The 72,089-nt window shown below is 44.2% G+C and overlaps 1 protein-coding gene across 1 annotated transcript; it reads left to right on the top strand.

Moving 5' to 3' along the window:
• Positions 1 to 11,896: 11,896 nt before the first annotated feature.
• On the top strand, positions 11,897 to 37,255 carry LOC139383312 (rab3 GTPase-activating protein non-catalytic subunit-like). Its single transcript, XM_071127793.1, has 34 exons — positions 11,897 to 12,295; positions 13,136 to 13,218; positions 17,041 to 17,161; positions 17,307 to 17,388; positions 17,600 to 17,647; positions 17,760 to 17,835; positions 17,927 to 18,028; positions 18,138 to 18,237; positions 19,564 to 19,662; positions 20,591 to 20,739; positions 20,909 to 20,988; positions 21,286 to 21,375; positions 21,569 to 21,708; positions 21,876 to 22,065; positions 22,147 to 22,290; positions 22,424 to 22,506; positions 22,610 to 22,674; positions 22,771 to 22,861; positions 22,954 to 23,081; positions 25,410 to 25,623; positions 25,965 to 26,062; positions 26,326 to 26,431; positions 26,742 to 26,902; positions 26,976 to 27,150; positions 30,997 to 31,164; positions 31,245 to 31,351; positions 31,584 to 31,650; positions 31,741 to 31,811; positions 32,160 to 32,195; positions 32,322 to 32,396; positions 33,483 to 33,698; positions 33,784 to 34,086; positions 34,227 to 34,391; positions 34,559 to 37,255. Exons 1-34 carry the CDS (start codon positions 12,187 to 12,189, stop codon positions 34,709 to 34,711), a joined length of 4,095 nt encoding a protein of 1,364 aa, XP_070983894.1. The 5' UTR covers positions 11,897 to 12,186; the 3' UTR covers positions 34,712 to 37,255.
• Positions 37,256 to 72,089: the final 34,834 nt, after the last annotated feature.

A 72,089-nucleotide genomic window follows, 5' to 3' on the forward strand; every position in this document is an offset into this window, starting at 1 on the left:
GATTTCTAATCCCTTGATATTAATAGCAAACATTTCGATGGCCTTAATAATAAATAGGTGTGCCGATAGTTGACAACCTTGTTTTACTCCTCTTGACAGTTTAATACTTTCTGAGAAGGAGACATAATTTAATATTTTACACCTAGGGTTACTATACATAACTTTAACCCATTGTATAAGAGATTCTCCAATACTGACATATTTCAGGCATTTACATTCCAGTCACACGTTATCAAAGTCAGCTTTGAATACCAGGCCTGGTTTCCCAGATTGGTCATAGTGTTCTATTGTTTCCAGTACTTGTCTTATATTATCTCCAATGTATCGTCCATGTAAAAAACCTGTCTGATTACAATTATAAATATCCAACAATACCTTTTTAATTCTATGCGCTATGCATTTTTCTTGAATTTTTTTGTCACAACACTGAAGTGCAAGGGACCTCCGTTTTTTTAAAAAAATGGACTGGATCTTTATATTTAGCACCTGGGTTTTGTTTCAGTAATAGTAAAATCAGACCTTCTTGCGTATCTGATAATCTACCATTTTTATAGGAGTGGTTAAAACATGCTACAGTAATAATGGTCCTCTGAGTACATCAAAAAAGGTTTGATATACCTCAACTGGTATGCCATCCAGCCCTGGAGTTTTCCTGGAAAATTCAGACCCCTTTACTTTTTTCACATTTTGCTACGTTACAGCTTTATTCAAAAATGTATTACAATGTTTTTTTCCTCATCAATCCACACACAATACCCTATAATGACAAAGCAAAAACAGGTTTTTAGAAATTTTTGCTTATTAAAAAACTTAAATATCACATTTACATAAGTATTCAGACCCTTTACTCAGTACTTTGTTGAAGTATCTTTGGCAGTGATTACAGAGTGGGGAGTTTCTCCCATTCTTCTCTGCAGATCCTTTCAAGCTCAGTCAGGGTGGATGGGGAGCATCGCCGCACAGCTATTTTCAGGTCTCTCCAGAGATGTTTGATGGGTTCAAGTTCGGGCTCTGGCTCGGCCACTCGAGGACATGAAGCCTGTCCCGAAGCCACTTATGCGTTGTCTTGGCTGTGTGCTTAGGGTTGTTGTCCTGTTGGAAGGTGAACCTTCGCCCTAGTCTGAGGTCCTGTGTGCTCTGGAGCAGGTTTTCATCAAGGATCTCTCTGTACTTTGCTTCGTTCATCTTTCCCTCAACCCTGACTAGTCTACCAGTCCCTGCCGCTGAAAAACATCCCCACAGCATGATGCTGCCAACACCATGCTTCACCTTAGGGATGGTGCCAGGTTTCCTCCAGACGTGAGTGACTCTTGGCATTCAGGCCAAAGAGTTCAAACTTGGTCTCATCAGATCAGAGGATCTTTTATCTCATGGTCTTTGAGTCGTTTAGGTGTCTTTTTTGCAAACTCCAAGCGGGCTGTCATGTGCCTTTTACTGAGGAGTGGCTTCCATCTGGTCACTCTACCATAAAGGCCTGATTGGTAGAGTGCTGCAAAGATGGTTGTCCTTCTGGAAGGTTCTCCACAGAGGATGTCTAGAGCTCTGTCATAGTGACCATCGGGTACTTGGTCATCTCCCTGACCAAGGCCCTTCTCTTCAATTGCTCTGTTTGGCCGGATGGCCAGCTGTAGGAAGAGTCTTGGTGGTTCCAAACTTATTCCATGTAAGAATGGAGGCCACTGCGTTCTTGGGGACCTTCAATGCTGCGTTAGTGTTTTGGTACCCTTCCCTAGATCTGTTTCTCGACACAATCCTATCTCGGAGCTCTACGGACAATTGCTTTGACCTCATCGCTTGGTATATAGATAGACCTTATATATACAGCCTTTCCAAATCATGTTCATTCAATATAATTTACCACAGGTGGACTCCAATCAATTTATAGAAACATCTCAAGGATGATCAATGGAAACAGGATGCACCTGAGCTCAATTTCAGCATCTCCAATCCACAATTAAATCTAGAATCAGTTTCCTATTTCCTGTTCCTGTTTCCTATGCTCTCGTTGGCTGGCCCTCACTACATATCCGTCGCCAAACCTACTGGCTCCAGGTAATCTATAAGTCTTTGCTAGGTAAAGCCCCGCCTTATATCAATGCATGTGTTCAGACACATGCATTGATCTGATTTTCTGTAATATACCATTGCAATGCTTAAAAGCCAGATCAATGCCAGTGGGCTGGACAGACCATAATATTGTGACCATAACCATGAACACCAAGGTTCCAAAGAAATCCCCCAGGATTGTGGTCAAAATACATTTTAAAACATTTAATCATGAGTTATTTCTAAATGATTTAGCTGCTGTACCCTGGGAGCTGATTTTTCTAGAGGATGATTTAAATCACGGTACAGAATGTTTTATTGATTTGCTCACTGAGGTAATGGACCATCATGCCCCTATAAGAAAGAGAACAGTTGGTGCCCGTCCATCTCCATGGATTGATGATGAACTGGGTGAGGCTTTTTCTCAAAGAAATATGGCAAAAGTCTTAGCAGCCAAGTCAAAATTAGAAATTGATGAACAGAATTATAGAACAGTAAGTAATTATGCAGTTAAATTGAATCGAAGGAAAAAAGTAATTTTACAACAATGCTTTTACTGATTGTAAAAATGATTCTAAAAAGGTATGGAACACAGTTAAGGGCTTACTTGGTACATCTATCTCCTCATGCCCATCTAGTGTGGAGGTTGATGGGAGAATAATAACAAAACCAGTTGATATTGCCAATCATTTTGCAGATTTTTTTACACAGAAAATGTAATTACTAAGCAACAATGTAGACATAAATTCTTCCAAACAAGCTATTGTCCAATGGATTGATGATCATATTATGAGCAATAAGATCTGTGTCACGTTCTGACCTTTATTTCCTTTGTTTTGTATTTATTTAGTATGGTCAGGGCGTGAGTTGGGTGGGCAGTCTATGTTTGTTTTTCTATGTTTTGGGGTATTTCTATGTTTCGGCCTAGTATGGTTCTCAATCAGAGGCAGGTGTCATTAGTTGTCTCTGATTGAGAATCATACTTAGGTAGCCTGGGTTTCACTGTGTTTTTGTGGGTGATTGTTCCTGTCTCTGTGTTTTGCACCAGTGAAGGACGTGTTTTGTTTCCAAGGCAACTCGTTGGGAGGTTAAAGTGGAGGATTCTTTTGTGGTAATGCAGGGGAGGGTTATAGGGGTGGATGTCACGATAAGGGATTGTAATTTTAGATTAGTGGTGGTGTATGGACCACAGGTGGTGGCAGACAGGAGGGAGATGGTGGACTGTCTGACGCCCCTGTGTGTCACAAATAGGAAATTAGTGATAGGGGGGGATTTTAATACAGATTTAGGAAGAGGGGGGGATAGCAGTGCAGGCGCCATTGCCAGGCTAATGGCTTGCCATGGTCTGGTAGATGGTGGTCTGCACACTACTCCGAAAATGGACGGTCCTACATGGCGCAACTCCAGGGGGGTTGAGCGGAGGCTCGACTATATTTTTGTACCCAGGTCTTTGGGTAAGTTGTCTGGGCGGCTGTTGCCTGTTTCCTTTTCGGATCACGACGGGGTGCTCCTGCAGGTGGGGTCGCCAGTCTGCCTCTTTGGTAGGGGGTACTGGAAGCTAGATCGGGATGTGCTGGAGGAGCAGGCTTTTGTTGACAGGTTTTATGGTTTCTTTTGGAGGCTTGAGGGTCTCCGGTCCATGTGCGAGGGGGTGTTAGAGTGGTGGGAATTAGTTAAGGTGAGGATTAGGGCTTTTATAATAGGGTATTGCAAGAGGAAAAAAAGGGAGGAGAGGAGGGAGGTGGATCGTATCCAAAGGTTAATTGAACTCGAGTACGAGGCAGGCAACCTCGGCGGGTCATTTGACTGGGAGAGATCCGCAACCCTAAAGGCGCAGCTCAGGGAGTTGCAGGAGCGGAAGGCTCGAGCTTTCCTGGAGCGTGCGCATAGTGGCTTTCTAGAACACAATGAGACTTGTTCTGCTATGTTCTTTAAGTCGGTTAGGGCCAGACAGAGTAGGAAGGTAATGCATGGCGTTAGGGAAGAAAATGGTAGTATAGTTAGAGAACCAGAGGATATGGTCAGGGTGACAACTGATCATTTCCAAGGTTTATTTAAGGAAAGGGAAATAGATGTAGAGCAGGGAAATGTGTTTTTAGAACACTTGTCCAGGCGGTTGCCGGAGGACATTAGAGAAGTGATGGAGGCCCAGATCTCACTAGAAGAGGTTGAGAGCGCTCTTAGGAGGATGGGAAAAGGGAAGGTGCCTGGGATAGATGGGCTGCCGGCTGAGTTTTATCTCAAGTTTTGGGGTATACTTGGACCAGTGGTCCTCGAAGTCTTGAAGGCCATCCTTGAGACGGGGGTCCCGGGGGGATCAATGGCTGTTGGTGTGCTGTCACTTTTATATAAGAAGGGGGAAGTAACAGACCTTGGCAACTGGCGGCCGTTGACCATGCTGTGTGTAGATTACAAGCTACTTGCAAAGGTTTTAGCAGACCGGTTGCGCACAGCCCTTCCCTACGTCGTCCATGAGGATCAGACGTGCGGGGTAGAGGGCCGCTCTATTAGATGGAACCTACAGTTAATCAGGGACTCCATCGCTTGGGTTGAAGATAGAGGACTGCCTTTAATGGTAGCAGCGCTAGATCAGGCGAAAGCCTTTGATCGCGTGAATAGATCATTTTTATTCAGAGTGTTAGGTCGATTAGGATTTGGGGAGAAGTTCATAGGATGGATTCGTACATTATATGTCGGAGCGGGGTGCCGAGTTAGTGTAAATAGTCACTTGGGTGACGTTTTTGACCTCTCGTCTGGGGTCAGGCAGGGGTGCCCACTCTCGGCTCTCCTCTTCGTTCTGTACATGGAGCCTCTGGGGGCTGCCATTAGGGCAGACACAGGGGTGGAAGGCTTGTTGATCCCTGGAAGTGGTGGGCTGCGTGTTAAGATGACGCAGTACGCCGACGACACTTCCTTGCTGCTGTGCAAGGACTCGTGCCTGACAAGGTCCCTTGCCATCTTTGGGGATTTCACCCGAGCGTCGGGAGCAGTTCTGAACCATGCAAAGTCTTCCGTCAAGTTTTTCGGAAGATGGCGCGGTAGAACGGATGTGCCCGGGGGGTTATCTCTCTGTGAGGGGGCCCTGAGGATTCTCGGGGTCCATTTTGAGATCTCCGGCTCAGCGGCGCTAAACTGGAACATGCGTATCGCAGTGGTACAGAGGAAGCTAGCAATGTGGAAGGCTAGGTATTTGTCTTTTATGGGCAAAGTCCTGGTTCTAAAGGTGGATGTGTTGCCGTCTCTTTTGTATTTGGCGTACATCTACCCATTGCCGGCTAGTCTGAGGAGGCCTCTAGTGAGGCTTGTGTTTCAGTTCATGTGGAGTGGCAGGTGCGAGTGGGTCGCCAGGGCACGCATGCTTTGTCCCATCGGGGAGGGAGGTAGGGGGGTACCACATTTCCCCCTCAAGCTGGACGCAATTTTTGTTTCTTTCTTGTTAACGGAGCTTGCTCATCCAGTGATACACCCGTCCGGTTACCTCCTGCGGGTGTTCTTCTCGTATCAGGCGAGAAGCGTAATGGTGTGGTCTAACACGGGTCCTCGGGCGGAACAGCTGCCGTGGCACTTTGGTCATGCGGCCAAGTGGCTGCGTGAGCACCCTGAGGTTGAAGTTGCCCGAGTAGGTTTAGATCACAGGCACCTGTACGAGGAGGTCAGAAAGGCAGGGAGTCCGGCGCCTGTAGTGGGCATCTCGGAAGTGGTCTGGGAGGGAGTGCAGGCGCGGGGTCTGGACAACAGGCTCAAGGACCTGAATTGGTTGAGCCTCCATAAGTGCTTGCCGGTACGTTCCATCATGTACCGGTATAGTTTGGTGCAATCCCCCACCTGTCCAAGATCTTCTTGTGGCAGGGAGGAGACTGTGCGCCATGTCTTTTGGGACTGTGCCTTTGCCGGAGTAGTATGGGCTAGGGCACGGGTGTTGTTAGGTTTGGTAAGGGGGGATTTTGTATTGACGTGGGCCAGGTTAGAGAGAGGTGTAGGGAGAGTGAGAGGGACGGATAGGGACAGGTTTCTGCTCTGGCTTCTCATGAGTCTCTTTAAACGGGGGCTGTGGGAAGCCAGGCAGAACATGGTGAAGACAGGGAGAGATTGGGGGGTGGAAGGGATCGTGAGGAGGGTGGAAGGAGATTTGAGGGGGTGGATGAAGAGGGAGGAGAGGAAGTGGGGGCAGCATGCTGCCCGGGAGAGGTGGAAGGGGGGTTTAGGGCTGGGTGTCATTTAGATTTGTAAGGGGATAGATTAGGGACGGGGAGATAGGGAAAGGTAGTTTGTAGGATGACGGGGAGGGAAGATGCTCCCCTGAGGTTTTGTTTGGGGTTTTTGTTTTGTTTAAATTAAAATACCACTATTTGAGTTTGTATGGAAATTATGAGTTGTACAGAATGAATGGTATTGATGATAATAAATTATTTTTATAAAAAAAAAAAAAAATAGGGCTGTTTTTGGTTTTCCACGTTTATTGTTTTGTAGTGGTCGTGTTTATCTTTCTTTATTAAACATGAATCAATATAACCACGCTGCGTTTTGGTCCGCCTCTCCTTCACCACAGGAAAACCCTTACAATCTGCTCTTTTAGTCTACAAACGGTGTCAGTGGAGGAGGTGTTAAACCTATTGAAGTCATTACCTGATGGTAAATCTACAGGTTATGGTCTTATGGACAATTTTTTGCTTCGCTGTGCTGCTCCCCAGAATGCAGTTCCACTGAGATACATATTTAATTGGTCACTGGAAAAGGGGTTTGTTTGCAAATGTATGGAAGCATGCGAAACTGTGTCCTATTCCGAAAGACTGCAAAGAACCCATTACTCCTGCCAATAGTCGACCAATTAGTATACTCCCTACACTCAGTAAGATATTGGAGGGTATTGTGAGTAGACAAATGTGGAAGTATATGGAAAAGAATGATCTGATTACAGCCAATCAGCATGCTTATCGCAAAAACCATTCCACTACCACTGCATTGGTTGACATGACTGACCAGTGGCTCAATGCTATGGATAATGGCAGGTTTGTAGGTGTATTATTTTAGATTTCAGTGCAGCATTTGATTTAGTGGATCATGAAATAATTGACTAAATGAATGCATTATGGTTTTAAGGAGGTAGCATTGAATTGGGTACAGTCATATCTAACTGACAGGAAACAGTTCACCTATATCAATGGTTCATTTTCTTCCCCTATTGTGTTAAACTGTGGAATACTGCAGGGCAGCTGCCTTGGGCCACTTCTCTACTTAATATACACCAACGACCTTCCCTATGCCTTGGTTGAAACTCAAGCTACTATATTTGCAGATGATACTACAATTTATGCAGCTAGACAATCGGTTCAACAGGTACAGCAAGCTTTGCAAGGAGATTTGGAGATTATCAGGAAATGGGTTTGCCAAAACAAACTTACTTTAAACACCAAGAAAACCAAAGTTATGTTGGTCTGTTCAACTAGGAAAAGGCCAAAACAGCATGGGCTACAATTAAGTATGGGAGGAGTACAAATTGAAGAAGTGGCAGAAACCAAACTACTGGGAGTGCAGCTAGACAACTGCTTATCATGGTCGTCTCAAATAACTCATCTATGTAAATAATAATATTAAAACAGCATGCATAATCAGAAGGATAGCTAAATATTTACCAGGGGAAATCCTTCAGCAAATAACACAGGCATTGGTTGAGAGTCAAGTGAACTATTGTTCGATGGTCTGGGGAAATGCATCATCTAGTGAAGTTAGGAGGCTGCAGAATGCACAGAATAAAGCAGCAAGGATTGTTTTAAGGCGGAGATATGGTTCTTCTGTTGCAGTCATGCGCAGTGTTCTTGGTTGGTCATCAATCGACAAGATAATTGAAAAAACATGCTTATCTTATTCTATAATATACACCATTTAAAATGGCCAAGTTCTATTCACAATGGTATTCAGTTGGTAAGAGACAGACATTCTGTAAATACTAGGAACAGATTGTCCACCATCTATGCGTCATCCAGACAGAAAAAAGAACTGGGCAAAAGAACATTTAGATTTAGAGCAATAAAGAAATGGCATAAATTAACTGAGCAAACTAGAAACCTTTCAATATATAAATGTAAACATTATTTTAAAACAATTTAAATATAGTATATAGAAATGTTGTGGGACTATAGTAGATGAAGAATCAATATTTTTTTAGATTGAGTATTTATTGTGTCATTATGCTAGTGTATTATGTATGTTTGTAATAGTGTGTCATATGTGATAGTGTGTTTGTATTATAAATTGTATTTTAATGTTAAGGAGATTAGATTAGATTAGTCCAAATGGGGACTAAAATAGGTCCTAATAAAATAAAATCAAATCAAATCTCAGCTCACTGGTCACCATAGCAACACCCACCCATAGCACGAGCTCTAGCAGGTATATTTCACTGGTCATCCCCAAAGCCAAAACTTCCTTTGGCCGCCTTTCCTTCCAGTTTTCTGATGCCAATGACAGGAATGAATTGCAAAAATCTCTGAAGCTGGAGTCTTATGTCTCCCTCTCTAACTTTAAGCATCAGCTGTCAAAGCACCTTACTGATCGCTGTACCTGTACACAGCCAATCTGTAAATTGCACACCCAACTACCTCATCCCCATATTATTACTTACACTCTTGCTCTTTTGCACCCCAGTATCTCTACTTGCACATCATCATCTGCACATCTATCACTCCAGTGTTAATGCTAAATTGTAATTATTTTTGTCTCTATGGCCTATTTCTTGCCTACCTCCCTACTCTTCTACATTTGCACACACTGTACATAGATTTTTCTATTTTTCTTTTATATTGTGTTATTGGCATTACGTTTGTTTATGTGTAACTGTGTTGTTGTTTTTGTTACACTGCTTCGCTTTATCTTGGCCAGGTCACAGTTGTAAATGAGAACTTGTTCTCAACTGGCCTACCTGGATAAATAAAGGTAAAATAAAAAAATTGAGTCTCATAGCAAAGAGTCTGAGTACTTATTTCTGTTTTATATTTTGAAATAAATTTGCAAACATTTCTAAAAAGCGGTTTTCGCTTTGTCGTTATATGGTATTGTCTGTAGATGGCTGAGGATTTATTTTTAAAATCCATTTTAGAATAAGGCTGTAACATAACAAAATGTGGAAAAAGTCAAGGGGTCTGAATACATCTGAAGGCACTAGCAATAGGATATAATACAGAGACCTACATACAGTGCCTTGCGAAAGTATTCGGCCCCCTTGAACTTTGAGACCTTTTGCCACATTTCAGGCTTCAAACATAAAGATATAAAACTGTATTTTTTTGTGAAGAATCAACAACAAGTGGGACACAATCATGAAGTGGAACGACATTTATTGGATATTTCAAACGTTTTTAACAAATCAAAAACTGAAAAATTGGGCGTGCAAAATTATTCAGCCCCCTTAAGTTAATACTTTGTAGCGCCACCTTTTGCTGCGATTACAGCTGTAAGTCGCTTGGGGTATGTCTCTATCAGTTTTGCACATCGAGAGACTGACATTTTTTCCCATTCCTCCTTGCAAAACAGCTCGAGCTCAGTGAGGTTGGATGGAGAGCATTTGTGAACAGCAGTTTTCAGTTCTTTCCACAGATTCTCGATTGGATTCAGGTCTGGACTTTGACTTGGCCATTCTAACACCTGGATATGTTTATTTTTGAACCATTCCATTGTAGATTTTGCTTTATGTTTTGGATCATTGTCTTGTTGGAAGACAAATCTTCGTCCCAGTCTCAGGTCTTTTGCAGACTCCATCAGGTTTTCTTCCAGAATGGTCCTGTATTTGGCTCCATCCATCTTCCCATCAATTTTAACCATCTTCCCTGTCCCTGCTGAAGAAAAGCAGGCCCAAACCATGATGCTGCCACCACCATATTTGACAGTGGGGTTGTTGTGTTCAGGGTGATGAGCTGTGTTGCTTTTACGCCAAACATAACGTTTTGCATTGTTGCCAAAAAGTTCCATTTTGGTTTCATCTTTTGTCATGTTTGGTGTGTCTCCCAGGTGGCTTGTGGCAAACTTTAAACAACACTTTTTATGGATATCTTTAAGAAATGGCTTTCTTCTTGCCACTCTTCCATAAAGGCCAGATTTGTGCAATATACGACTGATTGTTGTCCTATGGACAGAGTCTCCCACCTCAGCTGTAGATCTCTGCAGTTCATCCAGAGTGATCATGGGCCTCTTGGCTGCATCTCTGATCAGTCTTCTCCTTGTATGAGCTGAAAGTTTAGAGGGACGGCCAGGTCTTGGTAGATTTGCAGTGTTCTGATACTCCTTCCATTTCAATATTATCGCTTGCACAGTGCTCCTTGGGATGTTTAAAGCTTGGGAAATCTTTTTGTATCCAAATCCGGCTTTAAACTTCTTCACAACAGTATCTCGGACCTGCCTGGTGTGTTCCTTGTTCTTCATGATGCTCTCTGCGCTTTTAACGGACCTCTGAGACTATCACAGTGCAGGTGCATTTATATGGAGACTTGATTACACACAGGTGGATTGTATTTATCATCATTAGTCATTTAGGTCAACATTGGATCATTCAGAGATCCTCACTAAACTTCTGGAGAGAGTTTGCTGCACTGAAAGTAAAGGGGCTGAATAATTTTGCACGCACAATTTTTCAGTTTTTGATTTGTTAAAAAAGTTTGAAATATCCAATAAATGTCGTTCCACTTCATGATTGTGTCCCACTTGTTGTTGATTCTTCACAAAAAAATACAGTTTTATATCTTTATGTTTGAAGCCTGAAATGTGGCAAAAGGTCGCAAAGTTCAAGGGGGCCGAATACTTTCGCAAGGCACTGTACCTTCCCAGCCATTGCAGGTATCTAACTGTATGTTACAACACAATACAATGCAACAAACCATATGTCCAGAGTTAAATATGCAAAATGTACTGCATTTCAACTGATTTGCTACTCTTTAATGGCCACAAAATGATCAGTGTTAAGTGAATTGTTGTGCTTAACGTTTGCTTAACGTTTTGAAAAAATGAGCCATTTTAATGATCTGTTTAGGTTTCTGTGCTTAGACTTGTGAAAATGTACCACATACTTGAGGAAATTGCTCTAACTTCATAAAACAAAACGGTAATACGTTTATCTTTTAATCATGTTTATTTCCTTCCTTATTTCCTTTCCTTCCTATCTTATGAAAACTGCACTTCAATTGAAAAGTTCTCCATTGTGGAACATGTATGTTTAAATATAACCTATCGGTCTCATATGAAAAAAAACTATTCTGATTGGGTTCCTGAGTAGAGTGGATCACCCTTTTTAATTTAACACAATGTACAGGAAATTGTTTACGGTGCCAAAGGCCTATGTATATCCAATATGAAAAACATACTGCATTAAAGCTGATCCCCCACAAAAAAAATTGCAGTTAGAGTGCTGTTTAACTGCAGTATGCTGCAAATACTGCATCCAAAATAACACAGTTTTTTTACTACAGTAATTTTGCAGTGTAACTGCAGTTATTCTGCAATTACTGCATCCAAAATACCACAGTTGACTGCAGTTACTACACTTTTACTGCAGTTTCAAAACTTCAATGTTTTTTGTAAAATAATAAATTATAGGAGTAGACCTACACACACAACAAAACATTATTGACCATTTAGGCTTGAAAAGAAGAAGAAAAATCACAAAATATCTTATAGAAATACTTTACATTATTGTTTGTATGATAACGTGTACAAAATGTATCATGATAATTGTGCACATTTTCCATCATTTTTTTAAACCTAATTATCAATTTACAAAGCATACAGGACGGGACTCTTATTCTGAAGTAGCCTATTCCAAAAATCCGTGACCCGAAAGTGTTAAGTTATTCTTGCCTGTTTCACAACCGTATGTGTCGTCACCAAAACACTTAAAGTAAAGAGTGGAAACGGTGCAAATAGTAACGAAAACCACTGACAGCAACAGCCTGTACACTTCATTTTCTACCGAGATTCCTGGGAACGTTACAGATATCAACACAACGTATCGCCGAGGACTCTAGTCTTGTTTATTGTATAGATTAGCGAAAACTTAATCGTACTGCAACGTTGTTTACCCCCTGTTGGACTGTAGCTGCTAGCTAGCCTAGCTGGCTAATTCCCTGTATCCGTTCTGGTCGGGGCTGCATCGAAATGTCCTGCTGCCTGTTCGAGTACTGTCGGGTCCAAGAACTCAAAGCAGTCCGGGAGTTCTTGTTCCAGAGCCAGCAAAACAACAATTCATCGGCGGACAAGAAAGGAGGTAGCTAACGCTCAGCTCTGGGAGAGAGAAGTTGCTGTTTATGACCAACTTGTGTGCTTGCTTTTCAAAAAGAGACTGCAAACGTTAATGTTTTAGCTATGGGCGAAGTCACCTATCGTCTCGTGTCTGCAGAATTTGCCAGCTCTCGAAGTCGCACTTTTTGTTCGTGTTCTAGATGTTCGAAATGCCAGGGGCACGGAATGTAAACAATGCATCTCTTTAATTCCTTGGCCTGTCACATAATGAATAATATAATTAGAGATTATAGCAGTTAATATGCGCAAGGTGTAGTGATGGTGAGCCGGAGAGTTGCTTCGCTCCGCAGTGACAGCGGGATGCAGACAGGGATGGAAAGAAAGAGGGGGGAGGAGGGGAGTTTTGCCCTTTGTCGTATGCAATGAGTCATCCTACAGGAGGGCATCTGAACAGATTACTGCATGATACTGGACAAAAGAAGACACGCACACAAACCACATGCATGCTCTTAACCCTGAGCCTGTGTGCATGCATGTTTCAGTAAGACCATAGCAACTTGGCTGTCAATAGGAGTTCTGTCAATAGCTCTCCTCCCACTCATTGATATTTATAGCATCTCTAACTTCATCCATTTTCTCTCTTGGGTCAAGGGAATTCTCTTGTCCTTCATGCTCTTCTCTCTCTCTCCGCTTTCTCTGTTAGTGTGACCCCACCAGTTTGAAATATGTTGTACAAGTGTGTGTGTGTGTATCATCACCTGGTCTGAATAAATGTTCAACTTTATAGCCTTTATAGCTTTTAAAACTGACAATTGATTCTAGATTGCACCTTCAAATAATCTGTGATTTCCTTTCTCACCCTCAGAGAATGAGCTGGCCTGGGACGACTCCAACTGGGGGTCATGGGATAACCCTGAGGCCAAAGAAGTTGTAAGTGGGGAAACCACGGTCAGTTTGTCTGTCTCTTACACTCTTGTTCTCTGTAGTGGCGATTCCCTATGAGAAGCCACTGGCACAGGAGAGCGCTATCCATAACATGTCCTCAAATCAGGTTTCCAAACATTAATCTTTTTGGCTGAAGTTCCAATTTATTGCGCATATATAAATAGCTTAAACACATTCCTATACTAAAGGTGCAGAGATGCATTCTATAAGCTGTATCTGTGATACGGTAAGAACTGTACGTGCTCTCCTCTCACCTGCGCTAACCCTTCCCGGTCACCTGCGCTATCCCTTCCCGGTCACCTGCGCTAACCCTTCCAGGCCACCTGCGCTAACCCTTCCAGGCCACCTGCGCTAACCCTTCCAGGCCACCTGCGCTAACCCTTCCAGGCCACCTGCGCTAACCCTTCCAGGCCAACTGCGCTAACCCTTCCAGGCCACCTGCGCTAACCCTTCCAGGCCACCTGCGCTAACCCTTCCAGGCCACCTGCGCTAACCCTTCCAGGCCACCTGCGCTAACCCTTCCAGGCCACCTGCGCTAACCCTTCCAGGCCACCTGCGCTAACCCTTCCAGGCCACCTGCGCTAACCCTTCCAGGCCACCTGCGCTAACCCTTCCAGGCCACCTGCGCTAACCCTTCCAGGCCACCTGCGCTAACCCTTCCAGGCCACCTGCGCTAACCCTTCCAGGCCACCTGCGCTAACCCTTCCAGGCCACCTGCGCTAACCCTTCCAGGCCACCTGCGCTAACCCTTCCAGGCCACCTGCGCTAACCCTTCCAGGCCACCTGCGCTAACCCTTCCAGGCCACCTGCGCTAACCCTTCCAGGTCACCTGCGCTAACCCTTCCAGGTCACCTGCGCTAACCCTTCCAGGTCACCTGCGCTAACCCTTCCAGGTCACCTGCGCTAACCCTTCCAGGTCACCTGCGCTAACCCAGCTCAGGTTTCCAAACGTTAATCTTTTTGGCTGAAGTTCCAATTTATTGCGCATATATAAATAGCTTAAACACATTCCTATACTAAAGGTGCAGAGATGCATTCTATAAGCTGTATCTGTGATACGGTAAGAACTGTACGTGCTCTCCTCTCACCTGCGCTAACCCTTCCCGGTCACCTGCGCTAACCCTTCCAGGTCACCTGCGCTTACCCTTCCAGGTCACCTGCGCTTTCCAAACGCCTGAAAGTACCACGTTCATCTGTACAAAGAATAGTACGCAAGTATTAACACCATGGGACCACGCAGCCGTCATACCGCTCAGGAAGGAGGCACATTCTGTCTCCTAGAGATGAATGTACTTTGGTGCGAAAGTGCAAATCAATCCCAGAACAATAGCAAAGGCCCTTGTGAAGATGCTGGAGGAAACAGGTACAAAAGTATCTATATCCACAGTAAACGAGTCCTATATCGACATAACCTGAAAGGCTGCTCAGCAAGGAAGAAGCCACTGCTCCAAAACCGCCATAAAAAAGCCAGACTATGGTTTGCAACTGCACATGGAGAAAAGTCCTCTAGTCAGATGAAACAAAAATGGAACTGTTTGGCCATAATGACCATCATTATGTCTGGAGGAAAAAGAGGGAGGCTTGCAAGCAGAAGAACACCATCCCAACCGTGAAGCTCAGGGTTGGCAGCATCATGTTGTGGGGGTGCTTTGCTGCAGAAGGGACTGGTGCACTTCACAAAATAGATGGCATCATGAGGTAGGAAAATTCTGTGGATATATTGAAGCAACATCTCAAGACCTCAGTCAGGAAGTTAAAGCTTGGTCGCAAATGGGTCTTCCAAATGGACAATGACTCCAAGCATACTTCCAAAGTTGTTGCAAAATGGCTTAACAACAACAAAGTCAAGGTATTGGAGTGGCCATCACCAGGCTCTGACCTCAATCCTATAGAAAATTTGTGGGCAGAACTGAAAAAGTGTGTGCGAGCAAGGAGGCCTACAAACCTGACTCAGTTACACCAGCTCTGTCAGGAGGAATGGGCCAAAATCCACCCAACTTATTGTGGGAAGCTTGTGGAAGGCTTCCCAAAACGTTTGACCCAAGTTAAACAATTTAAAGGCAATGCTACCAAATACTAATTGAGTGTATGTAAACTTCTGACCCACTGGGAATGTGATGAAAGAAATAAAAGCTGAAATAAATAATTCTCTCTACTATTATTCTGACATTTCACATTCTTAAAATAAAGTGGTGATCCTAACTGACCTTGGACAGGGAATTTTTATTAGGATTAAATGTCAGGAATTGTGATTATTGTGAATTTAAATGTATTTTGCTAAGGTGTATGTAAACTTCCGACTTCAACTGTATACGCAACACATAAACAGGCCAAAACGTCTCCAACACTCTCCTTCTGTCCAGCTCTCTCCCAGTAGTCTTTCTTATAAAATAACATCAGGGTTGTTCTGGATCAAAAAGGGCAATGGCCTTGGTCTGCCAGGCGGCGCAGCTAAATTGTAGGGAAGATTTTAGAAGCCCCCATCTTGGCGGTGTAGAGACAGTTAGCAGTTTTAAAGCAAATTTCCTGCAATTCTACACACTTTGCCATGGAACTGAGAGAAAATGTTGCAGTTTTAAAGCTAATTTCCTGCAATTCTATGCATTTTGTAACAGAAGGCTGTGTTCATTTACTCAAACATAATAACAAAAGCAATACTACTAAATGTATTGTTTTGGGCATTTTCACTGCCTGTGTAGATTTTATTTTGGTGATTGTTAGTTCTCGAAGATTATATTATTTTAAATAATACACTCCCTTAAGCGGTTTATTAGGTACACCACCCTGTTCACGAAAACGTTTCACTCCTACAGACAGTGAGTCACGTGGCTGTGGCTTGCTATATAAAGCAGGCAGACAGGCATTCAGTTACTTTTTGATTGACATTAGAATGGGCAAAACAAGTCACCTAAGCGACTGAGTGTGGTATGATCGTCTGTGCAAGGCAGCACCGATATCTCAGAAACGTCTGGCCTCCCGGGCTTGTCACGCACGACAGTTGTCTAGGGTTTACCGAGAATGGTGCTTGAAACAAAAAACATCCAGCCCACGGCAGTCTTGTGGGGGCGAAAACGGCTTGTTGATGAAAGGTCAAAGGAGAATGGCAAGAATTGTGCAAGCTAACAGGCGGGCCACAAACAGGCAAATAACGGTGCGGAACAACAGTGGTGTGCAGAACAGCATCTCGGAACTCGTCAGTCCTTGTCACAGATGGGCAAACGACTACACTGGGTTCCACTTCTATCAGCTAAAAACAAGAACTGGCTTCAGTGGGCACCCGATCACCAAGATTGGACAATTTAGGAGTGAAAAAACATTGCCTGGTCTGGCAAATCCTATTTCCTGTTGCGTTATGCTGATGGCAGAGTCAGGATTTGAAGTAAGCATCATGAGTCCATGGACCCATCCTGTCTGGTGTCAATGGTACTCGGGGGTGTAATGATGTGGGGAATGTTTTCCTGGCACACGTTAGGCCCCTTGATACCAATTGAGCAATGTTTCCAAGCTCCAAATAATTAATTATGTTCTGGCTGCAAAAGGGTGGTCTGACCCAGTACTAGATGGGTATACATAGTTTATATCTGGTTTTAGTTGTTTAAGTTTACACTGAAAGCGTTTTTCCATCCCAAATGTTTATTATTTCACTGTTTAGACAAAAAACAAACAAAAAAAACGCTTAGACGACCCGCCCAACGATTACAATGGCAGAAAAATCCCTAAACATCCTTCATTATGCCTTTTGTCCTGTGCACAAAAATCAGATAACACTCTTCCATAGCCATCTGTGATCTCTGAGGATTGGTCCTGTTGTGGTGTGTTCCTCAGGGGGTGGAGGAGGACACTGCAGCAGTCAGCGCCCCCTGGCTGCAGGACTGTGTGGTGTCTCTGTCTCCCTGCTCAGACCTGATGGTCGTCGCCAAAGGCAGCAAGGCTGTGTTTCTCTCAGGTATGTCTCCCAAAACACAGACGCTCACATTTAATGTACACACACACACGCGCACATGCACATGCACATGCACAGACATGACACAGACACACTGCTGTTGATTGTGTGGGGGGGGTGTGTTGCCTTTTTCTCTCGTCTCCGACAGCAAGGTGGCAAACAGATGACGGAGGCAGAGAGGGGATGACGCTGGCTGTGTCCTGGAGTGGAATTCTCAGCATCAACGAGGGGTGAGAGAACAGTGCGAGGAGGGGTGGTAGAACCCGGGGGACGAGAGGGAGGAGGGGAAGAAACATGGGGGTGGATGGATGAGACAGGGGGAGAGAACAGGGGGATGAGGGAGTTGGGGAAGAAACACTGGTGGATGAAAGAGGAATGTGAGGAGAGGAAAGGACACAGAAAGAAGACATGATTCCAAATTCACTGTGCGTCTCTCTACAGGGAGAGTGTGAGCAACGTCATCTGTATACCTTTGGCCAGCCAGAAGAGGTAAGCCACCTAATGTGTCCATCCCATGTGTGTTCACTTCTGTGCACATATCAGTGTGTATCTTAAGTTTGTTCTATTGATGAGTATTAACCTTCTCTCCGTCTGCGTTCAGGAGTTCCACGGGTCGACCAGACTGGACATGTATTGTCGTGGGCTTCTCATCTGGCTATGTACGCTTCTACACCGAGGTATAGCAGCACTTACTTCTGTGACCCGGAAGGCAGAATATCATCAGGAGTCTGGCTGGTGTTAATCTAACGGTGGTGTGTGTTTTGTCAGAGTGGGGTCCTACTCCTAGCCCAGCTGTTGAATGAGGACCCTGTCCTGAGGCTCAAGTGTCGCACTTATGAGATCCCCCGCCACCCCGGTGTCACCGAGCAGGTACGACTATGGCACACGTCAAAACACTGACTGCTGTCTGGGCCTGGAGACCAAGATTCTCTTGGTGACACTTTGTATTTGTGAGTCTCTCTCTTTGTCTCTGTGTCAGCATGAGGAGCTGAGTATCCTTTACCCAGCAGCCCTGGTCACCATCGACGGCTTCAGTCTCTTCCAGTCTCTACGGGCCTGCAGAAACCAGGTGGCACGAGGTACTGCTGCATGTGTGTGTGTTTTTGTGTCTGTTTGTTAAAGTACTATAGTAGCAGGACAGGTATGGTAGTAGTAGTTGTAAAACTAGTTTTAGTAATGCATTAATGGTGCTATGGATAAGCTCGTCTGTTAAATGACTCAAATGTGAAATGTAATTTTTTAAACAATTTTTGCATTGTCATTTCAGAAAATATTAATAATATATCTGTCGCTAGTAGTGTAATGATAGTGTTTCACATTATTACCCAGTGTTGTGATTGGCTGTGGTATTCGCCTATTGATTTCTGCCGCCGGAGAGGCATCTGTTGTCAAATTGGGAAAGCTGTTCTGACTTTGAGACTGTGTTATCTAGTGGAAATTGCTAAGTAATTTCCTGGTTGCAAAAATTCTACACTGTTCGCTCAATTTCAGTTTATCATTGTGCCATGTAAATCTCTGTGAAATATATTTTCAATTAAAAATATATATAATTTTTACAGCTTTTTAAAGCTCATGTGAAGTTACTTTCGGTTTTGGTCCAATAGCTTCAAACAGCTGTACAGAGGGTAGTGCGTACAGCCCAGTACATCACTGGGGCCAAGCTTCCTGCCATCCAGGACCTCTATACCAGGCGGTGTCAGAGGAAGGCCCTAAAAATTGCCAAAAGCTCCAGCCTCCCTAGTCATAGACTGTTCTCTCTGCTACCACACGGCAAGCGGTACTGAAATGCCAAATCTAGGTCCAAAAGGCTTCTTAACAGCTTCTACCCCCAAGCCATAACTAATCAAATGGCTACCCAGACTATTTGCATTGACCCACCCCACCCCCATTTTTATATTGCTGCTACTCTGTGTTTATTATCTATGCATAGTCACGTTACCTCTTCCTACATTTACATATTACCTCAATTACCTCAACTAACCTGTGCCTCTGGTACCCCTTGTATATAGCCTCGTTACTGTTATTTTATTATTGCTCTTTAATTATTTGTTATTTTGATATTTTTATTTTTATTCTGAAATTTCAATGCAAAAATTCAAAGAAGTCCAATGTTTTAATAGAACCATCTTCTCTATTTGCTGGCTGGTTTCGCCAGAAAGGATGCAGGTACTGACACGCGCACACAAGCTAGTCTTTGACACTTAGCATAGTACCTGTAGTGTGTTTTGTATATTTCGTGTATGGTAGCTTGAGGTGATATACAGTATACTGGAATTCCATACCATTTACTCAACTCTTTTCCTCATCTCCTCTTTCTCTCTGTCTACCCTCTCTTCCTCCAAAACCCTTTCCTTTGTCATTATTCTTAACTTTGTATGTGCATGTCTTCTTTCTCCCCTCCCCAGCGGCAGCAGCAGGCAGTGAGGTGGTCCAGCCTCCTCCCCTGGCCTATAAGAAGTGGGGTCTACAGGACATGGATGCTATCGTAGACCACAGCAGCGTGGGTGAGAGACAGGAGGGAGGGTTGGATGGATGGATGGCTACAGGGAGTGGGAGGGGGGATGGCTACAGGGAGTGGGGGGGGGGACGGACAGGGAGTGGGAGGGCTGGAGGGGGAAGGAGGACAGGGGGACGGACGGAGTGGGAGGGCTGGAGGGGGACGGAGGACAGGGGGAGGGACAGGGAGTGGGAGGGCTGGAGGGGGAAGGAGGACAGGGGGACGGACAGGGAGTGGGAGGGCTGGAGGGGGACGGAGGGACAGGGACGGGAGGGCTGGAGGGGGAAGGAGGACAGGGGGACGGACAGGGGGAAGGGGGACAGGGGGACGGACAGGGAGGGGGAAGGGGACAGGGACGGACAGGGAGGACTGGAGGGGGAAGGAGGACAGGGGGACGGACAGGGGGGGGGGGACAGGGAGGGGGAAGGAGGACAGGGGGACGGACAGGGAGGGGGAAGGAGGACAGGGGGACGGACAGGGAGTGGGGGGGGCTGGAGGGGGAAGGAGGACAGGGGGACGGACAGGGAGTGGAGGGGGAAGGAGGACAGGGGGACGGACAGGGAGTGGGGGGGAGGAGGACGGGGACGGACAGGGAGTGGGGGGGGCTGGAGGGGGAAGGAGGACAGGGAGTGGGAGGGGCTGGAGGGGGAAGGAGGACAGGGAGTGGGAGGGGCTGGAGGGGAAGGAGGGCAGGAAGTGGGGGGGCTGGAGAGGGAAGGAGGACTGGGACGGAGGGGGAAGGAGGACAGGGAGTGGGGGGGCTGGAGGGGGAAGGAGGACAGGGAGTGGGGGGGCTGGAGGGGGAAGGAGGACAGGAAATGGAGAAGAAAGGGGGAGAAGATCATGAATAATCAATTGGATGGATACTGGTTGAGTGAAAGTGTAGCTATGTTCTCCAGTCTAACTGTGCTCTCTTTCTGTACCTCACTACACAGGTATAATGACCCTGTGTGTGTTTGACCAGATGAGGAATGCGTCTATCCTGGGGGGTTTCCATGCCTCTGTGAAGGGCAGCCTCCCCGCCATGAGTCAGTACATAACTGTGGGGGGAGGACCCTACACAGGCTTTTACTATGCCATAGAGGTGTGTGTTTGTGTCTGGCTGCTGTCCATCATTTTCTCACCTCACACATTCACACACTCTATTTATCTCTGAGAGAAAGTCGTAGTTATTATTGGCTAAGAAAACAGTCAGCATTTGTTCAGACCAGTAGCAGGGATTCCTGACTCCTATTCTCTCTCCCTCCCTCTAGGGCAGCTCTCAGCCTCTCCTCTCCCACGTTGCTCTGGCTGTGGCCAGCAAACTCACATCGGCCTTATTCACCGCCGCCAGGTGTGTATTTCTCAGTGAATGTTAGGCTCGGCGGTATACCATGTATACCGGGGTATTTTGAAATACCCACGGTATGATTGTCAATACCCTCACGGGGGGTGGGTGCTATGATTCTGCTTATAACCATGAGTTTAAATATCTACGATTTCCTCCAGCTCAGGGCTCCGTCTATGCATTTGGTTTGCCGTGTATTTTTCCTCTCCTTTCCCTTCCGTCTCTTCTCACTCTTTCTTCTGCATTGCCTCTGTACCCTTTCTCTTCCATCTAATTTTCTCTCTCTCTCTCGCTGTCTCTCAGTGGGTGGCTGGGGTGGAAGAAACAGAATGAGGAGGAGCCAACTCAGAAACAGAAGCCCAAGGTGGAACCGGCCACGCCCCTGGCAGTCAGGTGACAACACGTCCCTCTTATTAGAAGAACTAGGAAATTGTTTCTTCTGCACATTTACTCTGACACAGTCAACTTGCCTAGTTACCTTACCACTTTCACTTACAAATGAATCAATCGCCTTGTTTTCTATTTCTAAGTGAACTGATTACCTAGCCCATCCTCACCCTGTCCTTCCTCTCTGTCCCGTCCCCAGGTTTGGTCTCCCAGACTCACGGCGTCATGGGGAGTCCATCTGTCTGTCCCCCTGTAACACTCTGGCTGGGGTCACGGACGACTTTGGCAGGGTCATGCTGCTCGACGTGGGGAGAGGCATCGCCATCCGCATGTGGAAGGGTGAGAGGGAGAGAAATAGTTTCCCTTTGACACTCAACAGTAACAAGAGTTTTTTGGTTTATTATAAAGACAGCAGACATTGTGCAGGGTTTAGTTTTTGTTGAATTGGAGAAAGGCCCTGGTTATACATCTAGTTCTAATCTAATTCTGATTGTCTCCTGCCCCAGGCTACCGAGACGCCCAGCTGGGTTGGGTACAGGTGTCTGAGGGGAGGGGCGAGTCCTCCCCGTCCGCGCCCATCCCACGGCGCCATGCTCAGTTCCTGGTCATCTACGCCCCCAGGAGAGGCATCCTGGAGGTGTGGGGCACACAGCAGGGCCCCCGAGTAGGAGCCTTCACTGTCGGGAAACACTGCAGGTACACACACACACAAACACACAGTTCTGATTTAAAGCAGTTGTAACCAGTAACCATTCCCTTCTCTTGTGTGTGTGTCAGGTTGCTGTATGCAGGCTACCGGCTGATGGGGGTGAACAGTGTGACCAGTCAAGGCTGGCAGCTCCACACACAGCAGGTGTGTCTGTTCGACCCTGCTACTGGAGCACTACGCACTGTCACTGTCCCCTTCCATCTGGCCCTCAGGTGAGTACATACACACACTTTGTATCAGGGGTACAATTATTTGAACGTGAAAAGCTATTTCGAACACTGTGGTCTCTCGATTGTCATACATGGCAAAGATACACACGCAAAACAGCGTTGACTCCTGTTTCAGTGATAAGAAGAGTGAGAGAGCAAAGGATCTGCACCTGCTGAAGAGACTGACCACACTACTGAAGAGCAGAGAGTTGGAACCAGGTGAGATGGAGGGGGAACATGAAGCGGTTGAAGGAAGCCCTTTACAGAAATATTTTGACAGGGCAAACGATGAGCTCCTTCTTACCTTTGACCTTCTCCTCAGATTACCTGGAGAGCGAGGCCCAGCGTGTACTGCTGGACATCAAACACCCTGCCATTAAGAAACAGGTCAACGAGCACACACACACCCAGACAGAGGGGGGTGTCAGCACACCCAGGGAATGTCGTTTCTTATTACTTGCTGCTCTCTGTCCTGCCCTTTAGGCCCTGGAGTCTCTGCTAGCCAATAAAAATGCTCCAGTCTCCTGTCTGACCAACATCACCCGACTCTTACTGGCCAGTCTCAAGGGGAAAGGTACTGTGCGTTTCTGGACATTCATTGAGAATTAATATCAAAACCATGTTTTTGTACAAGTGTGTGTGTGTGTGTGTGTGTTGTCCCTGCAGACCCTGAGGCGGTAGATGAAGCATTGCTCCAGTTGTGTTCCTCCCAGCTGAAACTGCTCCAGCTCTACACCGACATCCAACAGCTGCACTCTACTGTGGAGGCTAGCACAGATGCACACACTCAACCTGTGAGGGCAGAACCACTACGCATTCACACGCATTTTGTTCTTCTATCCTCGTTGGGATCTAAAATTCATTTCCATTCAAAATCAAATTTACCCTTCCCATAACCCTAACCCGGCAGGTAGCCTATTGGTTAGAGCGTTGGGCTAGTAACAGAAATGCTGGATCGAATCCCCGAGCTGACAAGGTAAAAATCTGTCGTTCTGCCCCTGAACAAGGCAGTTAACCCACTGTTCCCCGGTAGGCCTTCATTGTAAATAAGAATTTGTTCTTAAATGACTTGCCAAGTTAAACAAAGGTTAAAGAATCTAAATCGAATCAAGAACCCCATAGCCTTAACTTAATTCTAAACTTGACCCTAACCCCTAAGTTTAAAATAGCCTTGTCCTCGTGGGGATGTGGAAAATGTCCCCATGAGGGAGAATTTTCCTTGTTTTACTATCCTTGTGGGGACTTTTGGGGATTTTGTATTTATTATGGATCCCCATAAAGGCAGCAGCTCCTCTTTCTGGGGTCTGGCAAAATTTGGCAGTTATACCATTTTAAAAACATTACAATGCATTCATAACAGATTTCACAACACGCTGTGTGCCCTCTGGCACTTACTCCACTACAATATATCTACAACACAAAATCCATGTGTACGTGGGTGTATAGTGCCTATGTTATCGTGTGTGTGCATATGTTTGTGTTGCTTCACAGTCCCCGCTGTTCCATAAGGTGTATTTTTTTAATCTGTTTTTTAAATCTGATTCTACTGCTGGCGTGAGTTACCTGATGTGGAATAGTGTTCCATGTAGTCGTGGCTCTGTGTAGTACTGTGCTCCTCCCGTAGTTTGTTCTGGACTTGGGAACTGTGAAGAGACCTCTGGTGGCATGTCTTGTGGGGGTATGCATGGGTGTCTGAGCTTTGTGCTAGTCATTTAAACAGACGGCTCAGTGCTTTCAACATGTCAATCAATACCTCTCACAAATACAAGAAGTGATGAAGTCAATCTCTACTCCACTTTGAGCCAGGAGAGATTGACATGCATATTATTAATGTTTCCTCTCTGTGTACATCCAAGGGCCAGCCGTTGACAGTCCCTCTTTGTGGCACCTGTCTACACGAATGAACAGTAGTCCTGGTGCGACAAAACTAGAGCCTGTAGGACCCTGCCTTGTTGATAGTGTTGTAAAGAAGATAGAGCAGAGCTTTATTATGGACAGACTTCTCCCCATCTTAGCTACTGTTGTATCTATGTTTTTACCATCACAGTTTACAATCCAGGGTTACTCTGAGCAGTTTAGTCACCTTGCTCAATTTCCACTTTATTTATTACAATATTTAGTTTAGGTTTAGGGTTGAGTGATTGATTTGTCCCAAATAAAATGCTTTGAGTTTTAGAAATATTTAGGATTCACTTATTCCTTGCCACCCAGTCGGACACTAACTGCAGCTCTTTAAGTGTTTCAGTCACTGTAGTAGCTGATGTGTATAGTGTTGAGTCATCCACATACATAGACACACTGGCTTTACTCAAAGCCAGAGGTATGTTGCTAGTAAAGATTTGAAAAAAGTAATGGGCCTAGACAGCAGCCTTGGGGAATTCCTGATTTCTACCTGGATTATGTTGGAGAGGCTTACATTAAAGAACACCCTCTGTTCTGTTAGACAGGTAACTCTTTATTCACAATATAGCAGCCATAACACATACCTTTTTCCAGCAGCAGACTATGATCGATAATGTCAAAACCCGCACTGAAGTCTAACTAAACAGTCCCCCAAATCTTTTTATTATAAATTTCTCTCAGCCAATCATCAGTGCTGCATGCTGAAAGTCTGTTGTTAATTTGTTTACTGTAAAATAGCTTTGTATCTGGTCAAACAATAATTTTTTTTGAGGCAGTAAAGGGGGCTTTACTATTCTTAGGTAGCGGAATTACTTTTGCTTCCCTCCAGGCCTGAGGGCACACACTTTCCTGTAGGCTTAAATGGAAGATGTGGCAATATCGTCTGCTATTATCCTCAGTAATTTTCCATCCAAGTTGTCTGACCCCGGTGGCTTGTCTTGTCAATCATTTTTTTCACCTCTTCCACACTCACTTTACGAAATTAAAAATTACAATTCTTGTCTTTCATAATTTGGTCAGATATACTAGGATGTGTAGTGTCAGCATTTGTTGCTGGCATGTCATGCCTACAATATGTTTGCTAATCTTGTCAATTAAAACAATGTGGGTCCCCACAAGGATAGAAGAACCAACCCATACACACACACACACCCTAAACCTGTGAGTACAGCATTCTGAACTACTCTTCTTTTCTCTCTTTTCTTCCTCTTCCTATCCAGACGGAGGTTGCTGGAGTAGAGGAGGAGCTAGCTCGTGTCTCCCTCATCCTGCAGCGCTACACAGAGCTCACCTCTGGCTCACGCCCCTCCGTCTCATTTGCCCAGGACTCCCCTGACGCATCACTTCCTGTACGCGGCTTCCTGTCCCAGATGGAGTGTGAAGGAGAGGAGATCAGGGTGGTCCCAGGGCCTGATGCAGACTGGACACAACTGGGTAGGATGAACGCACGCACACACAGTCACATTACCCCTATACAAATCTACCTCTATCACTCCAGTATCTCTTGCACACTAAATATGATATTGGAACTGACTGACCCTATAAAAAGTATTCTTGCTTTCTCGTGTTTTATATCTTGTGTGTTTTTGTTATACCTTATTATTTGTAGTATGACATTGTTATTGATTACTGCATTGTTGGGGTTAGAGCTTGCAAGAAAGGCATTTCACTGTACTTGTGCACGTGACATTGAAAATGTGTAATTGTGCCCGCGACATTAAAACTTGAAACCTATGAGTATAAAGGGTAAGACTGTGTTGTTGTTTACTCTGTAGGGAGCTTTCTGTTCTGGGGCTGTCTGATAGGAGAGAGCCCTCTACAGAAAGTCTGTGTCACACTACAGGAGACCGGCATCAGCCCACAGCATTTACTGGTGAGGAGAGGAAGGAGGGTGGTACGGCAAAAGGATGGGAGTGTGACGTGCACTAATATCCATTCTGTATGCAGCACATGCTTTTTACCTGTGCTTCAGCGCAGGGACATTTCTTCATCTGCCCAACTGTATGTATTCATCCATCTGTTTTGATCCGTACCTCCGATTCAAGGAAGGGGAGATTTGGGTATGGGAGGAAGAATAGACTCAAATAGACAACATGGATGAGTTACATTTCCTTATGTGTGTGTTCTTTCCCTCAGTCTCTGCTGCTGAGTGTATGGCTGCACAGAGAGAAGGAAGTATTGAAGAAACCAAAGGCCGTCAGACACCTACACACACTCCTCACTGCCCTCAGCTCCATGAAAGGTGTGCGATCACATCGTATTTTGTAAGGTGGTCTGTGCTGTGATACAATTGAGTTAGTATTTGGGTTGTGGTTAGATAATAGGTAGTGGAGTCCACATGAGGCTAGTGGCACCTTCTTTGGGGCAGACAGGTTTGTGGTAATGGCTGGAGCAGAATTGTGGAATGGTATCACACGTATGGTTTCGAAGTGTTTGATGCCATTCCATTTGTTCTGTTCCGGTCATTATTATGAGCCATCCTCCCCTCAGCAGCCTCCTGTGGTGGACTTCCATTGACTTTCAGAGACGTCTGTGTTTCCTCCTCTCCTTAGGTGCGGTGGAGTCGTCGTGGGACATGCAGTGTGTCTCCCCCTGGTGGCAGCAGGTGCGGTCTGCGTGTGTCCAGTCACACAGTGCTGCTGCTGCCCTGCTTGCTGCAATAGTGGCTCACCGCGCTGCCAAGGATAACATCACCAGCCTGGCCGAGACTAAGGTAACACACACACACACACACTGATGTGTGTGTGCTTCATCACTGACTCTGTGTGTGTGTGTGTGTGTGTCAGTTTCAGTCAGAGTGGGAGGCGGTGTCGTTGGAGCTGGAGCAGTGGGCGGTGTGTGTGAGACAGCTGGAGGACGTGCTGGCCCTGCAGACGCTGCTGTGTGTGGCGCCTCTTAAAGGAACACCAGGGGGCGCCACACCACACTGCTCAGTCAAAGCCCTGCTGGAGGGGGGCCGAGGTACTGAACGAATACTTAATCTCTCTGGGATATTCGGGACGGTAGCGTCCCACCCCGTCAACAGCCAGTGAAAGTGCAGGGCGCCAAATTCAAAACAACAAAAATCTCATAATCTATAAGTATTTTACACAATTTTAAAGATATAATTCTCGTTAATCCAGCCACAGTGTCTGATTACAGCGAAAGCACCACAAACGATTGTTAAGTCACCACCAAGTCACAGAAAAACAGCAATTTTTCCAGCCAAAGAGGAGTCACAAAAAGCAGAAATATAGATAAAATTGATCACTAACCTTTGATGATCTTAATCAGATGACACTCATAGGACTTCATGTTACACAATACATGTATGTTTTGTTCGATAAAGTGCATATTTATATCCAAAAATCACAGTTTACATTGGCGTGTTATGTTCAGTAGTATCCAAAAAATGTGGTGATTTTGCAGAAAGCCACATCAATTTACAGAAATACTCATAATTAACATTTGATAAAACATACAACTATTATACATGGAACTTTAGATAAACTTCTCCTTAACTTGTTATGGCTGCAACAACCGCTGAATAGCATAGCGCTACATTCAATAAATAGTACTACAAATATTTATATTAATGAAATCACAAGTGCAATATAGGAAAACACAGTTTAGCCTTTCGTTAATCCACCTGTCGTGTCAGATTTTGAAATTATGCTTTACAGCGAAAGCAATCCAAGCGTTTGTAAGTTTATCGATCGTACGATAAAACATTAAGTACACTTAGCATCAGGAAGCTTGGTCACAAAAATCAGAAATGCAATCAAATGAATCGTTTACCTTTGATGATCTTCGGATGTTTTTACTCACGAGACTCCCAGTTACACAACAAATGTTCCTTTTGTTCCATAAAGATTATTTTTATATCCAAAATACCTCAGTTTGTCGCGTTATGTTCAGAAATCCAGAGGAAAGAGCGGTCACGACAACTCAGACGAAAATTCCAAATAGTGTCCACAGAAACATGTCAAACGTTTTTTATAATCAATCCTCAGGTTGTTTTAAATATATATAATCGATAATATATCAACTGCAAATGTCTTTCACAGTAGGAGAGGGAAAAGCAATACCTATCCAAACTCTGTTGCGTGAGCAAAACTCATGTGACCACTTGACGCGATGTTATGGTTCTGGCTAATTTTTCAAAATAAAAGCCTGAAACTATGTCTGAAGACTGTTGACACCTTGAGGAAGCGATAGAAAAAGGAATTTGGTTCATATCCCTTTAAATCCAGCAAAGGAAGGCTATGGAACATGGAGTTTTCAAAATAGAAGCCACTTCCTGTTTTGATTTTCCTCAGGGTTTCGCCTGCAATATTAGTTCTGTTATACTCACAGGCAATATTTTGACAGTTTTGGAAACTTCAGTGTTTTCTATCCAATACTAATACTAATATGCATATATTAGCAACTGAGACTGAGGAGCTGGCCGTTTACAATGGGCACCTTTTCATCCAAGCTACTCAATACTGCCCCTGCAGCCATAAAAAGTTAATGCAACCGCTGTGTCAGATTTTAAAAAACTTTGCGGAAAAAGCATACCATGCAATAATCTGAGTACGGCGCTCAGAGACCAAAACAGCCAAAGAGATATCCGCCATGTTGTGGAGTTAACATTAGTCAGAAATAGCATTATAAATATTCACTTACCTTTGATGATCATCAGAATGCACTCCCAGGAATCCCAGTTCCACAATAAATGTTTGATTTGTTCGATAAAGTTCATAATTTATGTACAAATACCTCCTTTTGTTAGGGCGTTTGGTAAACAAATCCAAACGCGCGTGCAAGTCCAGCCGAAAGGTCTGACGAAAAGTCAAAAAAGTTATATTACATGTCGTAGAAACATGTCAAACGAAGTATAGAATCAATCTTTAGGTTGTTTTTATCATAAATCTTCAATAATGTACCAACCAGAATTCCTTTGTCTGTAGAAAAGCAATGGAATGCAAGCTAACTTTCACATGACCGCTCGGAAATCTGCCAGACACCTGGCTCAATCCCCTTTCATTTGGCCCCACTTCACAGTAGAAGCATCAAACAAAGTTCTAAAGACTGTTGACATCTAGTGGAAGCCTTAGGAAGTGCAACATGACTAATATCCCACTGTATCTTCGATAGGCTGAGTTCAGATTTCCCACTTCCTGGTTGGATTTTTCTCAGGTTTTCGCCTGCCACATGAGTTCTGTTATACTCAGACATCATTCAAACAGTTTTAGAAACTTCAGTGTTTTCTATCCAAATATACTAATTATATGCATTTTCTAGCTTTTATGGCTGCGTAGCAGGCAGTTTACTCTGGGCACCCTATTCATCCAAGCTACTCAATACTGCCTCCCAGTCACCAAGAAGTTAAGAAATAAAAAAGGCTGTGGCTGCGAATCCGTAGGTTCACCCCCCTAGAACCCAATGGAAAGATCCGGATAACGTTCTGCATGTGTTACTTGGCGCACAAATTTGTGTGTTCACCCTCCCTTCACTTTTCTCACTGTCAATTGTGAATGATAATTATTTTTTGGAGCGAACTTTTGAGCAGATGGTGTTAACAAACTGCAGCATACCTGTGTTTTGATTAAATCAAAGCACATGCATTACGTGACCAAAAGTATGTGGACACCTGGTTGTCAAACATTTCATTCCAAAATCATGGCCATTAATATGTAGTTTGTCTCCACTTTTCTGGGAAGGCTTTCCACTAGATGTTGGAACATTGCTGTGGGGACTTGCTTCCATTCAGCCACAAGAGCATTAGTGAGGTCGGGCACTGATGTTGGGCGATTAGGCCTGGCTCGCAGTCTGCGTTTCAATTAATCTCAAAGGTGTTCGATGGGGTTGAGATCAGGGCTCTGTGCAGGCCAGTCAAGTTCTTCCACACCGATCTTGAGAAATCATTTCTGTATGGACCTTGCTTTGTGTACATGGGCATTGTCATGCTGAAAAAAGAAAAGGCCTTCCCCAAACTTTTGCCACAAAGTTTGAAGCACATAATTGTCTAGAATGCTGTAGCGATAAGATTTCCCTTCACTGGAACTAAGGGGCCTAGCCTGAACCATGAAAAATGTCCATAGGGGGAATAGCAGGTAAGTGAGAGTTGAGGGTGTGGGGGTGGTCTGACGGTAGAAACTATTGGCCAGTCTCAGTTTAAAGCCATGTACTGCCCGCTTCTGAGTGATTGAATCGGGGAGAACCGGGGCGTGGCTGGGGGTCCCTGATGATCCTCTTGGCCTTCCTGCAGCACCTGGTGTTGTAGGTGTCCTGTAGGGTAGGTAGTGTGCGCCCAGTGGTGCATTCGGCTGCACGTATCACCCTCTGAAAAGCCGTGCGGTCCACGGAGGTGGAGTTGCCGTACCAGGCTGTGACGCTCCTGTAGAACACTGAGAGGGCCCACGGGGACAGGCTGAATTTTTTCAGCATCCTGAGGTTGAAGAGTCGCTGTCGTGCCTTCACTACGGTGTCCTTGTGGTTAGACCATTTCAGCTTCATTCCAATAACGGTATACTATGCTATTATAAATTGTCACTGTGGTCTTGCAGACATTGATTCAGCTTTGATCTACCGGTAACTATTAAACGAGCACCATTTGCCAGAGTAGCCTGTTCTCTACAGGTAGAGCAGAGACTGTGTGTAAAGTACAGAATCCCACACATGCGCAGAAGCTTCTAGACCTTTAATAAAAAGCCCATAATCCTTACCTTAAATCCTTGAAGGAATCTCAGATCTGAGAGGCTTGGGATTGGTGAGAGTGGTAAAGTGAAACTTTGCTTTCACCAATCCAATCACATGAACAGTAGATCCCTTTTTCTCTCTCAGGTGGTATAGCAGACCGTGTGGCTAAGTGGGTGTTCAGGCAGGACTTGGCCCCTGAGCGGCTGAAGGACATGCTGCAGAGGAGGGGGGAGGCCCAGAGAACAGAACAGCCCTCCCAGCCAGTGCTGAGGGAGAAAAGCCAGGAGGATGCAGACTTCAATAGGGCAGCAGGTGAGTGGGTACTCTATGGTCGCTAAACTGATTCCTCTATAGGAAGTGTGGTTGTTGTATTAAAGAGTGTGTTCCTCCAGAGCTGCTGGTGTCTGTGTGTCAGCGTTTCCCAGACTCCCTCTCTCCTGACCTGCTCTTTGCCCACTGCTGCTGGGAGTACGTGGTGCAGTGGAACAAATACCCAGAGGTTTGGCTCCAAACAGTACCAGCACACAGACACTCACATCCATACACATCTATACACATTTCAGTTGAATGCATTCAGTTGTACAACTGACTAGGTTATCCCCCTTTCCCTTACAGACACTCACATCAATACACATCTATATACACACACACACTCACATCTATACACACACACACATCCATACACACACAGTTTAAGGTGTAAAACCTAATGTTTTGTTCTCTCCCTGAAGGAGGGGCGGTATCTGTGTTGTGCAGTGGAACACCTGAAGCTCATCTCTAGTCCTCACATCCAGCTGGGTCAGACAATACAGAATCGTATTTAATATTCACGCTGTGTTTCCTCAGTGTGTCCCTTTGGTTTGTACTATAAGACTCTTTCTCCTGCAGGCATCTCCTCAATGATGTGGAACACGTTCATCGTTAAACGTTTCTCAGCTGCTGCTTTCCTTATGGAGAAGGTGAGCAGCAATTTCTTTTTTTTGTGTGTTTGTATGTGAGAGAGTTCTGATGCATGAAACGTCATGATCATAATTATTTTTTATAATGCTCTTCACTACCTTACCAACTAAAGGTGATAAAACTGACATTTCACTTGTGTAGAAATATGATTTTACATTTTAGTTTGGTCGAAACTCAGCTGAAATGTACCAATATATTTGCATAGCTGAACATTCTCACGCTATTACAACTGTCACAAGATTAGTATTTCATAGTGGGACTCAAATGGGTTCTGTTTTCAACAGAACAGAAAACTGGTGTCCTATATTTTTGTTTCATGAAAGATTGTTTGTGTTTCCTCTTCACAGGTGGGGAAGGCCCCTAAAGACCGCCTGTGTCGACGGGTGAGCAGAGCCCTGCTCTCTTCAGCTACACGTCTACCTCTCTGATTGGGACTTGTTGAGCTTGGGCTGTGAATAGACGTGCACATAACGGTATATAACATTGGTGGTGTCTCTGTGTGTATTCAGGATGTGGGAATGGGAGACGGTGCCACGACATCATTCCTGGGCTCCTGTGTTGCGCTGCTACAGATTCTGATGGAGGTACACACAAATAGATGGATGGATGCATACAGTTAGGCAGATTAACTGCAGCACAGGTAAAAAGCATGTGCTGCATGCAAAGTGGATGTAAGTACATGAGGATTTGTCACAGCAATGATGTACCATTCAGGGCTCGAAATTAAGGGCTTCCCGTCTTCCCGAGCACAATAAAAATACAAATAAATTCTGTGATAGTTCAAAACAGACGTTGGGACGGTTCTAAATAGAAGTTGGGGGACCATAGGCCAGAAAAATCTAAAATGCATACAACAGTGTTTCCATACTAAAATGTTTAAGCACAAAGACGAGGCTGCTGAAACAGATCACAACATTTAGCTTAAAAGTTGCTAAACTATGAATAATTCACATTACAAGAGCAGCAATGTGTTCACTCCTCTCAGCCATATGCGTGAATGTTCCAAAATGTTATTACGGGAGAACAGCATTCCCAAACGTGCACCTGATGCGAGAGGTTTTTGAAATGCGATGGATATTTGATTTATTTAACCTTTTTTATTTAACCTACTAAAATGTACAAAAAGTGATGTAAGCGGTGGTGCTCAGAAAGGTCAAGGCCACCATTCTTCAGTGACTGAAGAGGGAAGGTGAAGCAGAGAAAGTGAAGGCTGGGGAACACACACATTCTTTATTGTATAGGCTATTGTTGTTTTAATGGGGCAGCTGGTGGTGGAATGTAATGTCGCTAACTTAAGTTTATTCAGTAACCAGTTCACAATAACATAGTTCTCTCTTAGATAAGATGCTCAACATTTTTTTCTTAAATAAATAATATAGACTGTATCTGTCTCAGAAATACACACACACAACAAAATCACTGCAAATTACCTAGAGCCATGTTGGCATATCAAAACCATTAAAAAAAAAAAATAGTATTTTAATTTTGGGATAGTTCAACTTCAGTTTGGACAGTTGAAATTGCACTTCGGGACGGTGAGGAAACAAGTTAGTCGCGAGCCCTGGTACCATTGCTGCAGCATTGAAAAATGACTTTTGAACTAAAGCATTTGTAGATTGATAGTGGCAAGTGAGGCTTTTCCTTGGTAACTCCCCCCCCCTCTCCTCCAGGCAGACTCGGGGATAGAAGAGGTGACCCCTCCAGAGCTGTGTGTGGAGGAGGTGTGGGGGGGAGCGGAGGGTCCTGCCTCCATCGTAGAGTTAGCCCTGGAGCAGAGGGGAATCCACTACCCCCTTGTACAACACCACTGTCTCCTGGCCACTCTACTACACACTGCTATGACCTTCAACCTCCGGGTCAAACCACTCAGTCTGTTCGACAGCAAGGTGAGACAAACACATGTGGCGTAAACCAAAGAGTACACACATGCATAACACCTACAGTATACTCACTGCAAGTCTTTCCTTCCAGGGTAAGAGTGCCTTCTTCAGAGAGTTGGTGTCCATCCAGCTGATGCCCAGCGGAGATATGGACCCTGGACTGGTCTCTCTTAGACAGGAGTTCCTGCTCAGGGTGTTGACAGGCTGGGTGAAGACCCAGAGTGAGGCAGGGATGGCTCCTGCATCCACCCGGCTGGACCTTGACTCAGGGGACGAGACGTGGCCCTCTCTGTGTCTGGACCTGGGGACCCTGCTGCAAGTCAACCCAGACATCCTGCGCAGACACCTGGTGTGTGAGCTGTACAACCACGGCCTGGACCCCCGGGCAGAGCAGGTAGGTAGTCATAAACACCAACAACTCCCTCAATACAAAATACATGTTACATTATACACACATTAATCAAATGAATATGATCACTCAAAGTATATTAAAAAAGCGGAAGCTAGCCTGTGTGTGTGTGTGTTATCTGTCAGGTGATGTTGGAGGTGGAGGATAAGGACGTGTTGGGTTCTCAGCTGTTGGTTCTAACAGGCCAGAGGCTGAGCTACTCCCTGCTTCACACCCAAACCCAGACCAAGCCCGCCATGGAGCTGCTGGCACGCCTCCCCCCCACACTCTGCACCTGGCTCAAGGCTATGGTGAGACCAACCTCTGTGTTACCTTACAACATGCTAGAACAACTGTCTCAGGGTGATTTAAAAGCATCTCTCTTAGCCTAATTCAACCCCCTAGTGTTGCCTGGTTTACTGATGGTGTTTGTATTTATCTCTGCGTGTGTGTGTGTTTATCTGTGTGTTATCCCCAGGATCCCAGTGAGCTGGGGTGCCTGTCCGTGCCCCTGAGCCAGACCAGCAGGCTGGTAAGCCGCCTCATAGAGATCCTACCTGAGAACCACGGCCAGTACAGCCTGGCACTACACCTACTGGAGGCTGTGGAGGTCCTGCAGGGAGAGGACTGAGTGAGAGGGGGGAGGAGAGCAAGAGGCTCAGGAAGAGAGATGGCCTGTGTGCAATTCCGTTCCTGCTGTCATTGCTAGCATCCAGGATAGGAATGAGAGAGTAAACTGTTGAAGTAGGAAATATATAGGATTATACAACTATCATGTACAGGAAGGAGATGTCAGGGAAATGGCCACCCTGTTTGAGAGGAGGCTCATGTGTTCAGTTGAAAAAATGTAATTGTAAATGAAAGATGGAGGGATAATTGTTTTGTTTGAAGTCTGCATTTCTGAAGGGGATATGCTATGTGAGCATGGTGTTATATATCCATTTGTTTTTTTAACTTCCTACTTATTTTTTAAACTTTGTCTGTCAGCTATACCTAGCAGCCCCTGTACTCCCCATTCTAACAGACTTAACGATCCAATCAAAGGGGGTTGCAGGGTGTGTTTGTGTGCCATATCATTGTTTAGTAAGCATCCCTTTCTCTTCACCTGTCCATCAGATGAGTAATGATGATGTATGATAGACAGAATGGATGATCTGGTTATTTATACATGCTGCAGTACTGTACTAGCTGTGCCTGTACCCTCTGTACTGTTCTACACCCTGGCTGAGGAACCCCACTGGGGGCAGACAGAACAGACTAAATGCTCAGCATGGTCTAGCTTTGGTCTCTTTCTCTCTGGGGCTGGGGTAAGAGCAGTCAACGCTGGTCATGGTGGTACTTTCCAATCAGTATTCTCTCCGGACCATTCAGGTAGACAGACTGTTTATAACGTTTTGTAAAAATTTCACCCTAATGAGTTTTTTTTCTTGGATTTGTACAGTAGCTCACTGACCTCATCCAGAGGGTGATGGGAATCACCGACTATTTGATTACTGTAAGGTAGCGCAATTCCCAACATACCATATCTGGCTTCCATGTGTATTATGTTGGTCAATATTCAAACTAAAGTAAATAATTCAAATATTTAATGAGTTTGGTATAGGAGTATTATACAGAGGTTTGCATTTACAAGTAAAAATATGGAAGAACATTTACCCAAAACCATAATCATCATAGTATGTTAAAAACGTCTTAGGGCTGAAATCCCGTTAACGGGATCGATATGACAACAGCCAGTGAAAGTGCAGGGCACCAAATTCAAAATTTCTATTAAAAGTCCTCAAACATACATGTATCTTGTAACGTTTTCAAGGTAGTCTTGTTGTTAATCCCACCACAGTGTCCGATTTCAAATAGGCTTTACGGCGAAAGCACCACAAACGATTATGTTAGGTGACCACCAAACCACAATAAAAACAGCCATTTTCCCAGCCAAAGAGAGGAGTCACAAAGAGCACAAAGAGATACAATTAATCACTAACCTTTGATGATCTTCATCAGATGACACTCATAGGACTTCATGTTACACAATACATTTGTTTTGTTTGATAAAGTTCATATTTATCAAAATATGAGTTTACATTGGCGCGTTACATTCACTAGTTCCAAAAACATCCATTGATTTTGCGTAGCCACATCATTCAACAGAAATACTCATCGTAAATGTAGATGATAATACAAGTTATATACATGGAATTATAGATATACCTCTCCTTAATGCAACCGCTGTGTCCGATTTCAAAAAAACTTTACGGAATAAGCAAACCATGCAATAATCTGAGACCGCGCTCAGAAGAAATAATCACAATAGCCGCCATGTTGGCGTCAACATAAACAAGAAATGACATGATAAATATTCCCTTACCTTTTTTATGATCATCAGAAAGCACTCCAGGAATCCCAGGTCCACAATATTTTAAAAATTGTTCGATAATGTGTTATTTATGTCCAAATACCTCAGTTTGGTATACATATCCAAATGCTCATTCTGGTCAGAGTTAGAACCGGACAAAAACTTCCAAAAGTTATTACAGGTCGAAGAAACATTTCAAAATAAGTACAGAATCAATGATTAGGATGTTTTTAACATATAGCTTTAATAAAGTTCCAACCGGAGTATTCCTTTGTATCTTGATGAGCAATGGAATGCAAGTGGATACCATGAGGAATGAGCGTGATCAGAAAATGGCTGACTGCCTGATAGATTCTGCTCTCGTTCAGTCCCACAACACAGAAGTCTCATTCAAATTTCTATAGATGGTTGACATCTAGTGGAACCCCTAGGAAGTGCAACATCAATATCTCAAGGGAATTTCATTGAACTGTGGTGAATACATACCAAGCTCAGATTTCTCACTTCCTGTTTTGATTTCTCCTCAGGATTTTGCCTGCCATATGAGTTCTGTTATACTCACAGACATCATTCAAACAGTTTTAGAAACTTTAGTGTTTTCTATCCAATACTAATAATAATAATATGCATATATTAGCAACTGAGACTGAGGAGCAGGCCGTTTACTTTGGGCAACTTATTCATCCAAGCTACTCAATATTGCCCTCCAGCCATAAGACGTTTTAATGAACTCAAACATCTTCTTTACTTGTCACATTATAAGATGAGTTACATTATGACTTCCATTTCAACATTAAACTTGAATAAAAACCAAAGCACTCAGAATTGTACCATCCCCTATATATCCTCTCAACGCACACACAAACTTGAATCTGACTTCATGTCTGCCCTTTGACTTGATTCTCTCAGTAGGTATCTTACTGCACTGTGTGCCTCATAGGAGTGATTCAGAAGTAAATACGTATCCCTTTCCAGGGAACATCACTGACATGTGCCCTTTTTTGGGAGAGGTGTCGTATCAACCCAAAAGGACTGCATAGCTCTTACACCAGATGATAATTCTCTCCTTTCTTAAATAAATAACACAAAATGAGTGCTGATCCAGCCATCCTCACTCTGCATGCAGCAACAACATGCCAGAGTCAATGTCACTTAAAGTATTGTGGGTAATGTAGTTTTGGCACTGCTAGACATTGGCTGTCGCTCTGTTACCCCTCTCAGTATTGTTGCTAAGCAGGGTGTGCTACCCCTGGGGCCTGTTGACATTGGCTGTCGCTCTGTTATCCCCTAGGGGGCAGGAGGATATGTTATGGTATAAATTACCAGATTTATTGTTGCTAAATTCCAGGATCTATTTAATCTCATCCCTAATGTCAGTCAGCAGTCACCACAAATGGAAACCAATAGTTATTTCACTGCTCACTATACATTGTTATCACATATAACTAGACCCACTGTTATTTAAACGTTTGTGATCATTAATTTCAATGATTTTGGATAAAAAATGATTTTTAGATGATGTTGCTATCATTAGATAATTTACAGTTTCCCATAGACTATAAGGCTATATATAAAATGCTAGAATATTAGGGCCACAGAGGGGAAAAAAACACAAGTCATAATATTGTAACCAGTTGTTTTAAAGGAGGACAGTTGTTAAAATGACAGATGTGGGGCATTTCGTGAAATTGTACTTCAGTATGGTTTCATAAACAAAGACATGCTGATGTGCCAGAATATTAAGTATCACATTGTCATAAGTATCAAAACTGTAAAAACAATATGTAGCTTTTCTGCAGAAAGAACCAGCCTCATAAATTTATGACTTTATCCTTTTTCTTCAGTGTGGCCCTAGTACTCTGTCATATAAACAAATACACATTCCATATGAATATAAAAACACAATGTGTAACATTATGTTCCTTTATTGAATAAGGACAAAACAAAGCAGGTAAACCATCAGCTCCTTTCAAAACTGAAGTCACAGTGACTCTACAAGATGGAAAGCACAGAATCTAAGCATATTATACAAAATGATACATATACAGACCTTTGAATGTGTATAACACACCCTGCATGTCTGCACACTAAAATAAATGCAGGACAAATCCATACACATCAACTGAACAGACAAATGAATGGATGCAGTAGCCTCCCTGCAGCCTTGTATTACACACAGTATACCGCACAAACATCATAAGAGGCCAAATTCGTCAAAAAACGAACCCAAAAAAACCCAAATTCCTCTGCCACCGCAGGACATATTTAACCAAAATTGAAAGCACACATACTAACTAAAATAATTCAACACATATTGGTCCCTCAGCAGCCGACCACTGTCGCATCAGGGAAGATTGCCGGATTGTCCCAGTCCATGGCTGGTGGTCAGGCAGGCCACATTGTGAAGGACAGCACAAGCCACAGTAATATCACATGCCCTAACAGGGCTGACCCTTAATTTGTGAAGGCAGTGAAAGCGTGCCTTTCATTTCAACTCTGGCCCTGGTCCTGGCATGGGCATGGTTGTAGGCCTGCTGTGCTTCCTGGGGGTCTGTGAAAGGTGTCAGGAGAAAAGGCTGGCAGCCATACCCCCTGTCTCCCAGCAACACACCAGAGAATTCACCTGTCAACACAAAATCTCATCATTACTACCTCATAAACACAGTGATATTCTTGACACAGCCATGATGGTTATAAATAGGGGTTGTGTGGCTTACCTTGTGATAGGCACTGATAGATTTCAGAGGCCCGAAAGATTCTGGAGTCATGGACTGAGCCAGGCCATTTTGCCACAACATTGCTGATCACACAGTCAGCATTGCAGACCATCTGAAATCATAAGATGAGGAATATTACACCAATCAATGCACATCACTGGCAATGCAGAGTGTTCGTCAATGGACAATATCAAAAAGTTATGTTCACCTGAACATTAATGCTGTGAAAGGATTTCCTATTCACAAAATCGGCCTCATGGGCACCTGAGGGGGCTTTTATCCTTATGTGTGTGCAGTCCACTGCACCAATGACATTGGGGAAACCTGTCACACAAAGTAATGAGTATCCTACTATGTGTTAACAGTTGTCCTGTAATTTGTAGATCCTCTTACCTGCAATCCTATAGAACTCCTCTTTGATGTCACAGAGTCTTCTGTGGCCAGGGAAGGAGATGAAGACATCTGCTAATGCTTTGATAGCCAGACACACACTCCTTATTGTGCGGCAAATTGTGGCCTTGTTCAGCTGTTCTGCATCCCCCACTGAGTACAGGAAGGCTCCACTAGCAAAAAAGCGCAAGGCCACACAAACCATTTGCTCCACACTCAGTGCATGGCTCCGTGCAGTGCGGTGCTTAATCCTGGGACCCAGTAGTCTGCATAGATACCTGATGCCATCTGCAGAAAACCTGTATCTTTCATATAGATGGTCATCAGGGAAGGCCAGTGGGTCCAACCGGTCCCTGAAGACCCTTTCTCACCTGAAGGCTCTCCTCAGCACAAGTGCTTCTTCATCCACCACATCTCGCACGAATGGGCATGCCATTGTCAGAGCAGAAAGGAACACACAATTTTGGGCCTTCATATAGGCTAGTGGCCACACCTGGTGCTGGGGGGGGTGGGCAAAAGAGGGCGATGCCTTATAACGATGACTTGGTTGTACTGATTGCTGGGAAAATAAAAAAAACCTTAGAAAGATGCCACCGTCCTGTGTGCTCACAATAAGAGCTCATATGTCATGGCTCACTTGACTTTACGAGAATATACCTAATTTTTATTTTGAGCTGTGTCATCTTCTTGGAGCTGGGGGAGGAAAGAAAAATAATGATTAATACATTTGTGTTACAGTTAGCATACAGTGTACATTGAAGGCATATCTCACCTCCCTCTCAAGTTTTTTTATTTCAAGGTCCAGTTTCCTAATTGTCCTCTTTTTTATTTCGAACTCCAGTGCAAGATTTTCCATCTTTTTCTTCTTGTACTGAATGTCTATGTCTGCCAGTTCTATTTGGCACCGGAGGTGGTTGCCATACAACTTTCTGATAGCTTGTGAGCTCTGTGAACACAATACAATTAGCGCAGCTGGAATTTGGCAGGATGTGGTGTCCTTTTATTAATACGCACTATGTTGCCAGGCTGGTTTTCCCACTGTATAGCATCTGGGTCCTGTAAAAGAAATTAGATTTTTTGATTTTGATGAGGACTCCTCACCATTGTAGAGTAAATAGTACTTTCACAGTCTTAACATGATACCTCATGCCTTCTGGAATCCAGAGAGATGGTCTCCTCCTCATCATCGTCTCCATCATGTGCTGTTGCTGCTGCACTGGGGCCTTCACCCTATCACATTTAATCGGATTCATATTGAAGCTAGTAGACAAGACATGCCAGGCCTACAGTATGCCTTTGATGGAGTACTCACTGGATCAGCATCGTCTGGTGCTTGTGCTGGTGGCTCTAACAGGAACACAGTGCTGCCAGACACTGCAAGGCAATAGGTAAACCAAAGTCAGACAGTCCAAATTGATTCAATATGAATGTGGTTGTACATGTAGAGATGGAAGGACATACCTTGAATGAAGCGGGTGGCATCTTGGGAGGAACCTAGTCTCTTTCCCCCCAGGGATCCCCTCTAAGACGGGCCTGCCTTTATTTAGCTCCAAGACCATGTCCTCTGCTGGGGTAAGGTCAGCCTTTGGTGACCCACCACCCGTGCCTTGTCTGTGGGTATTCTTTTTCACTGCTAAAACAGTACAGACAATGTGTGAGCAGGCACCTTCTGGGTACAATATATGCTTGTGCTTTGTTAAATATTAGTCAGGGACCATACCATTCTGCAGAATGTTCTTGTATTTGATTTTGACCTGCTGCCATGTCCGTTTTGGCCCGTTCATGTTTAATCTACACACACACACACACACACACACACACACACACTTAATGGAGTCACACTGCAAAAAATTACTTGGTATTTTTGTCTTGTTTTCAGTAAAAATATCAAAAATTTTATCATAGCTTTATACAGTGTGATGGAGTTACTTTACACAATTTCACTCATATCTGCAGTGCATTTCAATAAAAAAAATTAACCGTTTCATAATTACAGTACAACTGCATTTTTGGAGATGTGAATTAAATATTTGAATTGGTGATGTTTCCGGTGAGTGTGTAATTGTGCTAAGTTCACTTTGCCAGCTTTATCACTGTGGCGGTGTTGATCGTACCATGAGGATCAGAGGGTTGCCATGGTAAATCAGTTAATCTGTGATCTGTGGCGGGGTTGTAATGATGACGGGTGATCCTGGCTTGGTCTTTGTGCAACCAATTAAGTGGACGCACATGTTTTGGCTTCATTGAGCTCAGCTGAGTCATTTATCCCGGATGTCTTAATTCTACTTTTGTGCAACAGGCCCCTGGTTGTCCGGGCTAAGTTCAAGCAGATCGACCGGATCAGAGGGTCATTTACAGGTTGTAATGATGACGGGTGAGGGTGTCACTGCGCCTGGGGTGTGTAGGTAGACCTCCTCAACCAGGTGAGACACGATGGGAGCGATGGAACGTGTCACTGCGTCCAGAATCGCCTCTAAAACCATCTGACAGGACCTCCGACCCAACGAGTCCTCAGGTTCACAGTACAGCCTGGGAGGGGGAAGAGTAGTTGTATCAGACTATTCATTAATGACAGTGTATTAGTAGTAGTGTTCTATTAACAGTGTAATCGAGTCAGGGCCGGTCCTTGCCGTTCTGCCACCCTAGGTGAGACCAAACAAAATGCCTCCCCCGCCAAACTAGAATAGTCCCAGTAAGCAAAATGACATTGAAAAGCTGTTTAAAAATACATTTTCCAGAGCTTGAAATCAGGCTCATTTTTGGTTTGAATGAAAGATGAAAAGACATAATTTATAGATGTCTACGTTTGGGCAAAATCAAGGCTGGTTCAGACCTGACAAAATCTGAAACCAAATAGACCATTGGTTCAGATTTGGATGTGGAAATCAACGCTGGTCCAGACGGCACCAAAAAAAGATGTCCAAAAGGCATCTGCCCGTGCTTACTGAGGTGTAGCCTATAGTGTTGCCTGAAATTGAATTTTATGAATGCCCATCTGTGGTAAGCCTGCCATTTGTAAAACAAACAAAAAAGACGTCTGGTCTGGACAGGGCCCCCCAAAAAGACGTCGGCTCGTGCTTACTGGGGTGTAGCCTACCATGTCGGCACCCAATGGAATTTTACGAATGCCCATCCATGTGGTAGGACCACCATTTGTTAAACAGGCCGTTGCATTGGCATTAGTCCTGATTCCTGTGACTAATCAATTTGGCTATTTAAGCTCTGAATATCAGCTACCCAACTTTATCAGGAGTTATAGTGAGTCTAGTCTGTTTACACAGCAGGAAATGCAGAAGTATTTTTTCACTATGATCAGCTTGTCAAAAATTGACGGATACAAACTTGAAACCACTGATTATGACAATGGGGTGAAACTCCTGGACAACAGTTGTGATTGATGGTCCATTCCATATTGTCCATTTAACTTTGACCTGTCCTGTTTTTAGGACGTTTATTAACATGACAGCGCATTTTTTATTTGATTGGGCGCCATTTAGGTTAGGCTATTTGATTGGAGAAACCTGCATGATTTAAAAAGTGTCTGTCTCATTACATTATCATCCATGTTATCTCTAGCCTTTAGGACTTTGCCACCCACCAGAGCAAATCATCCACCTCATAGGCAGGAGACACACTGGGGTCCTGAGAGAGAGGGAATGAGACAGAGAGATTGGGGCCTTACCACCCCATGAGTGTGCATCTGTTTCTCCAGTAAGTGGATCTCATCTGCTAAATTGTAATTATTTTGACACTATTGGCTTATTTATTGCCGCACCTCCCTAACCTTACAACATTTGCACACACTGTACATAGATTTTTTATTTGTGTTATTGACTGTACGTTTGTTTATCCCATGTGTAACTCTGTTGTTGTTTGTGTCGCACTGCTTTGCTTTATCTAGGCCAGGTCGCAGTTGTAAATGAGAACTTGTTCTCAACTGGCCTACCTGGTTAAATAAAGGTGAAAAGAAAATAATAATAATATCCACTGCCTCTCACCTTCCCACCGTGGATGGCTGAATCTGGGTCTACTAAGTTGCCTTAAAACCTTCTCTCCTTTCTCACTGACCACAAAGTCATGTACCACTAGAGCCCTGAGAGAGAGAAATGACTAATATATACATATTTGTCATGTAAAGAGCAGTTCCTCATGTTTTGTACAATCATCCTCACCATCAACAATAAATACTTATGTACGGTGTCACAGTTTGTGTTCCACAGGGAGACTAAGCTAGTTGTTGATGTAAGAGGACTAAGCTGCTACATACTATGTAGAGATAGAGTTTAAGTAATTGCTATTCACAATGATCAATGTGGCAAATAGAGATAGCATTACCAGGCAGTTTGTAAGTCTTCAGTAACTGCGTAGTGCAGTAAGGAGACTTAGCATTACTGGCTGTGTGAGTATAGGTAGGCACTTACCAAATTGGGATTTAGCTAGCCCTAGCTAAAATGACGCAACCTTCAGAAACAACCTTGAATTCTAAGAAATTAAAGTAATCGCTAGTGTAAGAATACTTGGCAGCAGTAGTACGTAGCTTTGCCAGGGTAGCTAACACCTTCAAAAACAGCAACCCGGGAGGTTCCACTGTCAAACCAGATGTCCAACACATTTTCTCCACACTCATAGTCTGTTACCTACTCCTGCTTTACTCTGACAAACACACAACATGTTAACCTTCACACACGGCGCTAAAATCATCTCTGAATGATACAACCGTATTCACTGACGTGTGAGTGAATGTAGCAGTTACAGTGCCTTCAGAAAGTATTCACAACCCTTGACTTTTTCCACATTTGTTGTGTTATACAGCCTGAATTTAAAATGGCTTAAATTAAGATTGTGTCACTGATCTACATACAATACCCTATTACATCCAAGTGGAATTATGTTTTTACAAATGTTTACAAATGAATTAAAAATGAAATGCCTTGAGTCAATAAGTATTCAACCCTTTTGTTATGGCAAACCTAAAGAAGTTTGGGAGTAAAAATGTGCTTAACAGGTCACATAATAAGTTGCATGGACTCACTGTGTGCAATAATAGTGTTTAACATGATTAAATCTCCCCCAACTCTGTACCCCACACATACAGATAATTGTAAGGTCCCTAAGTCGAGCAGTGAATTTCAAACACAGATTCAACCTCAAAGACCAGGGAAGTGTTCCTATGTTTTGCAAAGGGTAGATGGGTATAAAAAAAGCAGACAATGAATACCCTTATAGCATGGTGCAGTTATTAATTTGACACTTTGGATGGTGTATCAATAGACCCAGTCACTACAAAGACACAGGCGCCCTTCTTAAATCAGTTGCCAGAGAGCAATGAAACAGCTCAGGGATTAAACTATGAGGCCAGTGGCGATTTAAAAGGTCATGAACAGTCAAAATCCTGTTTTTCATGAAATTGGGTGATATTTGGATGAAACCGTATCAAAATATTAAAAATGACTGGCTTCTACAATGATAAAGTTACTGGTTCACTCTCTCATTTCAAACATTTGGATTTAAGAGGCAGGATTTTTAAGGGGACAGGGTGACATCACCCTAACTCTCATTTTAATACACCAATGGTAACATGATATTCTCTAACCTAATCTAAATAAGTACCCCCTTGTAACCAACAGTGGAAAAGGTGTGTTTGGATGGGCATGGTTTATATAGCTAGATATCTACTCTACTGGTGCCAAAATGTTACTTTAGGATGTTAGCAAATATAATTACGTTTACACTATTCATCTATGGCAAATATACTTTTGTCTGTGTCTGGTGTTAGCTAGTTATTGGCTAACTAGGTCTTCAGTCGGCATGGAACAAAAGGGGGGAGGGTCATTCAAAACTCTGACGCAGTTGTCATGTCAACACATCTGTCAGTGCTATCAAGAGACATGCCAAATGGTAGATGTATATTTTAAAAAATGCAATCAATTTTGTTTGAGTTGCTTTGTGCAACAAAAAAAAGCTATCAATTTTGTTTGAGTTGCTTTGTGCAACAACAAAAAAAGCTATCAATTTTGTTTGAGTTGCTTTGTGCAACAACAAAAAAAGCCATCAATTTTGTTTGAGTTGCTTTGTTCATTACCAAATTTGCTTGAGATTATATTACTGCAACACTGCTCACTGCATCAAAGTTTCTTAACATAGGCGTTTCAAAGACCTGTCAGTCAAGGCGAGCTCATGAATATAAGCCCCCCCCCCCACTCAGCCTGTCTTTTCAAACTTCCTGGTAGTTAGCCATGAGATAAAAAGAGTACTTTTTCAAAAATGTTGAGCATTTACATCCCCCCAAAATATTATGGGTGATATTTTAGTAATTTAAAAAGGCTATTTTACATGGGAATCAGAATGACTGTTTGGGACCTTTAAAGACAGTTACAGAGTTTAATGGATGTGATAGGAGGTAATGGAGGATGGCTCAACAACATTGTAGTTACTCCACAATGCTAAAATAAATGACTGAATAAATGAGTGAAAAGAAGGAACCATATTCCCAAACATACATCCTGTTTGCAATAAGGCACAAAAGTAATACTGTAAATAATATGGCAAAGAAAATAACTTTTTATCCTGAACAGAATGCATTATGTTTGGGGCAAATTCAACACAACACATCACTGGGTATTTTCATATTTTCAAGAATGGTGGTGGGTATGCTTGTAATCAGCAAGGACTAGGCAGTTTTTTAGGACAAAGTCAACAGAATAGAGCTAAGTACAGGCAACATCCTGGAAGGAATTCTTGTTCAATCTGCTTTCCAACAGACACTATGAGACAAATGAACCTTTCAGCAGGAAAAAAAATCTAAAATACAAAGCCAAATATACACTGGAGTTACTTACCAAGATGACATTGAATGTTCCTGAGTGGCCTAGTTACAGTTTTGACTGAAATCGGCTTGAAAATCTATTGCAAGACTTGAAAATGTCTAGCAATGATCAACAACTTGACAGAGCTTGACACATTTTTTCAAGAGTAATGGGCAAATATTGTACAATCCAGGTCTGCAAAGCTCTTAGACTTAACCAGAAAGACTCTCAGCTGTAATCACTGCCAAAGGTGATTCTAACATGTATTGACTCACTGGGTTGAACACTTATATAATCAAGATACAGTGCCTTGCGAAAGTATTCGGCCCCCTTGAACTTTGCGACCTTTTGCCACATTTCAGGCTTCAAACATAAAGATATAAAACTGTATTTTTTTGTGAAGAATCAACAACAAGTGGGACACAATCATGAAGTGGAACGACATTTATTGGATATTTCAAACTTTTTTAACAAATCAAAAACTGAAAAATTGGGCGTGCAAAATTATTCAGCCCCTTTACTTTCAGTGCAGCTAACTCTCTCCAGAAGTTCAGTGAGGATCTCTGAATTATCCAATGTTGACCTAAATGACTAATGATGATAAATACAATCCACCTGTGTGTAATCAAGTCTCCGTATAAATGCACCTGCACTGTGGTAGTCTCAGAGGTCCGTTAAAAGCGCAGAGAGCATCATGAAGAACAAGGAACACACCAGGCAGGTCCGAGATACTGTTGTGAAGAAGTTTAAAGCCGGATTTGGATACAAAAAGATTTCCCAAGCTTTAAACATCCCAAGGAGCACTGTGCAAGCGATAATATTGAAATGGAAGGAGTATCAGACCACTGCAAATCTACCAAGACCTGGCCGTCCCTCTAAACTTTCAGCTCATACAAGGAGAAGACTGATCAGAGATGCAGCCAAGAGGCCCATGATCACTCTGGATGAACTGCAGAGATCTACAGCTGAGGTGGGAGACTCTGTCCATAGGACAACAATCAGTCGTATATTGCACAAATCTGGCATTTATGGAAGAGTGGCAAGAAGAAAGCCATTTCTTAAAGATATCCATAAAAAGTGTTGTTTAAAGTTTGCCACAAGCCACCTGGGAGACACACCAAACATGTGGAAGAAGGTGCTCTGGTCAGATGAAACCAAAATTGAACTTTTTGGCAACAATGCAAAACGTTATGTTTGGCGTAAAAGCAACACAGCTGAACACACCATCCCCACTGTCAAACATGGTGGTGGCAGCATCATGGTTTGGGCCTGCTTTTCTTCAGCAGGGACAAGGAAGATGGTTAAAATTGATGGGAAGATGGATGGAGCCAAATACAGGACCATTCTGGAAGAACACCTGATGGAGTCTGCAAAAGACCTGAGACTGGGACGGAGATTTGTCTTCCAACAAGACAATGATCCAAAACATAAAGCAAAATCTACAATGGAATGGTTCAAAAATAAACATATCCAGGTGTTAGAATGGCCAAGTCAAAGTCCAGACCTGAATCCAATCGAGAATCTGTGGAAAGAACTGAAAACTGCTGTTCACAAATGCTCTCCATCCAACCTCACTGAGCTCGAGCTGTTTTGCAAGGAGGAATGGGAAAAAATGTCAGTCTCTCGATGTGCAAAACTGATAGAGACATACCCCAAGCGACTTACAGCTGTAATCGCAGCAAAAGGTGGCGCTACAAAGTATTAACTTAAGGGGGCTGAATAATTTTGCACGCCCAATTTTTCAGTTTTTGATTTGTTAAAAAAGTTTGAAATATCCAATAAATGTCGTTCCACTTCATGATTGTGTCCCACTTGTTGTTGATTCTTCACAAAAAAATACAGTTTTATATCTTTATGTTTGAAGCCTGAAATGTGGCAAAAGGTCACAAAGTTCAAGGGGGCCGAATACTTTCGCAAGGCACTGTATATACTGTTCCCTGCTCTGCACTGCACTGCAGTGATTCACCTTCTTGAGCTCCTCAGGGGGCAGTAGGGATTCCAGGGGCAGCTCCCACCAGCAGTCACTTCTCTTCTTTGAGAACAATTGGGCCACATGGGGAGAGTGCAGGGGTCAGAGTGGGGTCGTGGTTTGTGTGTGTGGGTGTATGTAATTACTTGTTCATGAGAGGCTCTCCTGTCTCTATGTGGTAGAAAACAGGTATGGGCATACCCCAGCTTCTCTGGTGAGAGATACACCAGGACGGTCTCCTGTCCAGCTGGGCAAACAGACTGCCCCTCGCTGACTCTGGCATTACACGCATCTTTGCCAGCCCGTCCTACACACACAGTCAGAAAGAGTTTCTTAATCCTAGAGCAAGACACGTTCTCAGTTTCTAAGAGTCCAACTAACTGTGTGGGACTTGTTCTAAGTTACGTGAGTTAGAGTCATCGCCTGTTTGAAATAATATTTCTTAGATTTATCTCAGTGAGAACTGAGAATCATATGCTGTTTATAAAAGTTATTCCCAGTGTGCGACTCCTACCTTGGCATTGTCTTCGAGGCTGGCGGTGTTGATGAACCACTATTTGCTGGGTCTGATGACTACAGGCTGTTTACTCCCCCGGTCATCCAGATAGCTGTGGACACACTCCTCCTCCTTCACTAGAGCACCGACCGCCTTCAGCATGGAAATCACTGACACACACACACAGAGAAAACAAACAAAAGCGTGTACAGAGTGGCAGAAGCTGAACTAGAACTCTTTGTCGCTCACACACAGTTTATTCCTACCCGTGTCGTTTCCCTCCCCCATCACAGACAGATTCTGTAGCTCAGGCCCAGCTAGCTCATTGAACCTACCTTCCTCATCCGCCATACACTCCTGGAACAGGAGAAACACACACAGCCGTACATATATAATTGGAAGTTCATAAAGACTTACAATCTACTGTATTAGCCTGGACGCCAGACTGTTTCAGGAGGAGGCTCATCAGAAACTAACTGGCATCCAAGCTGGTGAACTCACTCAGCTCTGTCAATCTAGCTGCTATATCAGTCAACTAAATGAACGCACAACTGTTAGTTCAAATAGTGAGACCACACTGTAGTTCTCCATCCCATGGGCAGGAGCTGTGTAGACCAATCTTGTTCCTTTCCCCATGGTCAAAAGATTAGCCGGAAGCAATGGAACCTCCTTCTGAGCCAATTGTGCGCTGCCCTATGGGACTCCCAATCACAGCTGGTTGTTATACAGCCTGGAATTGAACTAGGGTCTGTGGTGACAACTCTAGCACTGAGATGCAGTGCCTTAGACCGCTGCGCCACTTGGGAGCCCCAACATTTACAACAGATAGGAGATATACCTTATCATGTTAGTGATTCTAGTGAACGTGCAGTCTGGAGGTAGTCTGTTGACAGTGGCAGATAGCATGGTTGGCTGGAATGGTCCATGGTTGGGTGGTCCACACCAACACAGAAATGTTGCCCAACTCCCCCTCAGCTTCTGCCATCTTAGGGGGCAGGTTGACCAGGGCGAAGGTGGTGTAGATTGCCTTGCTCACATGCTGGGGGTTATACTCTATTTCTGCCTCCGAAAGAGCCGTCCTGGGGAGATAGAAGGTAGAGGAAGAAATAGAGGTATGGAGGGGGAGAATGGAAGGAGGGGTGAGAGGGGGGCTAAGAATGAGGAGGGACAGAGAAAGCCACCAAAGGTGTGTAGCAAAGACTTGTGACATCCAGAAGGCACTCAGTGCTGCCTACGGGGAGGAAGGAGACCAGAACACTGGTGTATAGTCCCGGTCGATCAGCCCCTGGAAATGACAACACAAGAACAAACAGTCCGATCCTGAGATGAACGGCGGCTGCAGACTGAACGGTGCATTCAGTGGAGCTGACATTTTGACATCAGCTGGAGTTGAAAGAGAGTGCGGGGGGGGGGGGTGGAGTAGGGCGCCTCTCCGGGCACGGTCAGGCTCACTGCTAAGATGCGGCACAGCAGCATGGAGAGGCAAGCACTTTGTAATATTCAGATCTAGCTACCAACATTTTTAAAAGAGACCGTTTGGTTGGTTTGTTGTTGTGATATGGTCCTCCAGAAGAGAATTCTACGGACACTATGAAGGGACAAATTAATTGAATTGCGTTGTGGTAATTTGTTTATTTTTAGCGCAAGAGGTACGAAGGTAAGAACTGTTTATGTGTAAAACATTGATTTGCCATTTAAGGCAGAATGTCTTTCATAATAGCCAACATTTTGAAAACCATAGGCTATAACCTATAATAGTATTGTAGAAAATTCCCCCATCATGTTCAGGGAGAACAACCGTGATACATCTTAGTAGGAAGGGAGACCCTAGCCTAATATGTCAAAATCTTCAAATTATAAACCTGTGAATTAATAGGGATATTCATTGACTGTTACAGGAATATAGGCCTAAATAAAAGCCCATTATTAATAAAACAAAGGCAAGTATTTGTATTGCTGAAAGTCACACCCTTATATTTTGTCAAAGAAGAGGTCTTAGTGGTGTGGTTTATGATGAGGTTTCAGATAAAGTGTACGTTTCCATTGCAGGAAAGGACAGGTGGTTTTGGGGATGCGTCTTTTTGACCTGACGTCACATGGTGGGGGTATAAAATCCCTTAGATTTGTCCTCCAGTCATTCACTGTGAAAAAGCCATCGACAGGACAGTGACACTAAGCGGCTGAGAAAGAAACCGACAACAAAATGGCTAAAGTGTTGACGGCTTACATTGGATTCCTTCTCCTTGCGTTGCCTTGTTCATCACAGGTAGGTTAAGATCTTATAAATTGACTTACTCTTTACCATGTTTGTTTCTAATCTGTTTTAATTAGGATGTCCATTGTGTATAATAAATGCATTTCAACAGGTGCAACATTGGCTTTTGAAACCATAAATGGATCATACTGAATCTAAATGTAGGGTTTATTGGCAATTGGTGGATTTTCTCATTGAGAACCTAATGATGGCGTGGATACTTCTCCTCAGATGAGTCTTATAACGCCAAAATGTATTCGAAATCTAACGTGCCTTAGGCGGTGCAACTTTGAATCCAGGAATGACAGTTGACCTATATGCTATGAACACATTTCCAACCAGGTGAGGGCTCGTACTAATTTAATGACATTTTATTTGAAGTGCATTTTGTTTGGGAAACATATTTGCCGTAGGGTTATTTTCTTAGGCACAGGACTACCTACGTACCTACACCTTATGTAGGCTAGATCTTAACTTTACGCATGCATTTTTTTGCAGCTTGAAATTAGTCTGACGAAAGTGTGATGTATTGGGAATTGTGCCGATTTGTCAAATGTTTCATATTTAATTTTTAAATGGTTTCACATGTGAACTTTGGCCAATGTTCAGTCAGTGACACTCCCATGCTTGTTTTAGGTCCACGCGCAAAACACTACCACAAAGTCCCCTGGCATGACTGCTATGACCGAAGCTGGCGGCGCTAGTTCCAACATGACCAAGATGCCCGATGTTGTCGCTACCAAGAACATCACCATTCCCAAAGGAGCCAGTGTGTCCTTGCTGTCCAGCTCAGTCACGCTCTTTTCCATCGCGTTGGCAGGCGCTCTCCTACACGGCCGCTTCTAGAAGGCTCCTGTGCACGTAACAGACACTGCAATGACTAACATCAGCGGCCTAGATGGGGAAATTATTTTAGGACGAGCACACTTTTATAACTTAAAGGCAGTTGTGTGTTCACCTAACCATAGATTGAGTGCAATTAGGCTGTTGCAGTGCTGCAGAACATCGTTCTAATTCACTGTTGGGATTTCTTATTTGGGCTCACACCTCCCTGGCCACTTCAAACCAGTAGGCCTATACAACTTGTGCACTGGCCATAGGGCCTATGGTGTGGACCCCTCCATGGTGGCAGGCCATGACAAGGATGTGTGAAACTGGACTCTTTGACTCGTTTGGTCCCACTTGTCTTGTGTAGATGGCAGGGTTGTTTCTTAAATGTATGAAGCGTAAATTTGTGCAGTGTTTGGGTAGTCTACTAATATAAGGAAGTTGAGGTGCATTGTGGAACATAATGTATCCATTATTCTGATCTTTGGCATGCATAGCTGTAGTATTTCCAAAGCTTGTGACTATTTGAAGTATCATTTTAGTTTAAATTGTCATGTGTTAACTAATTATTTGAAATGTACTTGTGACAAAATGTATTTGTTCTTGTAGGCTACAATAAAATGACATGGGCCTAACTGATTTGTCTCTGTAGTCTAAAGCTTGACGTGCCAACTAATTGGCTCTGTTCCATTTGTCTCCAGACCTGGCTAGGCTATCGTGGCCTAGTAGGAACGGTGCATACTGAACACCTCGTTTGATACTTTATGCAATGATCTCTTGGTTTCACCAATTTGACTTAAGTGTGACGTTGAGCCACATTTTTCAATGTCAGTGTTTGACACCCTGGGTTGACTCCTGTGCAGTATTCAGTTTCTGTCACCTTTTGAAGTTAAGGTTTTGGATGTGGTTGAAACACTACGTTTAGCTATTAATTTTGAATGTTAAACGGATAAGGTTTGGTGGGGTTAAAACAAACGGGTACCGCTAGGCTTGAACACAACCTTCAGATTGGAATTATTTTAGCTAGCGAATATTAGCATTGCTAGTTAGACTAATTTGCTAGTAATTAACATTGCCCTCTAGAATTTCACATGGCAGTTTCCTAATTTGCTTTTAGCAATGTCATCGTACAGTGTTTCCCATGCCACCAAGTGTAATTTGACAACTGTCACATTAGCCTGGGGTGCAACCAATGTCTAGGGCACAAATTGAATGCCATTATGGTGATACTCGTGTCTGACAAGTGTACTGATAAGCTAAACTAAAACCAACCCAGGGCCATAGCAAAACATGTCAGATGGTGTCACTGGCCTGAATCTAATCCAATCAGGAACCAGTCTACATCTAAAGCGTCACATTAGCTTCCAAACAATTGTTTTTTGAGCTATTTTTATATTTGAGGGATGACCATTGACCGTCTGTTAGTGCACAGTTGGTGCCAGACTGATCCCCTATTTCTGAACGGATGCCGGGACCTACCAGATTGCCTGCTGCCGTTATTCGAAATGTCCAGTTTGCAGCCCAACATGCTGGTCTTCTCTAGGCTGCAAGGGGGCCCTCATCAGCATCATGCAGACATGCCCTCGCTGTGAGCATTCCTGTGAATGGAACAATCGGCCACATGTTGGCCAGCAACCTTCACCTGTCAGTGGCAACTGCTTTCACAGGCTCATTTGTACAGATACAAAAGTTAACCTTTGACATTTAACCCACTTGTAAAACATTTTTGTGAAGACATTTGATTATTTTGATGCCTATACTGCCCTGCCAAGCAAAAAGGCAGTAACTGCTCATTTCGTCAAATGCAACATTAAATACATGCTTATTCATGTGGACAAGTATCCTGCCTTGTATTGTTTTGGAGAAAATGGGGTCATATTAGCAGTAACTGTAAATATATGATAGTGATATAATCATCAAATTGATGTATATAGCCCTTAGATCAGCTGATTTCTCAAAGTGCTGTACAGAAACCCAGTCTAAAACTCCAAACGGTAAGCAATGCAGGTGTAGAAGCACAGTGGCTAGGAAAAACTCCTTAGAAAGGCCAAAACCTAGAGGAACCAGGCTCTGTGGGGTGGCCAGTCCTCTTCTGTCTGTACCGGGTGGAGATTATAACAGAACATGGCCGAAATGTTAATAAATTACCAGCATGGTCAACTAATAATCACAGTTGTCAAGGGTGCAACAGGTCAGCACCTCTACCTCTCCTGTCTCTAGAGTTGAAAACCAGCACGTCTGGGACAGGTAGCACATCCGGTGAACAGGTCAGGGTTCCATAGCCACAGGCAGAACAATTGAAACTGGAACAGCAGCACAGCAAGGTGGATTGCCTTTTGAGATGATTTTGGGGAGGCATGTGCCTGTACTCTCTGATCTGTTGGGAAGTGTGGGGGGTCAGCTATATGAGCAGTCAGTTGCCAGTCTGATGTTCAGATGTCACTCGTGCCCAGGCCAAAGCTGGTTTACAACCTCTGCCTGACTTGTGCGAGGGGGGGAACCAAAGGGCCCAGAAAGTCACGCCGCCAGCGGTGTCTTGAAGTATGTGGGAACCCCTGTACCTGTTGCTGATGTGTCTGGGTTAGAGGTGCAATGGGATGTTCCGCAGAATTTTCCTACACTGCAGAAGTCTGACGCAACCTTGAAATGTTTGACTGTCCCCAGCTAAGGCCTTGTCAATCTTCATGTGGGGGGATTTACACAGACAACCACATACTCTACCTTGGGTCAGAGGCAGATAGCAGGAAGTTGGTGGTGCCATCTACCTGTAGACCACTTGTTCTCAACCTTGCACATACAGTTCCATGGGCAGGTCATCTAGGGCAACATAAGACCTATCTTAGGCTCCTGTTTCTTTTGGCCCTCCATGTATACTGATGTACAAACCTACTGCAAATCATGCCCCACGTGTCAGAAAACCAGTGCTGTCCGTAGGTCTGACCGGGCTCTATGTTCACTGCCAGTTATCTCTACCCCATTCAAGAGAATTGCAATGGAAATGGTTGGACCCTTGGAGAAGAGTAGCGCAGGTTACAAGTGTATATATTGGTGATCTGTGACTATGCCACCCGGTTCCCAGAAGCCTTCCCACTCCGTTCCATAACCACTCCAAAAATAATCAGTGCTCTTGTTCAGCTCTTCTCTCGTGTAGGAATCCCAGATGAAATCCTGACGGACCAAGGGACAAACTTTACCTCGCGACTGATGGTTCAACTCCATTGACAGCTGGGCATTAAAGGCTTGAGGACCACTCCCTACCATCCACAAACTGATGGGCTCGTAGAGAGATTCAACCAAACGCTCAAGAACATGCTGAGGAAGTTTGTGGCTGACACTGGTAAAGACTGGGATAAGTGGTTACCCTTTCTGCTTTTTGCTTACAGGGATGTGCCTCAGGCATCGACAGGTTTCTCACCAATCGAACTCCTCTATGGATGGCCTGTGCAGGGACCACTGGACCTGCTGAAGAAGTGCTGGGAAGGTTCCCCAGTAGCTACCCCAGGACAGGGGATTGTCCAGTACTTCCTTCAGATGCGAGACAGGTTGGAGCGGTACCGAGAGGAAGCCAGGGCAAACCTTCAGAAGGTCCAGAAGAGAGGGTATGACTAGCACGCTCGCCACAGAGAGTTTGAGCCAGGACAGAAAGTCCTGCTCCTCCTTCCCTCATCTACCAGCAAGCTCCTTGCGCAATGGCAAGGACCGTACCTAATCGGGAGGAAGATGGGCCCGGTGACCTACGAGGTGCTGCACCCGGACAAGGGTAAGAAGAAGCAAACCTATCATGTGAACCTCAAGGCCTGGGAGGAGAAAGAGGAACTATCCAAGGGAAAGTCCTTTCTGATCCGCAGATGACGAGTCGGATGGGGTCACAGAGTATGGAAAGGACGAGCAGAAGTCATACTGGCTCACCTAGAAGAAAACAAGCAAGATGAGCTGAAGCAGCTGTTTGGCAAGTATCCGTCCCTCTGCAGTCAGAGACCAGGAGGAACCAAAGTCCTAGAACACGTCATTCGTTTGAAGCCTGGCCAGAACCCTGTCCCCCAGCATCCTTACCGTGTGCCTGAGAGGCTGGTGGTAGCCCTCAAGGAAGAGGTCCACACCATGATAGAAAGGGATGTTGTCGAGCCATCTTCAAGTGAATGGAGCAGCCCTATTGTCATTGTCCCATCATTGCGTGTCTGCATGGACTTCCGTAAGGTGAATAACATCTCCCAGTTTGATGCCTACCCCATGCCCCGCATTGATGACTTACTGGAGAGAATAGGTAGAGCTCATTATATCACCACATTGGATCTCTGCAAAGGGTACTGGCAGGTGCCCCTAGATGAACAATCCAAGGCCTACACTGCATTCCGGACGCCATTGGGCCAGTTCAAGGTCATGCCGTTTGGCCTTCATGGGGCCCCTACGACTTTCCAGAGGCTGATGGACAAGGTCCTCCAGGACTGTGACGATTACTGTGCTGCTTACTTGGATGACGTGGTGATCTACAGCCACTCCTGGGAGGAGCACATACAGCATCTTAGCAGAGTCCTGGGGAAGATCCATGATGCAGGCCTCACGCTTAACCTCCTGAAGTGTGAGTGGCCGAGAGATTTCTCGTGCAGGTGGACACTTCAGCTGTGGGAATTGGAGCTGTACTGGCCCAAGGGGAGCCAGGAGAAGAGCTTCCTGGGCTGTACCTGAGTCGGAAGCTGTTGCCCAGGGAAACCAGGTATTCTACAATTGAGAAGGAGTGCCTGGCTATAAAGTGGGCCCTAGATAGTAACGGAGACTATCTTCTTGGGAGGGAATTTGACCTGCACACAGACCACAGAGCCCTGACCTGGATCCAGACCATGAAGGACCGGAATTCTCGTGTGACCAGGTGGTATCTGGAGCTCCAGCCCTTCAGGTTCTGTGTCCGTCACAAGGCAGGAAAAGAGTCACGGCGGACTCCCTATCAAGGCTCCGAACCTGGTCGCTTCAGGAGAGGAGGAAGATAATGTGACGTAGAAGTCAGTCACTAGCTGCGGGCAGCATTTGGTTCCTTAACGCACGCACACATTCATCACTCCTCCCTGCTCCATTATCAGATAAGGTAACAATGTGGGTCAACACAAGTTAACTTCTCTGTCTTAGTACATACATTTCACACTTATGTCAATGTTCATATTTACTATAGGCAATATGTATTTACTTATCGATGTTATGGATGAGCACGTTTGTTTGTTCTGTTCCTCTCTCTCTCTCTCCATATCTGTAGCTTCCGGGTATGCTGGATAAGGACCTGAGCAAAGGGAATTGGGCTGACTTTGTAGTGCCTGTCCCAAATGGCTCATTAACCTTTCTGGGAAGGGGGTTCTGCTAGTGGAACACCTGGCCTACAGCCAGTGAAATTGCAGGGTGCCAAATTCAAACAGAAATTCCTCAAACATACAAGTATTATACACAATTTTAAAGATAAACTTCTTGTTAATCCAAATAGTGTCCGATTTCAAAAAGGCTTTAGGCAAAAGCATACCATGCAATTATGTTAGGACAGCACCTAGCCACAAAAACCATACAGCCATTTTCCAAAGAAGGAGAGGTGTCAGAAATAGCTTTAAAATTAATCACTAATCTTTGATAATCTTCATCTGGTAGCACTCCCAGCTCTCCATGTTAGACAAATGTTTGTTTTGTTCGATAAAGTTAATCTTAATGTCCAAATACCTCCTTTTTGTTTGCCCGTATAGTCCAGTAATCCAAATGCACAAAGCGCGGCCACAAAGTCTAGACGAAATGTCAAAATTTCCATTACAGTTCGTAGAAACATGTCAAACGATGTTTCTCATCAATCTTTAGGATGTTTTTTATCATAAATTTTTTTATCATAAATTTTCAATAATATTCCAACCAGACAATTCCTTTGTCTTTAGAAAGGAAAAGGAACGGAGCTCGGGCTCACGGCCACTCTCGATACTTAGCTAAAGGCTTTCAGCCAGACCACTGGTTCAAACAGCTCTTATTCGCTCCCAATTCATTGTAGAAGCCTTACGAAGTGCAATCTGACCCCACAGACTGGATATTCGATAGGCATTCACTTGAGAACTACAAACCTTAGAATTCCCACTTCCTGGTTGGATTTTTCTCAGGTTTTCGCCTGCCATATGAGTTCTGTTATACTCACAAACATTATTTTAATAGTTTTGGAAAAGTTAGTGTTTTCTATCCAAATCTACTAATTTATGCATATTCTAGCTTCTGGGCCTGAGTAGCAGGCAGTTTACTCTGGCCATGCTTTTCATCCAAACTTCCCAATGCTGCCCCCTGTCCCTAAAGAGTAAATACATTCCACACCTTAAGTGAAGCCACTCCAACCAAATTCAAGTCTCACTGGCTCACACCTCCCCGGCCACTTCAAACCAGTAGGTCCACAAACTCCTTGTGCACTGGTCCCAAGCTCATAGGGCCCACAGTACGGTGCCCTCCATGGAGGCGGGCCATGATGAGGATGTACAAAACTCTGCTCTTTGACTTGTTTGGTCCCACTGTTCCTGTGGGAACAGTAGGCTACAATAAAAGGCTAAATTAATATGGGTCTAACTTGTCCGGTTTCTGTATTAATGCTTGACATGCAAACTAATTGGCTCTGCTCAATTTCAGTCTCCAGATCCTACATACTTTAAGCTAGGCTATTTAGGCCTAGTAGGGATTTTCAAAGTTAAAACTGGTTTAACTTCCCACAATTCATTTTTATACTTTAGTGTTGGCATGTTTGCCATTCTTCCTCAGGCAGTAATTTTTCAGCCTTTGTCAACTAAATGTGACCTACTAGCATAGATCAACTTTCATGGCACTTTGAACATATACAGTGCCTTCAGAAAGTATTCACACCCCTTGACTTACACACTTTGCTGTTTCAAAGTGGGTTTAAAATGTATTTAACTGTCTTGTCAAAAATCTACACAAAATACTGTAGTCAAAGTGGAAGAGAAATGCTAATAAAAAAATGGATAATAAAACTCTTGATAAATCAACCCACTAAGTCAATACATGTTAGACTCACCTTTGGCAGCAAATACAGCTGAGTCTTCCACATTTTATGCAGTATTACTTTGAGTCATCTGAACTGGGTCCTGGACTTCCTGATGGGCCGATCCCAGTTGGTGAAGGTATGCAGGACCTTCGCAATGCTGATTCTAAACACGGGGACCACAAGAGTGCATGCTCAGCCCCCTCCTGTACTCCCTATTAACCCATGACTGCATGGCCATGCATGTTTCCAATTCAGTCTGCAGACGACACAAGTGATAGGCCTGATTACCAACAACAACTTGGTAGCCTACAGTGCAGAGTGGTGCTAGAAAAATAACCTCTCCCTCAACATCAACAAAACGATGGAGCTGATCGTGGACTTCAGGAGACAGCAGAGGGAGCGTGCCCACATCAACAGGGCTGCAGTGGAGAGGGTGAAAAGCTTTACGTTCCTTGGCATGCACATCACTCACAACCTGAAAGGGTCCATCCACACAGACAGCGCCTCTTCAACCACAGGAGGCTGAAGAAGTTTGGCTTGCCCCCTAAGACCCTCACAAACCTTTACAAGGGCTGTTCAACCCGTTACCATCTAGAAGGCGGAGACCGTACAGATGCATCAAAGCTGGGACTGAGAGACTGACAAACAGCTTCTATCTCCAGGCCATCAGACTAAATATTCACCACTAGCTGGCTTGCGCCCAGTACCCTGTCCTGAACTTTAGAAACTGTTACTAGCCGGCTACCACCCATACTCAACCCAGCACATTAAAGACTGCTGCCCTATGTACATAGTCATTGAACACTGGTCACCTTAATAATGTTTACATACTGTTTTACCCACTTCAAATGTATATACTGTATTCTAGTCTAGGCTCATCTTATATAACTACTGCTGTGTACACCTTATCTATTCATATAATGTCTATACACTCCATCATTTACCTATTAGGAACACATTCCTAATATTGAGTTGCACTCCATTTTTCCCTCAGAACAGCCTCAGTTCATCGGGGCATGGACTCTACAAGGTGTCGAAAGTTTTCCACAGGGATGCTGGCCCATGTTGACACTAATGCTTCCCACACTTGTGTAAAGTTGGCTGGATGTCCTTTGGGTGGTTCACCATTCTTGATACACACGGGAAACTGTTGCCTGTGAAAAACCCAGCAGCGTTGCAGTTCTTGACACACTCAAAACAGTGCACCTGTCATTTACTACCAGACCTTGTTCAAAGGCACTTAAATATTTTGTCTTGCCCATTCACCCTCCGAATGCCACTGGATTCACCTGGTCAGTCTATGTCATGGAAAGAGCATGTTTTGTACACTCAGTGTATATATGTATTTTCCGGACTTTGACATTGCTCGTTCTAATATTTCTTTATTTTTATTTGTTGGATTTGTGTGTATTGTATTGTTAGGTATTACTGCACCGTTGGAGCTAGGAACATAAGCATTTCACTACATCCATGAAAACATCTGCAAACTATGTGTACTCGACCAATAACATTTGATTATTGCAAACCAGAATGCATGTTTTGGAATAATTTTATTCTGAATCCCGCTACACGACTTAGACAGGGCTTAGACTGATTAGTACCAAAAATAAGGGGTTAAATACATGTAAAAAGAAATAAATGTTTCCTGATCTTATATCTCTCAGGCATAGCACAAGTATTTCATAACAAATTTCCTTTTGATTTTTTGGGGGGACAGCAAAATGATCCTTGGTATGACCTTCTTAAAACAATTCCATATAGTTTAGTGGAGCCTCCTCCCCCGGCTTAGACTGTAATAGGTTAAGGACATGTGTACTCCTGAATTTATTTAGGCTTGCCATTACAAAATGGTTGAATAGTGATTGACTCAAAACATTTTGGCTTTATATTTTTTATTAATTAGGAAATATTTCTAAATACATAATTCCACTTTGACATTATGGGGTATTATATTTTGTGTAGATCAGTGACACAAAATCTACATTTAATCCACTTTAAATTCAGGCTGTAACACAACAAAATGTGGAAAAAGTTAAGGGGTGTGAATACTTTCTGAAGGCACTGTAAACTGTCATCTTGGTTGACATTTTGTGTGCTTGCTGAAAGCAAGACTAGTCTAGTAGTGTAAGGGATTTCCTCCTCTTCTTCCGAAGAGGAGAGGCGAAAAGGATCGGAGGACCAATATGCGGCGTGGTAAGTGTCCATGGTTCTTTTAATACGAAAATGTACACATGAACAACTGAATACAAACACAATAAACGTGGAATGAACGAAACCCAAAACAGTACCGTGTGGTGAAAGACACGGAAACAAACACCCACAAACACACAGTGAAACCCGGGCTACCTAAGTATGATTCTCAATCAGAGACAACTAATGACACCTGCCTCTGATTGAGAACCATACTAGGCCGAAACATAGAAATACCCAAATCATAGAAAAACAAACATAGACTGCCCACCCCAATCCACGCCCTGACCATACTAAATAATGACAAAACAAAGGAAATAAACACAATCAACTTTAAAATACGCAGATAGCCCCAACTTAGACTGCTTGATACTATTTATACTTTTTGTAATACCATATTTGTATGAAACTCAATGCATGTCAATGACCATCTACTTTAATGGTCAAACGTTCAAAATTCTAGATGCTACTTCTTGAACCGCTTAAACTATCAAATCAATCAATGTTGAAATGTGCATAGTGACGCAACTTTACGTGTATACAGCTTTTTGATACCATTTATTCATTTTAAACTATAAACATTTAATTGGCATAAACATGCAACCTCATGGATTCAATGGGAGAATCTCAGTTGGTTTTCTTTGCCTCCTGCCTCCTCCTCTGTCCTCTCCTCACCTCATTTTGAAAAAGGTAATCAAGGAGAGGCAGCGAGGAGAGGGAACGTGGAAACAAATGATATTATGAAGACAGCGCTGCAACTGATAGCTGCCGTCTTACAGGCAGGCTCCTGACCAATTCTGACATTTTGTGTTTTAAGCTGATCGTAACTTCTTTTTGTACATAATATTTAATCCATTTCCTATGACCGAAAGCAACTTTGGACATCAGAACAACGATCCCTAACCTTGATTTGGATGAAGATTTATATTTCAGCGAGTCGGCAGCTGTGGACGTACTGCACATTTCGGATCCTAATCCCCGGGACTCAAAAGGGGAAGTGACGGTGCAAGAGTGGGCTTCCTGACGAGAATACGCAGGTGAGAAAATAAACCGCCTCTACCCTCCATTCTGTTGGCGAACGTACAATCACTGAGAACAAACAGGTCAAGCTGTTCGAGACTATCAATGGGACCTGAAGAAATGTAACGTCTTGTGTTTTTCAGAGTCGTGGCTGAGCAAGGACATGGATAATATATATCTAGTTGGTTTTATATGTATCGTAAAAACCGAACGGCTGCTTTGTGTAAGGTTAAGTTATGGGGGGAGGTGTGTGTCGCTTAACAACAGCTAGTGCGTGATCTCTAAATTAAGGAAGTCTCAAGGTTTTGCTCGCCTGAGTTAGAATACCTCATGATGAGCTGCAGACCATACCATCCCTAGGAGGGGTGCGCCACTTGAGTGGGTTGAGTCACTAACGTGATCTTCCTGTGATCTTCCTTGGGTTCGTGCCGTCAGGGAGATCTTCGTGGACTATACTCAGCCTTGTCTCAGGGTAGTAAGTTGGTGGTTTGCGGATATCCCTCTAGTGGTGTGGGGGCTGTGCTTTGGCAAAGTTAGTAGCATTATATCCTGGCTGGTTGGCCCTGTCCGGGGGTATCGTCGGATGGGGCCACAGTGTCTCCTGACCCCTCCTGTCTCAACCTCCAGTATCTATGCTGTAATAGTTTGTGTCGGGGGGCAAGGGTCAGTCTGTTATATCTGGTGTAATTCTCCTGTCTTATCCAGTATCCTGTGTGAATTTAAGTATGCTTCCTCTAATTCTCTCTCTCCCTCCCCTCCAGGAGAACCTGAGCTTGGGACCATGCCTCAAGACTACCTGGCCTGATGACTCCTTGCTGTCCCCAGTCCACCAGGTCGTGCTGCTGCTCCAGTTTCAACTGTTCTGCCTGCGGCTATGGAACCCTGACCTGTTCACTGGATGTGCTACCTTGTCCCGGACCTGCTGTTTTCGACTTTCTCGCTCTACTGCACCTGCTGTCTCGAACTCTGGATGCTCGGTTATGAAAAGCCAACTGACATTTACTCCTGAGGTGCTGGCCTGTTGCACCCACTACAACCACTGTGATTATTATTATTTGACCCTGCTGGTCATCTATGAACGTTTGAACATCTTGGCCATGTACTGTTATAATCTCCACCCGGCACAGCGAGTACCTGGCATTGACGAGTACACCACATCAGTCATTGGCATAATCAATAAGTGCATCGATGACGTCGTCCCAACAGTGACAGTTATTACATACCATATCATATTAATTGATGACAGCTAAGCATTCAGCACCATAGTGCCCTCATCACTAAGCTAAGGACCCTGGGACTAAACACCTCCCTCTGCAACTGGATCCTGGACTTCCAGATGGGCCGCCCCTGGTGGTAAGGGTAGGTAACAACACATACGCCACACTGATCCTCATCACAGGGGCCCCTCAGGGGTTCGTGCTCAGTGTCCTCCTGTGCTCCCTGTTCACTCATGACTGCACAGCCAGGCATGACTCCAACACCATCATTAAGTTTGCCGATGACACAACAGTGGTAGGCCTGATCACCGACAAAGATGAGACAGCTTATAGAGAGGAGGTCAGAGACCTGGCTGTGTGGTGCCAGTGACAACAACCTCTCCTTCAACGTGATCAAGACAAAGGAGATGATTGTGGACTACAAGAAAAGGAGGACTGAGTACTCCCCCATTCTCATCGACGGGGCTGTAGTAGAGCAGGTTGAGAGCTTCAAGTTCCTTGGTGTCCACATCACCAACAAACTAACATGGTCCAAGCACACCAAGACAGTCGTGAAGAGGGCACGACAAAACCTATTTGCCCTCAGGAGACTGAAAAGATTGGGCATGGGTCCTCAGATCCTCAAAAGGTTCCACAGCTGCACCATCGAGAACATCCTGACTGTTATGGCAACTGCTTGGCCTCCGACCGCAAGGCACTACAGAGGGTAGTGCGTACGGCCCAGTACATCACTGGGGCCAAGCTTCCTGCAATCCAGGACCTCTATACTAGGCGGTGTCAGAGGAAGGCCCTAAAAATGGTCATAGACTCCAGCCATCCTAGTCATAGACTGTTCTCTCTGCTACCACACGGCAAGTGGTAACAGTGCCAAGTCTAGGTCCAAGAGACTTCTAAACAGCTTCTACCGCCAGGCCATAAGACTCCTGAACATCTAATCAAATGGCTACCCAGACTATTTGCATTGCTCCCCCCCACCCCCTCTTTTACGACGCCGCTACTCTCTGTTATTGTCTATGCATAGTCACTACCAATATGTACATATTATCTCAATTACCTCAACTAACCGGTGCCCCTACACATTGACTCTGTACCGGTACCCCCTGTATATGGTCTCCCTATTGTTATTTTACTGCTGCTTTTTACTGCTGCTCTTTAATTACTTGTTCCTTTTATTTCTTATTTGTATTTTTTAAACTGCATTGTTGGTTAGGGGCTTGTAGGTAAGCATTTCACTGTAAGGCCTACCTACACCTGTTGCATTTTGCGCATGTGACTAATACAATTTGATTTGAGTATGTTGATAAAATGTGTACATATGCTTTGATGGCAGTTTTGAAACCTGTTATCAAAATGGATATTGAGGGGGTAGTGGACCAACATTTTTCATTGGGATGAAATAGTAAAGGAGGTTTTGAGAATGGAATCAGATACAGCCACAATGAAAGTCACCTTGTTTTAGGTGTGGAGCCGTTGGTCATTGCAAAAGTGAGTGTAGTGGCAGTAGAGCTCGAAATTGGCTTAAATTACGACAGGATAAGTATTATATTTAGCGGGGTTACAGGAAGAATCAAAAGCGATACTGCTACTACCTATGTCTTTGAGCATAGGTCCAAAACCCAGATCATTTTACACGATGACGGAAGTGGAGAGAATTTTGGGCTTTGATAATCCTTGCCAGAATCAAAGAAAGGGGATTCTAAAAGGTAACAAGTAAACATTGGCAGTATACATGGGGGAGAGCACGAATGATGTTTACAATTAGTCCAACTTTCTATCACGCTGCATTTAAACAATCGCTAAAGGGGGCAAATTTCAGGGTTCTGTGTTGGATCAGTATGTAGTTAAATAGTTATTGGCAATAAAAGACAAAGAAACTCATATGCCAGACGTCACCACATTAGTAAACTATTTGGCAGAGCAGGGTCACAAGGCATCATATGGGAAAGTACAACCAGCGAAAGAAGAGATAACATATTTGGGGGTTTCGATTTTGGACGTCACAAAGCACATTACACGTGATCGAGTAGGAACAATGCATTCTTTGGAACGAACGCACAATCCTTGCAGACTCAGGAAAACCCTAGGGGTTTTTTCAATCTTGTGAGACACTTTATTCATTATTCTGAAATAGCTTTATAGAATTGACGAAAGGGAGGAGGGGTCACGAGACGTTAGAGTGGAGTTAATAGTGTGAGGAGGCGTTTGTCGAATTAAAGGAGCAATTGGGTTGCATTGGGGTTGCCAAACCTAAAATGACCTTTTACATTTTTAGACCAAAACGATTAATGAGTGGAGGGAGGACAGTGGAATCCATGTGAACAGAAAGTATCATGTTTTGTCTGTCATTTAAAACTTTTTGTTCACATGGTTAAGTAACGATAGACGGAAAGCCAGAGTTAGAGTATAGTAGAGATTGTAGAGGGAAACAAGTGTTAGAGTGGAAACGACACATACGCCATGGTGATGGTGATTGAGAGGGCTTCTGAGTTAAGGAAACAGAGATGTGGATTAATCAGAAAGTTAATTGATTTAATTTAGCAAAGTTGTGACATCCCGTGGGTTTACTATCTGCAGGAGGTCAGCTGTATGGAACCTTGCAGGAAGGAGCACAGACTAGTGTGAACTGTGACAAAACACAGTTATACTCTTGAGCTCTCGTGCTATCAACCTCATTCTATCTTGATGTGCACAGACAAGCCAATCGCCTTTTAAACTATGTTTTGAACCTGTTTCCACACATCTGCTAAACTGCCACGTAGACAAAAGAGGATGTACCTTTCTATAAAAGCTGAGACCCAACTCTTGTTCGATGGGCTTTCAGCATTGAACTACTTGAGTGATGCTGGTTACTCCATTTTTGCTAATCTTATAATTACGTGTGTTGGAAGAGTCTACATTCTCTCTCTTCTTCAGAATTTCCCCCACACCCTCCAAGCTCATCACTAAGTTCAGGACCCTGGTACTCCCCCTGCAACTGAATCCTCAACTTCCTGACATGCCACCCCCAAATGGTGAGGGTTGGCAACAACACATCCGCCAAGCTGACACTCAACATGGGGGCTCCTGAGGGGTGCACTCTTAGTCCGCTCCTGTACTCCCTGTTCACCCATTTTCGCGTGGCCACGCGCTACTCCTACACCATCATGAAGTTTACTGGTGGCACGACGGTGGTTGGCCTGATCGATGAGACAACCTATAGGCAGGAGGTCACTGACCTGTGTCAAGATTATTAAGGAATTGTTGTCACATTGGTATGAAGAGATTCGGGAGACAGGCGCTTGAATGCGTAATAGTTTCTATATATTTCTTATATACAGTGCCTTGCGAAAGTATTCGGCCCCCTTGAACTTTGCGACCTTTTGCCACATTTCAGGCTTCAAACATAAAGATATAAAACTGTATTTTTTTGTGAAGAATCAACAACAAGTGGGACACAATCATGAAGTGGAACGACATTTATTGGATATTTCAAACTTTTTTAACAAATCAAAAACTGAAAAATTGGGCGTGCAAAATTATTCAGCCCCCTTAAGTTAATACTTTGTAGCGCCACCTTTTGCTGCGATTACAGCTGTAAGTCGCTTGGGGTATGTCTCTATCAGTTTTGCACATCGAGAGACTGACATTTTTTCCCATTCCTCCTTGCAAAACAGCTCGAGCTCAGTGAGGTTGGATGGAGAGCATTTGTGAACAGCAGTTTTCAGTTCTTTCCACAGATTCTCGATTGGATTCAGGTCTGGACTTTGACCTGGCCATTCTAACACCTGGATATGTTTATTTTTGAACCATTCCATTGTAGATTTTGCTTTATGTTTTGGATCATTGTCTTGTTGGAAGACAAATCTCCGTCCCAGTCTCAGGTCTTTTGCAGACTCCATCAGGTTTTCTTCCAGAATGGTCCTGTATTTGGCTCCATCCATCTTCCCATCAATTTTAACCATCTTCCCTGTCCCTGCTGAAGAAAAGCAGGCCCAAACCATGATGCTGCCACCACCATGTTTGACAGTGGGGATGGTGTGTTCAGCTGTGTTGCTTTTACGCCAAACATAACGTTTTGCAATGTTGCCAAAAAGTTAAATTTTGGTTTCATCTGACCAGAGCACCTTCTTCCACATGTTTGGTGTGTCTCCCAGGTGGCTTGTGGCAAACTTTAAACAACACTTTTTATGGATATCTTTAAGAAATGGCTTTCTTCTTGCCACTCTTTGTCACGGCCGTCCTCCTCTTCATCTGAAGAGGAGAGGCGAAAAGGATCTGAGGACCAATACGCGGCGTGGTAAGTGTCCATGGTCAATCTTTAATAAAGAAAGTAGTGAACACTAAAAACTATACAAAACCAGTAAACAAAATAACAACCGTGAAGCTAATCATATGGACTGTGCTGAAACAAGCCATCAACATAGACAATCACCCACAAACAAACAGTGCAACCCAGGCTACCTAAGTATGATTCTCAATCAGAGACAACTAATGACACCTGCCTCTGATTGAGAACCATACTAGGCCGAAAACATAGAAATGCCCCAAAACATAGAAAAACAAACATAGACTGCCCACCCAACTCACGCCCTGACCATACTAAATAAATACAAAACAACAGAAATGAAGGTCAGAACGTGACACTCTTCCATAAAGGCCAGATTTGTGCAATATACGACTGATTGTTGTCCTATGGACAGTCTCCCACCTCAGCTGTAGATCTCTGCAGTTCATCCAGAGTGATCATGGGCTTCTTGGCTGCATCTCTGATCAGTCTTCTCCTTGTATGAGCTGAAAGTTTAGAGGGACGGCCAGGTCTTGGTAGATTTGCAGTGGTCTGATACTCCTTCCATTTCAATATTATCGCTTGCACAGTGCTCCTTGGGATGTTTAAAGCTTGGGAAATCTTTTTGTATCCAAATCCGGCTTTAAACTTCTTCACAACAGTATCTCGGACCTGCCTGGTGTGTTCCTTGTTCTTCATGATGCTCTCTGCGCTTTTAACGGACCTCTGAGACTATCACAGTGCAGGTGCATTTATACGGAGACTTGATTACACACAGGTGGATTGTATTTATCATCATTAGTCATTTAGGTCAACATTGGATCATTCAGAGATCCTCACTGAACTTCTGGAGAGAGTTTGCTGCACTGAAAGCAAAGGGGCTGAATAATTTTGCACGCCCAATTTTTCAGTTTTTGATTTGTTAAAAAAGTTTGAAATATCCAATAAATGTCGTTCCACTTCATGATTGTGTCCCACTTGTTGTTGATTCTTCACAAAAAATACAGTTTTATATCTTTATGTTTGAAGCCTGAAATGTGGCAAAAGGTCGCAAAGTTCAAAGGGGCCGAATACTTTCGCAAGGCACTGTATTTTACAAATATTTTTAACTTCAGTTTCAACATACTCTCCTGCAACCCGCCTCACCCAATGTGGTATGGATCTGCTATTTTCTATACTTTAGCACCGGAACCCCCAACAGAACCTAGCCAGCTAACTAGCTAGTAGTCAATTAGCCACTGCTAGCTGTCATCAGCTAACCTTAGCTCGGTCAACCCTGGCAGTCTACACAGCGGATTCAACCCAGAGCATACCGGACTGCTTTTTCTCCAAATCTCCGGATTCCTATCGCAAGCTCTGAACCTTTTCGCCTGGATCATCGCAGCTAGCTAGCTGCTATTCGAGTGGCTACCCCCTGGCTAACGTCTCTGTCCCTAAGCAACCACCAGTGAGCCTGGAACTAGCCTCGTGCTAGGCCCATCTCCCGGCTAGCTTAAGAGGTCCATCAGCCACGCCTTGTGCTACAATACCTATTTTGCCAATTGGCCTGGACCGCTTTTACTGCCGACATGGAGCCCCGCCGATCCATCACGACTGGTCTACTGACGTAATCTGCCCGAGGGGTTTCAACAGGCTCCTCCGTCGCGACTTTCCCTGAAGGCCCATCCGCTAGCCTACTAGCCGCGGCCGGCTAGCTGTCTAGAGCATATCGGACTGCTAGCTGAAGAGGACCATCAGACAATTTCTTGGGCTACAATATCTATTTTGCCAATTGGCCTGGACCTTTTTACTGCCTACACGGAGCCCTGCCAATCCAACACGACTGGTCTGCCAACGTAACCGTCCGAGGGGGCTACAACAGACGCTTCCATCGCGACGTCCCCCTAAGGCCCTTCTGCTAGCCTGCTAGCCCCGGCCCGCTAACTGTCTGAATCGCCGTGTCTCCAGCTCGCCTAGCTACCCACTGGTCCCTATGATCACTCGGATACGCATGCCTCTCTCTAATGTCAATATGCCTTGTCCATTGCTGTTTTGCTTAGTGATTGTTGTCTTATTCACTGTAGAGCCTCCAGCCCTGCTCAATATGCCTTAGCTAACCCTTTTGTTTCACCCCCCACACATGCAGTGACCTCACCTGGTCTAAATGATGTCTCTAGAGACAAAACCTCTCTCATCGTCACTCAATGCCTAGGTTAGCTCCACTGTATTCACATCCTACCATACCCTTGTCTGTACATTATGCCTTGAATCTATACTTCCGCGCCCAGAATCCCGCTACTTTTGCTCTCTGTTCCGAACGCACTAGACAACCAGTTCTTATAGCCATTAGCCGTACCCTTACCCTACTCCTCCTCTGCTCCTCTGGTGATGTGGAGATTAATCCAGGCCCTGCAGCGCCTAGCTCCACTCCCCAAAACATCCTGTGGCGTACAGCATTAGCATAGAATAGACCCAGCAATATGCAACTTTTCAGGGAAGTTAGGAACCAATATACACAGGCAGTTAGGAAAGCAAAGGCTAGCTTTTTCAAACATAAATTTGCATCCTGTATCACAAACTCCCAAAAGTTCTGGGACACTGTAAAGTCCATGGAGAATAAGAGCACCTCCTCCCAGCTGCCCACTGCACTGAGGATAGGAAACACTGTCACCACCGATAAATTCATGATAATTGAGAATTTCAATAAGCATTTTTCTAAGGCTGGCCATGCTTTCCACCTGGCTACCCCTACCCTGGTCAACAGCCATGCACCCCCCACAGCAACTAGCCCAAGCCTCCCCCATTTCTCCTTCACCCAAATCCAGATAGCTGATGTTCTGAAAGAGTTGCAAAATCTGGACCCCTACAAATCAGCTGGGCTAGACAATCTGGACCCTCTCTTTCTAAAATGATCTGCCGCAATTGTTGCAACCCCTATTACTAGTCTTGTTCAACCTCTCTTTCATATCACCTGAGATCCCCAAAGATTGGAAAGCTGCCGCGGTCATCCCCTTCTTCAAAGGGGGAGACACTCTAGACGCAAACTGTTACAGACCTATATCTATCCTACCCTGCCTTTCCAAAGTCTTTGAAAGCCAAGTTAACAAACAGATCACCGACCATTTCAAATCCCACCGTACCTTCTCCGCTATGCAATCTGGTTTCTGAGCTTGTCATGGGTGCACCTCAGCCATGCTCAAGGTCCTAAACGATATCATAACTGCCATCGATAAAAGACAATACTGTGCAGCCGTATTCAACGACCTGGCCAAGGCTTTTGACTCTGTCAATCACCACATTCTTATCGGCAGACTCAATAGCCTTGGTTTCTCAAATGACTGCCTCGCCTAGTTCACCAACTACTTCTCAGACAGAGTTCAGTGTATCAAATCGGAGGGCCTGTTGCACGGACCTCTGGCAGTCTATATGGGGTTGCCACAGCGTTCAATTCTCTGGCCGACTTTTCTCTGTATACATCAATGATGTTGCTCTTGCTGCGGGTGATTCTCTGATCCATCTCTATGCAGACGACACCATTCTGTATACTTCTGGCCCTTTGGACACTGTGTTAACAAACCTCCAGACGAGCTTCAATGCCATACAACTCTCATTCCGTGGCCTCCAACTGCTCTTAAATGCAAGTCAAACTAAATGCATGCTCTTCAACTGATCGCTGCCCGCACCCGCCCGTCCGTCCAAACGGTTCTGACTTAGAATATGTGGACAATTTCAAATACCTAGGTGTCTGGTTAGACTGTAAACTCTGTAAACTGTAAGCATCTCCAATCCCAAATTAAATATAGAATCGGCTTCCCATTTCGCAACAAAGCCTCCTTGACTCATGCTGCCAAACATGCCCTTGTAAAACTGCCTATCCTACCGATCCTTGACTTCGGCGATGTCATTTACAAAATAGCCGCCAACACTCTACTCAACAAATTGGATGCAGTCTATCACAGTGCCATCCATTTTGTCACCAAAGCCCCATATACTACCCACCACTGCGACCTGTACGCTCTCGCTGGCTGACCCTCGTTTCATATTCATCGCCAAACCCACTGCCTCCAGGTCATCGTGGTCTTTGCTAGGTAAAGCCCCGCCTTATCTCAGCTCACTGGTCACCGTAGCAGCACCCACCCGTAGCACACGCTCCAGCAGGTATATTTCACTGGTCACCCCCAAAGCCAATTCCTCTCTTGGCCGCCTTTCCTTCCAGTTCTCTGCTGCCAATGACTGGAACGAATTGCAAAAATCACTGAAGCTGGAGACTCATATCTCCCTCACTAACTTTAAGCATCAGCTGTCAGAACAGCTCCCAGATCATTGCACCTGTACACAGCCATCTGTAAATAGCCCATCCAACTACCTCATCCCCATATTGTTATTTATTATTTTGCTCCTTTGTACCCCAGTATCTCTACTTGCACATTCAACTTCTGCACATCTATCACTCCAGTGTTTAATTGCTCAATTGTAATTACTTTGTCACTAGGGCCTATTTATTGCCTTACCTCCCTAATGTTACC

Source organism: Oncorhynchus clarkii, chromosome 25 (genome assembly GCF_045791955.1).
Source record: "Oncorhynchus clarkii lewisi isolate Uvic-CL-2024 chromosome 25, UVic_Ocla_1.0, whole genome shotgun sequence".
NCBI classification, from domain to species: domain Eukaryota; kingdom Metazoa; phylum Chordata; class Actinopteri; order Salmoniformes; family Salmonidae; genus Oncorhynchus; species Oncorhynchus clarkii.

Bases quoted from the DNA above. Each gene is read 5' to 3' on its own strand.
- LOC139383312 (XM_071127793.1), top strand. From the start codon at position 12,187: ATGTCCTGCTGCCTGTTCGAGTACTGTCGGGTCCAAGAACTCAAAGCA. The intron at 27,151-30,996 runs GTACTGAACGAA...TTTCTCTCTCAG, and splicing joins CCTGCTGGAGGGGGGCCGAG to GTGGTATAGCAGACCGTGTG. The intron at 32,196-32,321 runs GTGAGCAGAGCC...GTGTGTATTCAG, and splicing joins AAGACCGCCTGTGTCGACGG to GATGTGGGAATGGGAGACGG.